This window comes from Punica granatum, chromosome 6, assembly GCF_007655135.1.
Source record: "Punica granatum isolate Tunisia-2019 chromosome 6, ASM765513v2, whole genome shotgun sequence".
NCBI lineage: Eukaryota > Viridiplantae > Streptophyta > Magnoliopsida > Myrtales > Lythraceae > Punica > Punica granatum.
Genome location: NC_045132.1, coordinates 16,875,792 through 16,947,880, shown reverse-complemented (window position 1 = coordinate 16,947,880; position 72,089 = coordinate 16,875,792). Strand labels below are relative to the sequence as shown.

At 36.9% G+C, this 72,089-nt stretch overlaps 4 protein-coding genes and 1 long non-coding RNA gene across 10 annotated transcripts; 1 reads left to right on the top strand and 4 right to left on the bottom strand.

Annotated features, from left to right (window-relative positions):
- Nucleotides 1–907: 907 nt before the first annotated feature.
- On the bottom strand, nt 908–6,546 carry LOC116212399 (sialyltransferase-like protein 2). Of its 2 annotated transcripts, none has more exons than XM_031546992.1 (14): nt 6,447–6,546; nt 5,298–5,448; nt 4,580–4,785; nt 4,409–4,482; nt 4,123–4,212; nt 3,969–4,046; nt 3,734–3,834; nt 3,353–3,545; nt 3,178–3,268; nt 3,024–3,088; nt 2,439–2,593; nt 2,231–2,312; nt 1,767–1,876; nt 908–1,425 (listed from the first exon to the last, which is right to left on the bottom strand). In XM_031546992.1, exons 3-14 carry the CDS (start codon nt 4,665–4,667, stop codon nt 1,233–1,235), a joined length of 1,320 nt encoding a protein of 439 aa, XP_031402852.1. In that variant the 5' UTR covers nt 4,668–4,785; nt 5,298–5,448; nt 6,447–6,546; the 3' UTR covers nt 908–1,232. The 2 variants fall into 2 exon arrangements, with proteins under 2 accessions (XP_031402852.1, XP_031402853.1); XM_031546993.1 differs by having other exon boundaries at nt 4,580–4,778.
- A 5,433-nt stretch (nt 6,547–11,979) lies between these two features.
- Nucleotides 11,980–18,137, top strand: LOC116211412 (coiled-coil domain-containing protein SCD2-like). 3 transcript variants are annotated; one of them, XM_031545780.1, is made up of 17 exons: nt 11,980–12,671; nt 12,982–13,154; nt 13,508–13,583; nt 13,713–13,754; nt 13,841–13,903; nt 14,410–14,459; nt 14,563–14,590; nt 14,726–14,800; nt 14,894–15,004; nt 15,111–15,171; nt 15,792–15,905; nt 16,006–16,124; nt 16,401–16,461; nt 16,740–16,781; nt 16,865–16,905; nt 17,213–17,339; nt 17,635–18,137. In XM_031545780.1, exons 1-17 carry the CDS (start codon nt 12,300–12,302, stop codon nt 17,787–17,789), a joined length of 1,710 nt encoding a protein of 569 aa, XP_031401640.1. In that variant the 5' UTR covers nt 11,980–12,299; the 3' UTR covers nt 17,790–18,137. The 3 variants fall into 3 exon arrangements, with proteins under 3 accessions (XP_031401640.1, XP_031401641.1, XP_031401642.1); XM_031545781.1 differs by having other exon boundaries at nt 12,363–12,671; nt 12,986–13,154; XM_031545782.1 differs by having other exon boundaries at nt 12,459–12,671; nt 13,001–13,154.
- Nucleotides 18,138–38,009: 19,872 nt separating this feature from the next.
- On the bottom strand, nt 38,010–40,450 carry LOC116212349 (transcription factor bHLH14-like). Its single transcript, XM_031546905.1, has one exon. It carries the CDS (start codon nt 40,100–40,102, stop codon nt 38,336–38,338), a length of 1,767 nt encoding a protein of 588 aa, XP_031402765.1. The 5' UTR covers nt 40,103–40,450; the 3' UTR covers nt 38,010–38,335.
- Nucleotides 40,451–59,847: 19,397 nt separating this feature from the next.
- On the bottom strand, nt 59,848–64,572 carry LOC116210135. Of its 3 annotated transcripts, none has more exons than XR_004157424.1 (4): nt 64,488–64,572; nt 63,228–64,394; nt 63,025–63,124; nt 59,848–62,875 (listed from the first exon to the last, which is right to left on the bottom strand). It is a non-coding gene; the product is annotated as an uncharacterized LOC116210135 (long non-coding RNA). The 3 variants fall into 3 exon arrangements; XR_004157425.1 differs by having other exon boundaries at nt 63,228–63,330; nt 64,017–64,554; XR_004157423.1 differs by having other exon boundaries at nt 63,228–64,551.
- Nucleotides 64,573–65,568: 996 nt separating this feature from the next.
- On the bottom strand, nt 65,569–69,599 carry LOC116210520 (sugar transporter ERD6-like 7). The gene is made up of 18 exons (XM_031544405.1): nt 69,295–69,599; nt 69,132–69,194; nt 68,954–69,043; nt 68,777–68,836; nt 68,601–68,666; nt 68,433–68,498; nt 68,263–68,338; nt 68,099–68,163; nt 67,886–67,978; nt 67,684–67,764; nt 67,487–67,571; nt 67,338–67,381; nt 67,196–67,258; nt 66,886–66,945; nt 66,742–66,795; nt 66,585–66,644; nt 66,273–66,387; nt 65,569–66,010 (listed from the first exon to the last, which is right to left on the bottom strand). The coding sequence occupies exons 1-18, from the start codon at nt 69,472–69,474 to the stop codon at nt 65,895–65,897; spliced, it is 1,437 nt and encodes a 478-aa protein (XP_031400265.1). The 5' UTR covers nt 69,475–69,599; the 3' UTR covers nt 65,569–65,894.
- Between the last annotated feature and the right edge of the window lie 2,490 nt (nt 69,600–72,089).

Below are 72,089 nucleotides of genomic sequence, written 5' to 3'. Positions count from 1 at the left end.
TAAAAACCTTTTCAACATTCTCACACCAGAGTGAAAAAGGGAGTTTCTACATGCCTTGAAGCATGCTTAGATTATTTTGCCTATCGCCACATTTGGTTTGGCAGTGCTCTTGTTTTGCTAATGGAAATAACTAAAATTAAATTACTGAAAATTAACGATTGATTTGAAAATAAATTGAAGCATGCGGAAGAAGCTAATTTAATCATACTAATAATAAAACAAGTGATCGGTTGATGTTTGAAGTATTGAACAAGCAAAAGCAATTTTCCCATAACTACTATTGACTCGGTAGGAGATATTCATGTCTTAGCTGCCAAATACAGGGATAAATACACTTTTGGTTCTTTACGTTGGACTTGACATTTCAAATTCATCATTGTCCCTTTTTCATCCAATCTTATCCTTTGTGATACAACAAACATCTTGTGGTCCTTTTGTCAATCGAGATTTTAAATTATATTAACGCGGCCGCCAAGTAGATGTCACATGTAAATATTTTTTTCGTGAATTTTTAAAAATTTGTCTATTTTTTATTTCGAAAAGAAATAATTCAAAATTTAAAAAAAAAGGGGAAAAACAATCGAGAGAGTCACTGAGAGACAGGGTGAGCAGTGGTGGCTCACCCTAGTCTAACACCTCCCGGTCGAGGTCACCATTGAGGCATCCACCCTGCCAGCATCCTCCGCCGCGATGATAGCCAGCGTCAGACCACCACCACCACCCCCACCCCGGTCTCTCCACTCCGTTGTTTGGTAGCTTTTCATCTGCATACAACTTTTTGGCGTTTTACATCGCAACAGATACTTCATCTTCTATTCTAATCGTGTACTTGTACAATTAGATTACAGATCAATTGTCTTCATTAGGCCGAACACTGATAAGAGGTCACATTCGGAAATCTTCGTGATGACATCAACAGGGCAGCTTCATCAAAATAAAGATATGCCACTGCAACGAACGTTTATATACTTGGTAAACTATTCCGTTGTAAAACTCTATAAATGCCTTTTGGCAGAATGGGGAAAACCAAAGTACAAAAGAAAGAACACGATACAAGGATGTGAAACTGGAGATCACACAAGGCCTTAACAAAATCGTCGTTGTCCCCTAGAAAATCTTGAGCAGATCCAGAGCCAGAGCTTCCACCAGTATAGCATCCACCGGTTATTGTCGGTGTGCTCTAAGGAACTGATCCAAAAGTGACAAAGACAACTCCTAACCTCGAGATCATCTCAAGCTGGGACAGAGCAAAGGAGACCATGTCCGGGACTGCGCTCCAGTGGATACATGGTTGCACCTCTCACATATCTTTGGTGCTCAATTACTGCTCTTTTGTGGCTTGATAGAGACACGGAGCTCTTTTTCACTTGCTTCTTGATGATTGCACATGCTCCGAGAGGATCTGCTGATGCTGCTCCTACTCTCCTACGTACACAAACAAAAGAATGCAAACAAAAGGATCAGTCTACGCAAAGTCATCCAGAATCTCATGGAACATAGTGTCCATCATGACACCTTTTCATTCACTATGATAGTGGAAACTGATATGCTCCGGCACTGTGAGGAGTCAGTGCACCCCAAAAGCCATAACTCAAAACATGTGCATATGAGCCTGGAGTTATCTTGTAATAACTGAAGCTTCTACACCATACCAGGATGGGTCTGAGTCAATGCATCTTTGATGGCTATCCGTACAGAGATTAAAATGCATTCATGGTAATGAGACTCATCAAATGAAAATCATGTGGGAAAAGATAACCAGTTACCTCAGTATTTTCTCTGATGCCACTCTGGCGGCTCTTATCGTTTCCCGGCTTGGCAACCACTTCACAACCCGGTTCAGATCAGCTCGCATTGGAGAATGTATTTTGATAAGCTTTAAAAGATAAAATGAAAAGGACATTAAAAAAAATGTTGGTCCACATACGATAACCAAATAAGACCCAGAGTTCCAGATCTATGAAAGCTGAAAAAAACGAAAAATGATGTACTCTGATGAGATATATGATGGGTATATGATCAGAGGACACATTGATCTATCAATAATTGAATATCAAGAGATGAAAAGGTCAAGTATCAAGCTGAATGATTTGCAATGGCAATGGGTGCAATGCAAAAAGAAAAACTCACAAGTTATCAGACCAAACATGATTGCTTACATAATTAATGCAAGAGCTACAACTTCAACGCATTAGGATCAATGAACTAGGACAAGAAATTTTAGGCATACCCCCAAACACTCCATCATCTGGTAATAAGTCCTTCCATGTAGAGGTGTATGACCTTTCCGAGATTCTGAAAAGTATCTAGTCCTGCCATGATAATTTATAAGGTTACTTGAACGGGAAATGCAGCAATTTTCATACATCTGAGAAAGAAAAAAGCAAGTGCATCAAAATATCCTCTTAATATCTAAAATAAATGGCATACATTCATACCATTCCTTATAGCCAGGATCCACAGTGAAGCCATACATATCAACCGATTCACAAATCGAAAGAGCAAATTCTAGAGCCTTCAGCCCAGTTCCTTTGGCTGCTGATCCAAAGGATGTACCTAACATAAGATATACAGGATTCTTTATTGGAATTTCCTGCAAATAAATGACAACCAATGAGAAAATGGGATGCATAGCACATCTGTCATGAGGCATAATTTCATAAAGCAGGGGATGAATTTTTAATCTGATTGTGGGGATAATAAATATTATTTACGAATAGAAATAATATTTGGCAGCTTGTGTCTTTTTCCTTTTCCCTTTTCTTTGGTTCAGTGTTTCAGTGGGATTAATACGGAGGCAACCATTAAGTATGACCTAATTTAGTCCAGGTTAGTGTTGCTGCCAACTTTCTCACAACAAACCCCAAAAAGATTATTCAGCATTATCCATAGCACGACGATTTAATGACAAAGGCAAATTTAAGCTTACGACATAATTATTCATTGCCACTAATTAACAATCTAAAATTTTTGGCTAAAATCTCATCACTGGAAGCTAACACGCATAAGGGGGATTCACGCACCCGTATCATCTTGTTCATGATGTCATGTATGGTTGTTTTGACAATGAGGACCTCCTTCCTTGTTTCTGCAGTTTGTGTATTTAGTACACTTTCAAATTGAAATAAATTCATGAAACAAGCCAGAATGATAGCAAGTGAGAAATGCAACTCATACCATCTAGTTCCACAACTTTATCTAAAGCTTTTGCGGATCCCCTATTGAGGAGGCGGAATGTACTTTTCCTCCCTACAAAATCTGTATAGTTCTGGCACCACAAAGGATAAAATGTTTATCAGAGAAAAACTCCGGCAATTATTTAAGAGGTAATCGCCATCTAGACAGCGTCGACCTGGATAGGGGCACCATTTTCTCTGATAACGACATCATAGCCATCTATCTCCTTCCCAAACTTTGTTTTCAAAAGATCTCCTGAATTGCCTATGACAGCACAGCGGTCAAATTGTCGTGGATAATATGGCGGTATTTCAGGAAGGACCAAAGAGAGTTTCTCCATGCATAAAGTCCTGTTCTTGCAATTGTTGCTACAAATGCAAATTTTTTGTCACCAGTTAGCTACAGACATGATTTTTTCTGGTAAATAGACTCAAGTTCCCGAAAGAAATCCAAGCAGAAATGGAGCTTCTTCAAAAAATTTGGTTGAGGATAAAGAAAATGCACGCTGAATTCATAATATGCCAGCAATAGCAGGACACTGCAGTATAGGACTCACAGGAGTATCCCTTTGTTAATGCGGCGCCAGGCATAGTCCTCCCATCCATTTGGTAGAGCATCAATGAATTCCTTGGTCAGTATTGTGGTGCTGTTTCTTACCTGTGCAATCAACTCACTGAATAATAAATCAATTATACAACACATTTCTCTCCGTGTTTCAATGAGCGAAGCTTGCAGGACTTCAACAAAGAAAATAGAAAGCAGTTGTCTTGGTTGGCAAGAAGCAAGGTCACCTGTTCCCATGTGGCTACAGCTTCACAGAGATTGAAATCAAAGGACAGACCTTCAAGTTCTCCAGTTTTAGGATCTTTCTGTTGACAGTAGAAATTTCATAAGAAAATTAACTTCATGGCACATTGACAGGGAGTTTTAAAGAATCAGACTTACCCATTTAGAGACAGTGTTGCTGGGAAAGTTGATAGTGACTTGGCAAACATCCTTCCCGGAAGAAGCTTGTAAACCCAACCCATTTGCACTCTGCACTAACCAAGAGGCAATTACGGTGTCAATGAGCATAAAGCCGTAACAGTTTCACCAGCAGAAAAATTCCTGGTGCATCTTCATAGTCTCGTTGAGTGTGAGGGTAGGGTGAATAGTTGAACCAAAGATTGAAAAGAAAATGCAAATTAATAAAGCATTTTTCTTTGGGAAAAAAGAGGTGAGAGGAACTGACCACGCACTTCTGGAAACTGCTCTGCAGAGATTGCAAAGCTTCGAAATCTTCATCTGAGAGCCTAGGGAATTGGTCTGCATCATTAGAAGATCAAAAGTAGGCATTCAGTAAAACTGGAAGCATGAGAAGTACAGAAGGACAGGAGACGAGAAGTGAGGGGAGAAGAGATACAGAGGGAGGAGACGCCGACGATATAGATGAGGAGGGCGACGACCCCAGAGGCAAGGGCGAGCAACAAACCCAGCTTCAGTATCTTCATTTCTCTTACTTCCCCTCTCTCTACCAAGAAGAAGGAGGAGAAGATGCAGAAGAAGGAGAAGGTGAAGGAGAGTAGGCTCACTTCACATACTCTCACGTTTGTTGTTCTTCTCTATTTTCTTACCAGAAAAAGAAGGAAAAAAAATCTATCATACAAACTGCATGTGCTAAGAAATTACTAGATAAAACATCATTTCATTTGTCCTTGCTAATATTACTCTAAGCAAGGATCCACATAATTGAACAGTAAAAAAGCCATTCCTGAACCCAATGGATGATCATTTAATCTTTCTTTTTCTTCCTCTCACTAACCATGCTGATCAATATTATCTGCAAGATTACAAGCAGTATTTGCTACAACTCAACGATTCATGTAGCTGTTGAACACAAAACGCAACTGAACTATGAAGAAGAAAACTATGTTTATCTCCTTAGAAAATAGATGTTTACAAAAAAAAAGATTTCCGGCAATTTCTTGCAAAATAGGCATTTACTGTATAGAGATTGACACGGTGCAGGGAAGTATGAATTGAAATTTTGATCCATGCATCTCAGTAGCCATAGCATAAATGATACTATATTCTTTCGTTTTCATAGCTCAAAATTAAGCACTTTACATGACTGAAACTACCTTTTGTTACCGGATTTGGAGAGACACTCAGACCTTTGCTTTAAATTCTCAGCATGTGGTAGGCAACCTTCAAAGATTTGTCAGAGATTTCATGGATGCCAAAAATTCTCCACAAATTTCTAAAGAAATTACGAGAAAGAGACAGCTAGTCCTGCATTTGTGAAAAGAACATCAGCAGGATGACCAGGAAAACGGTGGAAAAAGAAACAAAAGAAGACCTTTACAGAGTAAAGAAACTCCAAGATTTACATGTACTCTATCCAAATTATTGGCAATCTTTTTTATACATTCTGATTTAAATGTCAGAACGCTATTGAAAGCCAACAAAGGAACTGAATCTACATTCACTTCAGTAACTACACTGGATAGCTTAACCCTTTGTTTCGATAATAACGCATTGGAACTAAATTATTGGCTCCAAACTGATCACTCAACACGCATTGGAACTAAATGTTAGAAGGCAATTGAAGGCAACAAAGGAACTGAATCTATATTCACTTCAGTAGCTTAATCCTCCGTTTCGATAATAAAGCAGTCGATTGTCAGCCATGTTAACTACCAAATAAAAGGCTTGTTGAGGATGACCATCTAATTCTCCGGAAAGGATCAATTTAAACCCACTAACAGTTTCTGCTAGACCAACGTATTTCCCCCGGGAATCGATAAATACTTCTGCGGCGACTGTTATATTCTTCTACGAGAGACCATTAAAGCTCTACCTTTGAATTTCTTCTTCTTCTTTTTTCCAACCACAAACAGATTTACAGAGGTATGTCTGTATGCATCCATCTAATGTGGATTGTAGTTTTACCGATTCTTGTTTGCTTTCAGACACTTCTCCCAAAACATACATACACATAGGGATGTAAATGAGCAATCCAATCCGTCAAACTGGGAGGGAAAATCACCGGTGCTCTATAAGAAGATGACCCCAGCTATAAATTTCTACTTTCGTTGTTAATATGCTTTAGGAATTAAGCAGTGGTGTAGATGTACATGAGCGAGCCAACTCAGAATGTTCAATGTGCTGATGGCGAGCTTCGACGGAGAGCGAGAGCACAATGATCGGAAACCCAACCCAAGCCAAAGGCGCAGAGAGAGAGAGAGCATAAGAAGAAGGCAGAACGATAGTCGGAGACGGAATCTTACCGGAGCTGAAATGCCAGCGATCTGGGATCTGCTCTGCTATGCCTCTGCTCTTCCTTCCCGGCAATGGGAGAATTGGATTCTGCTCGCTGCTTCACTTCTGTTATGGTGCATTCTTTCGACAAATTTCACAATGTTGTCCCTGAAAGTTTTGTCTCTCTAAAACCTAATCCCTGAAAGATTTTTCATATACAATTTGGTCCCATCGGTTGAAACGTTAGTACAAATTGGTTCTTCTGTTCAAGGTTTGAGTAGGTCCTTGACGGAAAAAGATTACATAACCCGTTATTTGCTCATTTGGCATGTTAAGTGCCATGCTAGTTATAAAGGATCCAAAAAAATCATTTTTTTACCTTAATTATTATCTTTAAAACAATTCAAAAAACTTTTTTTTTTTGAAATTGGTAGGGATGGCACTGGGGAGGGCATAAGATTGCAAGTTCCATACTAAACCAGTACCCATTAAGAAAAATTAATCAATACCATTCCCAAATCCATTAGTAAAATCTATCTATGAAAAAAATTCGACAAACTTATCGAAAGTTTTACAAAATAGTCTAAAATTACAAAAAGTCTTCAAACACAAAATATAAATTCCATTCGAGTAGCTATTTGAGAAAAATAATCACAATTAACACTCTTCAGATCAACTTTCACATTTTCTTCCAGTGCATTAAAGTGTTCCAACACTGCAGCAACTATAACAATGAAATAAGGAGAACGATGGAATTGGAGACTAGTGCTGCGAACGATAGAAGTGGAACCTTAATGGAATAAGGAGAAATAGAAAAACAAGGCAAGTTTATCTTGTAAATATGAAATAGCATGAATGCTATCTTGGTAAGTTTCAGGTTAATGGATTTGGGATGGGTTTCTGGGGAACATTCTGAACCATTCCCAAACCTTACAGGATTTTGACTTCAACTTTTCAAGTTTTACTCATGACCCAACAAGTAAAATTCTTTAATGACCTATCAAGGTTTGAAACGGCTAAAATACCCGTTTATACAAACCCATTGCCATCCTAAAATTGGAGCTCAGGGGGTCATCCTGTCTCTTTCTTCTAGTAGGGAGAACCAAGACAGAAACAGGTGATGGCAAAGGAGAGAGGGGATGAGGGCCACATAGGGGGCCCTCCTCCCAGCGACTTCCCCTAAGTTAGGCCAACGATGGGTTGGGAAGACCCCCAGTCTGCCACCCCTAAAAGGAAATAGATATATTATTTTGAATTTAAGAAGAAATTAATTAGAAACAATGACGTCTTTTTTCGAATCCTATTGGTTATGACGACTATTAACAGGCCAAATATAATGAGCCACGTCATCTTTTTCCATAAAGGACCAGCTCAAAACTTGAAAAGAAGGACCAATTTGCACTAAGATTTCAATCGACGGGACCAAATTGTATATGAAAAATCTTTCAAGAAGAAAGTTCTTGAGAGACAAATTGTGAATTTTGTCCATTTCTTTCTTTTTATAAAGAATATAATAAAATAAAATAAAGAGGTAGATTAACACAACATCAAGGGGGTATTTGAAATTAGGCCAGCCTCAGACTTGTGAATTCATATACTATATAGAAAGTAAATAAATATAATTATTATTGTAATTAAATATATATATATATAAAGAAATATTAAAGAAGGATATTAATCACTTATTTGCTTTTGCTTTATTAGTAAAAAGAATTGTTTACACCCATTTTCCACAGTTTACGGATAATATGGGCTTAAGAGTATAAAGTCCACGAGGACGGTCCATAAATAGAGGCCAAGCAAGGCTAGCAACCCAAAATTGAAGCTCAAAGGCCGGGTCAACCCGAAATCGTGGCAACACCCATTTTGGATAGCCGTGTGTGGGTTGGTCTTGTGTGGATGGAAGTTGCAAATTGCTCCCATGTAGGGATGTTTTGGAATCTACAAGGATGGGAAAGGAAGATTGCTAGAGCACATTTCAAGAAAAAATTGGTTGACTTCCATAATGGTTAGAGAGTTCCCACGCGAGGAAGATATCCATGCAGCAAAGTAAGGAGAATATTTTGCATGTTGCTGGACATGCAAGGACGTCACTTTGGGTTGATTTCATTTCCATTTCTTTGATTAGTTAATTAGGATATTAGTATAGTTGCTAAATAAATTGAAGATATATTCCATAATCTAGGATTTCCTTAATTGGCTAGTCGTTTATTTTGTTAAACATCTCCGAGTTTCGATGTCTTGGGCGACACTCTAAGTGGTAGGCCTATTAGTACCCAAATATTCTACTATTGTAAAGCTCCCTTCGGCAAATCAATCTATTGCGCCTTTCTTTTTATCTTTACCTTCATGCACATTTATTTTTCTTGCACCTACTTTCACACACTTCCTTAATTTTCACACTAAGTCGATCCATTGACACCCTATCCATCTACCCCTATTGGAGCTTTCGGGCAAGGGCATGGCATCCACCCGAGCTTAGGCTTCTAGGCCAAGAGCAGTTCCTATCGGATACCTCTAGCCGAGATTCACGCAATTGCAATTCTTTCGGGTTTCGTGGCTATAACGTTCTTAAGACTGCCTTCTGGACCATCTAATCGATCAATTTGGGCATTTACTGAGCGTATACTTGGGAGAATCGAAGCGACTAAGTCCTCAAACTGAAACTTAATCTGAGAAATTTGCGACCATCTGATTGATGTCACCTTCAAAACCCAGTTGACCCTTCGAGCTTTCGGGATTTATGAGCTGCGCGTCGAATTGGTGAGGACAGCTGGTGTTTCGCGATGATATCCTTGGGACAGCGGTCTGGCATGCCTAACAAATTAAACCGACACGTAGAGGTTAGAGAGGTGCTCGTGCGAATCCGAGCGAGACAATTTCTTGCACGCCCGGTGGGACCCCCCGTAGAGTGATATATGCCCGTATTGACTTGTGCCAGAAGAAAATGTGCAGAGATGTTGCATCAAGATCGCAACAGTGAGAATTCTCTTGATGATGGGAACGAGAGCCCTAGTGATGGCGCCATTGATCGGCTTACTATGGAGACCATACAAGAAGGCTGGATAGGCATGGGAATGAAGTGCTCTCCATCAACAAAAGGCTGTACAACCAAGAAGTTGCTCGTGGAAAACGAAGCGAGCCAATCGAGAAGGTTGAAGAGAAGAAAGGCATGGAGTACTTGGTTCAAATAATGGAATAGATGATGCATGGTCAGAGACCATTGGTTACCACCAAGGTCATTGAAGCATGGAGTTCATCCAATAGTGCGGCTTTAAATTATGCTGCTCAAACATCTCAACTTGGATTCTTGAGTTGTTGGTGGAATCCACTGGAGCAGCAATTGACCTGTATGCCTTATGTGTCGCTCCACTTAGTAGTGGCTCCATCGGTGTCACAAGCTATGGACCGGCCAACTCTACCAACCAAATTACTGACAAATATAGGTCGAGCCACAAGTTCAATAGCAACCCATTGTGTCGGGAGAATGAAATGGATATTGTATGATATTTTAAAATAAATAACTTGCATGATAAAATATGTTCGTAAAATTTTCGAGGAGAATGAAAGGGATATTATATGATATTTTAATTTCAATCTACAAGATAATGTGAAAATTACAGTAAGTAAGAATAAACTTAGGTGCTTTGAAAGTGTTTTGCTAGATAGCGTGGTCCCAACAATAAGTCCCAGGGAGAGACAGTGAGACCGTTGGTCAGTAGCGACCGCACAATACGTAAAAGCACTTATAAACTTACTTTCTTTAATTCACACAAGATTTTGTAAAAAAAATTAAGATGTCTACCCTATTCAAAAAACTCTCTCGTCAAAAATCTAGCGCTAGTTTAGATAATAGAAGTATTTATTCTTTTCATTCGAGAATATGAAGATGAAATTGAAAAATTACTTGATCAGTTTAGGGAAATGAATAAAGAAAGCTCAAACATAAACAAGATACGAAGATATAACCCGGGCAAAATTTAAAAAAAAAAACTACTACCCTAGACCTACACCTCCTAGTTTACAATACGAGAAACCAGCATTTGCTACTTTATATTCTGGCGATAACCTTTATGAATAGACACTATAATTAATATATAAGTTTGTAAATTATATATCATATTTCGGTCGTATACCAAATATAGTGGCTAAAGAATTAGAAAATATATATATTTTTTAATTCTCCTCAAATTTTATAATAACATAAGAAAGTTCATAGAAATTGTTTATCGATAAAGCAAATTGACGATTCTAACCCTATTGAATTTAACCATATTAATTGCTTTTATGAGTCAATTTTACTTATATATATGGATTATATATCGCATTTCTGATGTATATTATACCAAATATAGTGGCTAAAGAAATATAAAAATATAATTTTTTTCTTATTTCTCCTCAAATTTTATAAAAACATAAGAAAGTTTACAAAAATTATTTATCGATAAAGCAAATTGACGATTTTAACCCTATTAATTGCTTTTAGGAGTCAATTATATATATATATATATATATATAACATAAGAGTGTTTACAAAAATTATTTATCGATAAAGCAAATATATGATTCTAATCCTATTGATTTTATCCCTATTAATTGCTTTTAAGAGTCAATTTTACTTCAATATATAGATATAGATCCTAACCCTATTTAATTTAACCCTATTAGTTACTTTTAGGAATCAATTTTACTTATATATATAGATAGATATAGATTTTACTTATATATATAGATAGATAGATATAGATTTTAACCCTGTTGAATTTAACTTTATTAAGTGCTTTTAGGAGTCAATTTTACTTGTATATATAGATATATAGATTATATATCGTATTTCAGACTATATTTGATCAAATATAGTAGCTAAAGAAATAGAAAAATATAAATTTTTTTAATTATCCTCAAAATTTATAGTAACATAAGAAAGTTTACAAAAATTGTTATTGATAAAACAAATTGACGATTTTAACCCTATTAATTGTTTTTAGGTGTCAATTTTACTTATATATATATATATTATATATTGTATTTCGGACATATATTATACCAAATATAGTGGCTAAAGAAATAGGAAAATATAATTTTTTTTAATTCTCCTCAAATTTTATAATAACATAAGAAAGTTTACAAAAATTGTTTATTGATAAAGCAAATTGCGATTCTAACCTTATTGAATTTAACCTTATTAATTACTTTTAGGAGTCAATTTTACTTATATATATATATATAGATAGATATAGATTCTAACCCTATTAAATTTAACCCTATAAGTTACTTTTTAGGAGTCAATTTTATTTATATATATATATATTTTACTTATATATATAAATTATATACTACATAAATAAATTGGTACAGTATGCGAAACAAGATATTAGAGTTGACTTGACTTGACTAATAGTTATTTATAACGTTCTTTTTTCATATCTATGATATTTGATACTCGAAAATTAATTGAGGTTCAAACGGGTCGGGAACTCTATCAATCACAATTTGCTCTATACCAGTACGATTCGAAATCAAAAGCTTTAGCTTGGCGAACTGAACCGTATGAACCAATCCCACTTCCATGTATTTACGTTACCGAGTGGGCAGCGACCGTCGCTTCCTTCTTTACTTTTCCTTCTTTCCACTTTCAATTGCGGGCATCATCGTGTCAGCTTAGCTCAGACACGCGCGGACCCAGACGACGGCGGGACTCAAGTCGGACCCCTCTCTCTTTCTCTCTCTCTCTCTATCTCCTCCATCTCCGGGGCATCCGGCGGAGCATCCGGCCGAACTTCCCCCGTCGATTTCCTGGAGGAAATCTCGCTCCCCGGATAGTCCGACGTTGCTTCACCTCCTTCCACTCCACCCCCAGCTATTAAAGCTGAAGATCAGAGATGGATCGGAGGAGAACCGGCAGCCCGGTGTATTCCCGGCAGTGGAGCGGTGGCTCCAGCAGCACCGGCTCCTCCTCCCCCGCGATGTCACCCGCACATCCCCACGCCCGCCTCCCCCACGGCCTGTCCACCATCAAGCGCACCCAGAACGTCGCCGCCAAGGCCGCTGCCCAGCGCCTCGCTCAAGTCATGGCCTCCCAGACCGCCGATGAGGATGAAGACGACGACGACTTGGGCTTCAGATTCGCTGCACCTCCACCTCCTCCTGCTGCTGCTGCCCATCATCCTTCCGGCCTCAATAGCAACTCTGCAAGCAGCACTGGTCTGCCCGCCATTTCCCTCGGCCGGCCCAACCGATCTCCTTCGCCTGCGGTAATCTTGTCTGCATGCCTTGCCTTTGAATTCTTACTCTAGTCTAGCTAGATCTACTGATCATCGCTTCTCTAGTATATTAGAAGTTGGGTAGATATGGCTGCCCATTGTCTAGTAGCAGGGCCTGGGTGGGAGGGACACGCGATTTGATCCGAGTTTCGATTCTTTTTGCTTCTAAGGCATTCATGATCTTGTCTGATTCAATCCCGGATTGTTCTTTTTCGGAGAAAATATGGCGGTTTAATTCCCATAGCACTTGTTCTATTGCTAAAAGAAGAATTCTGATCCTATTTCTGCTACTTTTAATTAGTTAGGTCGAAACTTTGTAGATCATGCTCCTTCGGTTCGGTCCACCTCAGCCGGAAGACCATCCATGTCTGTCCGCTCCACCCCATTGGTGCCGCCAAGCAAAAATACGTTGAGGACGCCGGTTTCTATTCCTCCCATCGAACCTCCTAGAAAAACTAGAGAGAATAACACAAGGTAAAAAAATCATTTCATGCACTTGATACTTGGGTGGCCGGTCCTGCCATTGTTCATAGAGTTCTTGTTTGACTGTTTTTGACTCGTGAAATGTACATAGTCTGGCTCCTTTATTACAAGAAAGAGAACATATTCTGTTATTAATCTTTGCTGTTGTAGAGATAAATAATCCAATATGATCAGAATATAAAAAATTCTAACCCGTGCTGATGTTTGAATGAAATTGATGTAAAAGCTAGAGGACGAGGACGAGTTACGCCCTTGCTTTTTTTTCATCCATACCCAGTTCAATTAATAATGAGATATTTGTTGGATGTTTTTGTGCTCAGATGACTTATTGACAATTATTGCAGGTTCCCTTCAGATGTGGGACCGCTTAACTTAAAAGACAAAGGAGATCAGCATGAAGCCTCTGCACTTCAAGATGAAGTATGATATTCTTCTCATCACTTCCTGCCACTGGAAAGATCCATGTGACATTTTATTATATTCTTGATTTATGATTATATTGTTAAGCATCTCATGACTGATGAAGTTGAAATGCTTTCCCTTTTATAGCTTGATATGCTTCAAGAAGAAAATGACATCATATTGGACAAGGTTTGTCTTTTCAAAATAAAAGTCATGGTTTGTATGTTTTTCCAGAATATGAAGTTGTAAAATTTCAGAACCATATCTTTTTGCAGCTCCGACATGAGGAAGAAAGACGGCAGGAAGCAGAGGCAAGAGCTAGAGAGCTTGAGAAACAGGTCATTTATACTTGTCAACCCTTTCTTCAATTTGGTTGATAACTTATGCTGCATGTCAATGTTTACTCTCTTATAATTGAATGTAGTGGTTACAATTTGGCTAGCTGGAATGCATCAAGTAGGTTTTGTTATTTTGAGTTTCAGTTTTATTAGGTCTATGTTTGCGCAGCAGTTCTGTGCCAGTAGAAAAATTGGTGGATTATATGCCTCAGCTACTTTGGTACTTGACATTTTCTATATAATAATATGTCAAGAAAGAAAATTTTGTTACATATATATCGGAAAATAGGGGCATCTCATTTTACAAGTATTAAGTGGCCTCAAAACAGTTCTATCTTCTAATTCGTGGCCTTGGGATCTGCGAGGACTAACATGGGAATCCCTTTATTCCCACTTCAGCCCTCACTTGTTGCCCCCTATAGATCCATATCGTGTCAACTGCAAATGTTTTTTTCATGGTTGAACAGCCTCAAATGTGTACTTCTAAAAAACCTCATTGTTCATAGGTTGCCGCTTTAGGAGAAGGTGTGTCTCTTGAAGCTAAACTGTTGAGCCGGTAAGTTGGTTCCCGCTATGCTAATTTTGGCATCTTTGTCACCAAAACTGTGCTGCATTCAAACTTTATGTTCTTATGGTAATTTGTACTAAATAATTTGCAGGAAAGAAGCAGCATTGCGGCAGAGAGAGGTAAAAGCAGCCCTATACTGTGGTCACAATGCTCCTGTTGTTTTTCTTTCTAGCTTTCTGCATGATATCTGTCTTTATTAATTTGGGTCATTTTTTTGATGTTTTCATCTTGGATCCATGAAAATTCTTTCACAGGCTGCACTGAAGGCTGCAAAACAGACCAAGGGTGGGAGAGATGAGGAAATTGCAGCACTTCGTACCGAGATGGAGGTAGAGTTTGGCATCCTTAATATCAATATTCTCCTCAATCTGCTGGTTGGTTCTAAATTGGTCATGTCATAATGGCTGTAATTATTTATACAGAATTTAAAAGATGATGCAGCAACAGCTATTGACCAACTCCAAGAAGCAGAATCTGAAGCAAAGGCTCTACGTGTAATGACGCAGAGAATGATTTTGACCCAGGAAGAAATGGTATCCCTTGAAAAAGTTCATGTTGATAGATGTTATGCTTAGCCCAGAAACAAAAAGGTTGGGTAATGTGACATCCAGACCTTAATTGCATTTACGTGTTATTCAGGAGGAAGTTGTCCTGAAGAGATGTTGGCTTGCTAGATATTGGGGTTTGGCGGTAGAGCATGGTAATTGATCTTTACTGCAATATCTTTTCCTATCATAATAGAAAAGCTCGCTTTTGCATTTCAGGAAATGCCCTTGGTTATTATAGGATAAGAAAATATTTTTTTGGGATGTTGGTTTGATCAATTTTGGGGCTGAGCTGTGGAGCATGGTAATTGATCTTACTGCAATATATTCTTCTTTTACAGTGGAAAGGCTTGCTTTGCATTGGGGGAAATGACCTTGTTTACTAACTAAAAAAGAAAGGAAGGATTTTCCTTTTAAGTGCATGATGATATTTATAATAAAATATACCCTATAATAGCTGCATCACAATTAAATTTCTAGTGACATAATAAATTGCCACAGATGTGATCCTTTAAGTGTGAAAATTGTGACTGCCGTTAGGAAATCTCTAGACATTCCCAATACATTATCCTCTGCATTGAGAAGTTATTTAGGCCGGCCCCTGTGGTCCCATTATGAATTTCTTGTAATCACGATGCAAACCAGAGTCCTACTTTTCAAGGTTCAGGTCTATGTATAGGTCAAACTCTCAGCATATACATAGTAATCTTTGCATTCAATTATTACTTTAATAATCACATCTGAGGTGCTTTATCATAGATCTATTGCATTATAGGTATTTGTGCTGATATAGCTTTATCAAAACACGAGCATTGGTCATCTCTAGCACCTCTTCCATTTGAAGTCGTCATTTCTGCTGGTCAAAAAGCTAAGGAGGAGTCATGGAAAGGTTAGTTTTCCTGCAAAATCTATATCCTGCAACCCCAGGTTGTTACAAGATTTTAGCTCATTGCATATGCTTAAACATTCTGTGTCCTTGGTCATGGAAGGTGGCGATGACATGGATAGGAGCAAGCTGGCTCGGGATTTGGGAGATCTAACAGGAGAAGGGAATATTGAGAGTATGCTTTCTGTTGAGATGGGTTTACGCGAGCTAGCTTCCTTGAAGGTTCTCTCCTGCATTTCTGGAATAGGGCCAGTTATTCTACAGCAGATTGATTTGTAGTAATTCCATTTTAGTTTGCTCATTCGGAGTTCTAAATATTAAAATTTATATTAAAAAAAAATGATGGTCATTATGTCTGTTTTGTGTAGAATTGCAGGTCTGATATCTAATCGCATGCATTCAATGCTAAAATACAGTGAGAAACTTGGTAATGAAGTTCATAAATGCTTAGCATATGTATGACACAATTTATTTTTTCTGTTACTTTGCTTTTTCAAGGTTGAGGATGCTGCTGTTCTTGCACTGGCGCAGCACAAACGACCAAATTTGGTTCGATCTGGTATGATATGTAATGTACTATTCTTTTGAAAATTTCTTTAAGTGTTTGACTCTGCATCGTCTGACTATCTTGGAAGAACATTCCACCAGGCTAAATGTCAATTTTTTTTTATTTAATCCCTCTCTAAGGGCAAGTGTATTTACTCATTGCCAGTTACTCTAGCTCCTCTTTCTTAATACTTTTATGCATTTTCAGTTTTTTTATTTAATTTTTTTTCCTTGATGGAATGACTTAACAGTTACCTCCATACTTACATTGATATATATGTGCTTTGTCAGATTCGAAGTTGCCTGGTGAACCGAAATATATGGAGGCATTCGGTGAGATGATTAACTGATCACTGGATAATGTTATGCCTGATTTGATATTGCAAGGTATTGATTTTCTTATTCCTTCTTTGCAGAGCTAAGTGCTCAGGAGGCTGAGGATGTTCTGTTCAAAGAGGTAGGCCTTTTTCCGCAAAGTTGCTTATATCATGGAAATCGTAATTTTAATGAAGTTGCTTGTAAGGCCTCCTGTCTTATTGTATTGCGACGATGGATAAATTCGGCTGTCTTTCTCCCAATGTCATCTTAATGACGTTTTTGTGTGTTGTGTTACGGAGAAATCTAATTCCTTGACATCAGTGCTTTTCTGAGACGTGCCTGTGAAATAGTGCCAATTTTTCTTTTTCCGTGTTCACACGTGGTCAATTTTGCATAGAGCAAGGACTGATCATCGTTAATATTTCGTTGAACTATTACATACGTAGGCTTGGCTGACGTATTTCTGGAAAAGAGCAATGATACATGGCGTTGAAGAGGATATTGCAGAAGAGAGATTTCAATATTGGATTAGTCGCAGTGGGCAGTCGCCCGCTTCACATGATGCGGTGGATGGTAATGCTCAAGCCTTCTCTCCTCTCGCCTCCCTCCATGCAATTTTCATATCATTAAGAATGTGGAATCATCTGGACATCATGATAGTGTAAGTGTGAAAATAATATATCATCTGCACATCATAATAGTTTTAAGTGGGAATTATATATTTGACAAATACCCCCCACCCCGAGTTCTTTAGAAGTGTATCTGCAAGTTTGAAATGTTTAGTACCAAAAGGGGAAAAAATAAAGGTGTGAGATTGAAATGCTGGTCAAGAGATAGAGTGGATGTTGAACGAGGTTCCTGTTTGCAGTTGAAAGGGGATTAATAGAGCTGAGAAAGCTGGGGATAGAGCAGCAACTCTGGGAAGCATCTCGGAGAGAAATCGTCGCAGACCATCCTTCAAGTGCTGCCGGTTCCATTTCTGCAAATCACAAACTTACTACAGATTCGGAGGTCTCATCATGATGATCGACATCTGCACCCTCCAGCTGCTGTCTTTTCCCCTTGTATTCCAGCTTCCCTTTCTCATTTTTTATTGGGTTCCTTGTTTTTAGTCCTGCTTTGATAAAATGATATTGAATTATATATTATAGTTGTCTCTTTCTTTTTTGATGGCCTAGTTACAGCTTTGTCTACACCTATCTTCTTGGTTTTTCGATCAGTCAAGTTTGATGAGGCGATACATGTAGAGTGGGTTGTTTCGAAAACATTGTGAATACCTTTTGAACCAAATCTGTTGTGGGAGAAGCCGAGGGGACCGATGTAATAGTTGAGAACACAGAGCTTGCAAATAATTCTGTTGATAATGTACTATCTTATCCTAGGTTTATGTACTTTCCTGTGTATATTGACCGGTTCCCATGCATGAGTCGAAGTCGGCCGAGTTGATGCGGTTCCTATGTAATGTTTTTATGTCTTTTCACAACATAGTAGATAGAGCTTCAGAAGACGAAGACACCAAGGTTCAATGGTCGTTGGAGTTAGGCAAGCTGTCTCAGTTTGCAGGAGAAATAATTCCTAAACAAAGGAAAAAAAGAAAAAAAGAAAAATGAGTGTCCAGTCCGGGATCGTTACTTAGACGACATAAACATAACTATATAAATTTAGATCGAACTACTACCTTTGAAAAAATAAATAAGTTGAACTACTCAACTGTTACTAATTAATACAAAAGTGAACTTTTTATTTTATCGAAATGAAATGACATTGCTTGTTGCGTTGATGGAGATAACAAAAGAGTTATCCTAAAGAAAGGGCTTGCAAGAGGAAAAGGCGTAGGGGAATCTACTGTACAGTTAGTGTAAAATCTGTTATCACACTTTTAGCTCGGGTAATGAAACAAAATCTTTTAATTTTCGAGATCCTCATACGGAAAAAAGTGCTGTCCCAATTTGAACTCAGTTCAAAAAGCAATAACTATCTCAATTTGAAGTGATAACTATTCCAGTTTGAACTAAGTTATCACTTCTTGTAGTTGAGTTATTCCCCCGCTACGAACATGTCAGGTTCTCCTATTACTTGGTTTATCAAAGGAACTTTTACTTTTCGATAACCCATTTCGAAAAGTGATAACTATCTTAATTTGAATTAAGTTATCACTTCTTGGCGTTGAGTTATTCCACCATCAAAGGCCTAGTATTGTTTACAAAAGTCGATATCCGCTAAACTCAAGCAAAGAGCACATTTCTAACAAATATTTCAAATCAGATGCACAGAGGGGATTCTAACTCAAGATATTGGGGTTACCAAATCACAAGAGTAAGCTTGGAATCACTATGTCATTACCGGTGATATTTGGACTATGTTATTATTTCTTTCACTAGAATTCTCAAAAAGACTTTTTAATTTCCAATAATCTTAGTTCAACATGTGACAGCTGCAACTACTTTCCCAATTTGAAATACATTATCAAGTCTCGTACTAGACTTATCGAAAATTTTTTGATTTTCGATAATCTTAGTTTAACATGTAAAAATTGCTTCTATCTAAACTAGGTTAAAACTCTTAGGGACCGTTTGGTCTCAGAGTTTGATTTTAAAATCATGATTTTGATTTTAAGTCTACCCACTACACAACAAAAACACACGTTTCCCAAATCAAATTTATAATACCATCTCATTTGTCCTTTTCCACAATCAAAATCAAAATCAAAATCAAAATCAAAATCAAAATCAAAGTTACTTTAACTTTAAAACCAAACGCACTCTTAATTCTTGATAATCTCAATTCATCATGTGATAATTGCTGCTATTTTCTCTATTTGAACTAGGTTATCACGTCTTGAATTAGAATTATCGAAAAACTTTTAATTTTAGATAATATTAGTTCAACATGTAATAACCAAGTTACTTTCCCTATTTTAAGCTAGGTTATAATATCTTGTACTGGAATTATCAAAAAACTTTATAACCTCAATTCAACTTGCGATAACCATCACTATATTCTTATTTGAACTAAGTTATCACATCTCATACTGAGTTATCAAAAACGTTACAATTTTCAATAACTTCAATTCAACAAGTGATAACCCATCGTTGTTTCCCCTATTTGAGCCAAATGATCACATCTCGTACTGCAATCATTGAAAAACTAACAATCTTCGATAACCTTAGTTCAATATGTAATAACTTTTCCTGATTTGAATTAAGTTATCATATCTTGTACTGGAGTTATCGAAAAATTTAATTTTCGGTAATATCAATTCAAAATATGATAACAGTCGTTGTTTCCTCTATTTGAACTAGTTTATCACATCTTATACTTATTGAAGAACTTTCAATTTTCAATAACTGTAATTCAACATGTGATAACCATCACTATTTCCCCTATTTAAACTAGATTATCACATTTTGTATAGGAATTATCGAAAAAATTCCAATTTTCGATAACATGAGTTCAAGATGTGATAACTGTTGCTATTTCCCTTATTTGACCTAGGTTAGCAAATCTTGTATTTGTGTTATCAAAGAAGTTTCAATTTTCGATAACCTTTGTTCAAAATGTGATACTTTTAGCTAGTTCCCCCATTTGAACTAGGCTATAAAATCTTATACTGGAGTAATCCAAAAACTTTCAGTTCTCGATAACATTAGTTCAACATGTAACAATTGCCGCTATTTCCTTATGTGAACGAGATAATAATACTTGTACTAGTGTTATCGAAAAACTTTCAATTTTCTAAAATATTAGTTCAACATGTGATAACTGTCACTATTTTCCCCTATTCGAACTAGGTTATCACATATACTTGATAATGGCGGTACAAGAAGGATAGATGACCCAAAATGAACTGAGTTATCATATCTAGCATTAGTGTTAACACAAATTTCGACAATTTTTGATGACATTAGTACGAGAAGTGATAACTAACCCAAAATGAACTAAGTTATCATATCATGTATTAGGGTTATCACAGATCTCATAAAGTTTGATAACTTCATATCAAGAAGCGATAACTAACCCAAAATTAACTAAGTTATCATATCTTGTACTGGCCTCATCACAAGTATTGAAGATTTTGACCTCCTCAATATAAGAAGTGATAACTAACCCAAAATGAACTAAGTTGTCACATCTTGTTCTAACGTTATCATAAATTTCCGAAAGTTTAATAATCTCAGTTCAGTATGTGATAACTAACCCGATATGAACTAAGTTATCAAATCTTCCTTTGGCATTATCACAAATATCGGAAAATTTGATAGAGTCAATTCACGTTTGATAATTGACCTAACATGAACTAAATTATCACATCTTATTCTTGTATTACGGAAAATATATCTAATTTTGATAACCGCGCGGTCCAAATTGAACATCCATTTCCTGAACATATTGCTGTTTAACATATTATATAAGCAACATAATTAATTCTTTCATTTTCAGCATATTATTCAGTTTTTTTATTTTTCCTATTTCAGTTTTTACATAGATTTATTTTATCCTATTTTATTATTTTCGTCATTTTATCTTTTATATTTATTAATTATTTTTTACATAATTTAATTTAATTATCTTATTTTCTATATAAAGTTACTTTATTGTTTAGTTTAATTTAATTTATTTTTAAAAGTGTTTCTACATTTCTTTCACATTTTTTTTCCTTTTCATTCTTAGGTAGAAAACAAAGAAAATAAAACAAAATAAAACAGTCATTGACTGGTAAAAGCGGTCAACAGGTTACACATCTGGCTCGAACAACATACACGAGTATGGAAGCTTCTCTTCCCTCTTGTCGATTGAATCTTTTTCGTTAAGTTTTCAAGAGTTAGACTCCGATCAATTCCAGTAACTTTGTTATCAGATAAAATCATGTACCACTGCACTACTCCTTTCGCAAAAGAGACTTATTCACTCTATCAAAGTAATGAATCTTTTATATATATGTTCATGTTATCGAGATGAAATTCTACTTGTTTAATGCTCATAATTAAATTTTTAGGCTAATCAAATAAGACCATCTAGAGCAAATTAATTGCTAAAGAGTCATAGCATATTGCATTGAGATATCATATATTTGGGATATCTGTGCAATCCTTTGCGCCAATGTTGACAAAGGTCAAAATTTTTATGCGTTTGGTGACAAAATGTCTGAGGTACATCTGTTACACACAATACCTTCTTCTTAGATAATTGTGTAATATATCAAGTTTCATCAAGCCATGCGTCAAAGCTACTTTCCTGCCGCCTATCTAGATAACATCTAAAAAAAATCATAAAGTAAACATATATTATTATTTTATATATATCAAGTAGAAAGACGGACAAATCTATAAGAAAGTATGTGTATATGTTCCAATAACCAAAGTGAGGAAGGGTTGTTCTCACATGTACATTCAATATAGATGAGGGTGACAAAGAGCAGAAGGCTGAAAATGTTTCCTTCTAATAATAATGCAATTTTTATTCTCTTTTGTATTTGCTTCTTTGGAGTTGCTAGGTGCTACCCAGGGGAGCCTGACACAACTTTTTGTCGAGGATTTGCAATGGCGAAAAATACGGAGAAGATTTGTCATACGGTATAGCCGTGGGCAAGTTGGTCCAAGACTTACTGGCTACGACAGTCAAAAGGTTCAATTATTATAGCAAAATTCATGTTGATGATGCTACAGCTTACGGACATGGAGCATGTAATGGAGTGCTTTCAAAAGTGGGCTGCACTGATTGCCTAGGATCTGCTAAAGATGAACTAGTTGTCTGTGTTACGAGTGTTGGAGCGCAGGTTCAGCTTCAGGATTGCCGGATTAGATATGAGAATTATCCATTTTCAGAATGAGGTTTGAGTCATCACTTTAATTTCTTGATATCATTGTTAACTGTGTCCAAAATAAAGTGGATGCTATATATAAACATGTGTACTTGAGTTCTTCTCACGTGCCGATAAAGATTTAAGGTATGATATACCAAGCTTCCCAAATAGACATTTATCTTAATTAGATCATCGGGGTCGAGCTCCTCAAAACATAAACAATAACTCTTAGCAATTAGATCCGTGCATATCAATTTTGTTTATCGGCTCTTCTATTACCCTCCAACTCGAAGCTCTTGATATTTAGGCTGTGATTCAAAGAAACAGACGGGAATCCACACATGCCAGTGAAAGGTTTCATGGCTCGGGGCTTCTGTTTTTCAGTTATATATTAGAACAATCAACTTGTTGGACACGACTGATTGATATTACGAGGACAGGACAGCCTGATTTCCATGAGGCTGCTGCGTAAATATTGGCATGATCAGATTTACTTAAAAGCTATTTCTCTCTGAATTGTTCACTGTGCAAGAAAAGATTATATCGCGTTACCAAAAACCCGGCAACAACATTAACTCATCACAGTGGGTCCTGCATCACGTCACCATAACTCGTTTTTCTTGTATTGCTCATACGGGCTAGGAAACCGAAGTGAGAAAAGACGAGGGATTTGCCCTAATAATGATATAGTATATGTGCAAAATCCATAATACATACAATATCTGATCAATGCAGGAAGAACGTCCCAGGACCCGCGCAACACACAGGCTTGGAGACTTTTTCGACCATACCTAGCAAACATTTACAATTTAATATTATTGTTTTATCATAATCTTGGCAAATTTTATTAATTTTTTTTATAGATTAATAAATTTGACTAAATTTAGGGAAAATAATGCATTCCACAGAGATTAGTACAGTTAGAGGGGATTATGCCGACTGAAAATGGATATTATAATTCGAACTAAACTAAAAGTTTTTTTTTTCGCTTGTGATTCTACTCTATACTAATCGAACAAACAGATTAAATTGCATAAACTAGACGATTAATCCTCAATCCACTCCAGCTCTTTTGGCTCTAATCTCTAATACCTATCATACTCTTTTATGTCATTGTCGTCCTCTAATATTTTAATTCCATTAATTATTGACACGCAAATTCAAAAAAGAAGAAAAGGTATTTTCATTTTTCCTTTTTATGTCTTTTTAATTTTAAAGATTACAATTAAACTCCAGTATCAATATTTTTCTTACTCAGTTTCCATCGCAAATCAAAGAGAGCCTTCCTTACTACCCTCCCTTAGCTCCACTCCATTCTAATAACCTCCCATCGGTAGGTAGATCCCTAAAGATGAAGGGGTTGGAGAACACTCTCTACATCAATCCTCTCAACGTACAGAGCTGGAGCTATTCCGTAAAGTGAACTTTTTGAGCGGTGGATGGAGCGTATTTTCCTCTCGGATGACACTACGACAAGCGACCTTCAACGTACAGAGCTGGTGATTCAACACTTTTCTAAGAAGACTTTCAATATTCCACGATGCGCCGGTACAATATTGTTCAATCCAGTCTGAACCCAAGCTCTATTTTCCAACAACGGACAAAGCATTTCATCACTTACCTTCATATAGATAAACACAGTAAATGAATTAGTGTAAAGTTAAGAGGGATGGCTTGTCTGAAAAGAGATTCATTTATCAAAATCATGGATGTCTTTTCTGTATGTTCATGTTCTTAAGATGAAATTTTACCTCGCTGATGCTCGTGATTAAATTTTTAGAATAGCATGAGTCCATTGGCAGCAAATCAATTGCCAGAGTCATAGCATATTACATTGAGATATCATATATTTGGCATATCTCTGCAAAAAAGATTCTTGATCCTCTGCGTCTTATAAAGTAAGAATATTATGGAGATTCTTGTCTAATATATGAAGTTTTATCATGTCATTGCATAACTGCTACTTTCCTGCCTATGTAGATAATTTCTAGGACAAAACATAAGTAAACTTATATATATATATATATATATATTTTTAAGTGGAAAGACGGAGAAATCTATGAGAAAGGATGTGTATATATTCCAATAACCAAAGTAAAGAAGGATTGCCCTCAAATAGATAGTCGATAGATGAAGGTGACAAAAATCCGAAGACTGAGAATGCTTTCTTCTAATAATAATGCAGTTCTCATGATCTGTATTCTCTTACCTATTTGCTTCCAAGTCGCCAGATGCTTCCCTGGCGGGCCTGACACAACCTTACTAATGAGGACATGCAACGGCCAAAAATTTGAAGAATCTTCGTCATATCGTTTTGCCTTGGCCAAATTGCTCCAAAACTTACTGGCTACATCGTTGAAGGGTTTCAATTATTACAGCAAATATCAGTTTGATGACGCTACAGCATACGGACATGGAGCATGTAATGGAACACTTTCAGAACTCGGCTGCACAGATTGCATGGGTTATGCTGAAGATGCACTAGCTGTCTGTGGTCTGAGCGTCGGAGCGCAGGTTCAGCTTCATGATTGCAGGGTCAGATATGAGAATTATCCATTTTCGGAATGAGACTTGAGTCTATCGAGTTAATTTCTTGAGATCGACGTGGGTTGTTGATTGTATCCAAAATAAAGTTTATCCTAGACACAACATGTGGACTTGATTTTTCATCATGTGCGGATGAATAATAAGGTATAATACATCAAGTTTCCCAAACATGGCAGTTATGTTAATTAGAGCGTCGTGGTTGTTACTTTCTCCCATACATACAACATGTACCCTTGGTTTTTTTTCCACCTCGCGTGCAAATGAAGAATATGGTGCACGATGTACCGGTTGAAACATAATACCTATTTGTAATTTTTTTTTTCTTTTGATGTGCATTATGATACTCGAAAATCTAATTGACTACAGTTTACTCTTAAAAATTATGAAAAGAGTAGAAGTGAAATTATTTTTTCTGGTTGCAACGGAGCCCATGGGCCTTATACAAGGAAATGAAATCTAAATCAAGGGGCACACGTAGTTCTACTGATAAGAATTAAACTTGTAACCTCTTAGTATTATTATGTGAGAGCATGTGCCGCTGCATTGCATACCCCTTTCTCGAACTCCTTACTTTTACATATCTTATATCTTATGCTATTATATAAGGGAATTGCTGATGTTGGAACCCCAACGAGATTTCCTAAGTCCATCCTTATTGTAAAATTATCAAAAGATGGTGTAACACAATGACGCACGCACTCGTCTGTTGATCTAGAGGTCGCAGGTTCGATATTTAGTGGGACTACACGTACCCATTTATTAGTTATTTAGAATTTCTCTTTCATTGTATTAGGTTTTGGACCTTCTTTGTAATTGAAAAATCTTTATTGTAAAATTAATAAAATAGTTATCCTCCTAAATATATGGGGAAAAAAAACACTCTCGTGATCATTCATAACTACCAAAGACATGATCACCACTGCCAAAGAGATAATAACCAACTTAAGAGATATCAAAATTGATAAATTATTCGTTTAGCCACAACTTGATAAATTAATGAGAAATTATTCGTTGATGTTTCCAAATAACAGGGTAGCTATGTAGCTTAGATAATCTCTATAACAAAGCCCATGTAAAATACACATTAAGTGATGCGATTCCCGCCAAGGATGACGAGACCCAACAACTAAAGGAACCCAAGATCGTTCCACGATCAGATTTGATTGACAAACTCTCGACCCGTTGTTGACAATATAAATAAGAACCTTGGTATAACTGACCTCAACCCGTTGTTTATTGCGAAACAAGAACCTCGGTATATAGGAAGACGCCACAAACGGTGGTGGAAAGCCATTTGATAAGTCGATAATGAACGTCACGAAAATTTCCAATAAGGTCGAATTAGTTCTTCAAGAACCAAAGAAAATACTCTCATAATTTTCTGAATGTTCATTTTTAAAAAAATTCACTAAGATGAATATATATAGACATAAACTAATCCTAATCTGGCCATATCTCCTCCTATAGATAAGGAAAATAAAACCTAAAATATCGATAGAGATATGACATAATCTATAAAGATATGAAATCTAAATATCCCGAGAATATTTCCATGAGATTTAAACTTTAAACAAATCTGATGATATCTTCTCTCGATCATCAAATATTCTAGAGGCTTCCTCAAACACTTGCTGGCCTTATCCAGAATCTTCTATAACTTGAATCATGATAATGGATCTTTGTTGATCACGTGGTTCATGTCCAATGGGCCTCTACGAATTTGCTTGAGCCCAAACTTCTTGAATCAAATCATTGAGTTCATTTTTAAACTTCTTTGCTCGTGCTCGCGTAATCGGTCTAATTGGAACATGATCTGGATCCCTTGAAGTCGTGCTACGATTTGCATCATTCCCCTCCTCTTGAAAAGGATTTGCCCTCAAATCATCACCTACATCAAAAGGAAGAAAATCAGCAACATTAAAAGTAGCACTTACATTGTACTCACATGGTAAGTCTAGTTTGTAAGCATTGTCATTGATGCGCTCTAGGACTTGGAAAGGACCATCCCCTCTTGGAAGTAATTTGGAACGTCTTTGCGCCGGAAATCTCTCTTTCCTCATATGCAACAAAACCCAATCTCCAAGTTCGAAAATCAGCTTATGACGCCCCTTGTTGAAGTGTTTGCATATTGCTCCGTTCTTCTCTCAATATTGAGTCTTACTTTCTCATGAATCTGCTTGACAAATTCAGCTTTCTTTTTGCCATCGTTAGGCTGCACTCTGGATTTAGCTTGCCTACATGTGATGCATCTACCACAAATTCTCTCAACATCTCTTTTCATATGTGGCCAATAAAAGTGTTCTTGCAAAATAGCTAAAGTCTTTGCAACTCCAAAATGTCCCATTAATCCCCCACCATGAGATTCATGCACTAATAACTCCCTTAAGGAACAATTAGGCATGCATAACTTATTCTCTCGAAACATGAACCCATCATGCCTAAAGAACTTACCACAAGGAGTTTTCTCACAAGCCCAATATTCCTCACAAAATTTATGATCATCAGCATATAAATTTTTAATGTGCTCAAAACCAAGCAATTTTGCATCAAGTGTAGAGAGTAATGCATACCTGCGAGAAAGTGCATCGGCGACCACATTCTCCTTACGTTGCTCATACCGAATGACGTATGAAAACGTCTCAATGAACTCTACCCATCGGGCATGTCTTTTGTTTAGTTTGTGTTGGCCCTTCAAGTGTTTGAAGGACTCATGATCGGTGTGAATCACGAACTCCTTAGGCCATAGGTAGTGCTGCCACATCTCTAAAGCCCGAACCAATGCATACAACTCCTTATCATAAGTTGGATAGTTTAAGGCTGCCTCGCCAAATTTTTCGCTGAAGTAAGCAATTGGTCATCCTTCCTGCGTAAGAACTGCACGTATACCAATACCTGAAGCATCAAATTCAATCTCAAAAGTTTTAGAAAAGTTAGGTAAAGACAATAAAGGAGCGTTGGTCAGCTTTTCTTTGATTAGCTGAAACGCCTTCTCTTGTTCTTCTCCCCATCTAAATCCAACGTTCTTCTTGATCACTTCAGTAAGTAGTGCTGCTATGCTACTAAAGTCCTTCACGAACCGCCGGTAAAAACTAGGAAGTTCATGAAAACTACGAACATCACTTACACTTGTGGGACTGGGTCACTCTTGGATCGCACGTACCTTCTCTTCATCAACCTGTATACCTTGTGCACTAACAACAAATCCCAAAAATACAAGCTTATCGGTGCAAAAATTACACTTCTTCAAATTAGCAAATACTTTTTCCTTCATAAGCACATCTAAAACAGATTTCAAATGTACCTTATGATCATCTAAGTTTTTGCTATAAACGAGTATATCATCAAAGGAGACAACAACAAATCTACTTATAAATGCACGCAAAACATGATTCAAAAGTTTCATAAAAGTGCTTGGAGCATTAGTTAAACCAAAAGGCATAACTAACCATTCATACAAACCATATTTTGTTTTAAAGGCAGTTTTCTATTCATCTCCTTCTTTCATTCTAATCTGATGATAACCACTCTTTAAATTAATTTTAGAAAATACACAAGAACCATGCAGTTCATCTAACATATCATTTAAGCGGGGAATAGGATGATGATACTTTACCGTTATTTTGTTGATTGTTCGGCAATCAATGCACATTCTCCACGTCCCATCCTTCTTAGGTACAAGTATAACCGGAACGGCGCATGGACTCATGCTCTCCCTCACGTACCCTTTCTCCAACAACTCACTTACCTGCCGTTAAAGCTCCTTTGTCTCCTCAGGATTGCTCCTATAGGCTGATTGGTTTGGAATTGTCGAACCGGGAATAAAATCAATTGATGTTCAATCCCTTGGATTGGAGGTAACCCATGTGGTGTTTCCTCGGGAAAGACATCTTCATACTCCTGCAAAAGATAAACAACAGAACTAGGCAGAACGATGTCAAATTCGTTAGTGTTGAAAAATACCTCTTTGTACAAAAGTATAATCATTGGCTGATTTGAAAACATTGCTCGCTTAATTTAACTCATTTTTGCATAGAAATTCTTTTGTTTTCTCTCTGATTTTCTCTCAATGGCTGAATTTTGATTTTCTTTTTCTCTCCCATTTTTCTCGGCCTCTCTATGATTTTCACTCCTTTTCTTCTGTTCACTATCTTTCTTTTGATCACTCTCTTTTTGCAATCTCACTTGATCCTCATATACTTGCTGCGGTGTCAATGGTACAAGAGTGATCGATCGTTGATTAAGTACAAATGAATATTTGTTCATAAAGCCGTCATGCTTCACATGCCTATCAAACTGCCATGGACGCCCTAGCAATAAGTGTCCTACTTGCATCGATACTACATCACACTGTTCATCTTCGTATTTCCCGATTCGAAATGCAACTAACACGTGCTTATTCACCCTTATCTCACCACTATCATTCAACCATTGCAGCTTGTACGGCCTAGGGTGCTTCAACATGGGCAGTCCGAATTTTTCCACCATTGCTGTGCTTGCGGCATTAGTACAACTACCACCATCAATAATTACACTACATACCTTGTCTTTGATGTAGCACCTAGTGTGAAAGATGTTCTCTCATTGCACTTCTTCAACTCCTTTTGTTTGCAAGCTCAATGCTCTCCTTACCACCAATGTCAATGTATCTTGAGCTAAATATTTCTCCTCGGGAACGTCCTCCAATGGGGGCATGTCATCAGTGTCGGAATCTTTAGTGTTTGTAACAATATCACCATTGTCTCGCATCACCATGACCCGATTGTTCGAGCATTGACTTGCCATGTGTCCCCTGCCTTGGCATTTAAAACACTTAATGTCACGAATCCTGGAGGTAGAAATGTCGATTTTACCTTAAGGAACGTGGCTGGTTTTATCTTGCTTTTGCTCGGTTTTTCACTTCGACGTGGATTGCTTCTCATCTTTCTTCCACTGATTTGGTTTCCAAGTGGATGTGCTTGGACTTTGGCTTGCACGTGTATTGCATCTCCTCTTGGACTGGTTCTCAATCTTGATGGCCATGTGCATCATATTCTCCAACTCCACATAATGTTGTAATTCCATGGCATTTTGAATTTATCGGTTCAATCCAGCCAAAAATCTTGTCATAGTAGCCTCCTAATCCTCCTCTACATTTGCTCTAATCATGGCCACTTCCATCTCCTTAAAATATTCCTCTATACTCTGGTTACCTTGCCTAAGACTTTGCAACTTGTTATACAACTCCCGATGGTAATAACTATGAACAAATCGCTTCCTCATCACCCTTTTCATTTCCTCCCATGTATCTATAAGTGGCTCTCTATTTCTTCGCCTGTTTATCACCAACTGATCCCACCAAACAATTGCATAATCCGAGAATTCAATTGCTGCCAATTTGACTTTCTTAAGCTCAGAATAACTATAACAATCAAATACAAACTCCACCTTTTTTCTCCCACTCAAGGTATACTTCGGGATCACTCTTTCCTTGGAACGATGGGATTTTCATCTTAATACTACCCAAGTTACTGTCTTCCCGATTCCTAACTTCTCTAAATCGCCTGTACGTTTCCTATTACTAACAACCGAATCCCGATCATCTTCTTCATCAAAACCAGCCCCATAATTCTCTTCATCTTCAACCCTTACTTCCATCGGTTGAACTCTTTCCGTCCTACGCACATTAGAAGCGTTTCGTGGCTGTTCCACACGTGTGTTCTCCATCTGATCTATCCGTTCATGAACCTGCTCTAACTCCAACCTCATCACACGCCTCATCTCACTCATCATGGCCTCCATAAGTATTTTCGAATAAGTCAATTCCGTAGCACCTTCGGGATTACTCTTTGAACTGTTGTGAGACATGATTGCTGCAAAATAAAGTTAGAAAGAAAGGACCTCACAATTCTCTCTCTTACGTGTTTACACTCAAGAATGTGAATCACTCTACACTCGTGTTTTCACTCAAACAAATGTGGCTTTTTAACCCTCTAATATTCTTACCACTTCTGCCTTTTTTCACTCGATAATTCTCTTTCAGATCTCTTGAAACTAAACGAACAATTCTCCAAAATTTTCTGCAGCAATTCACCAATAACTTACCAAGGAAAATTAATGGTCGAAGGAAATTTAAGGAAGAAAGGAAACAAAAGAGAAGGCAACTACTATGAAGGATTTAAATAAACCATAATGTTATATGAAATTCTGGGATCAGAATCAATGTAGATCACAAAGAAAGGGAAATAACAACTTTAGAATGGTATGATGCAAAAAATTTGGATCAAATTAACTACAACAACTTCTTTCTTTTCTTATGTTCTTTCGTTTTGTTTATTTTTTTCAGCATTTTTTTTGCCGATTTTTTTTTATTTTTTTACTAATAACAATCTAGAAAGAACAAACTTGACGAAACGAAGCTCAGCAAATTGAAACAAAAACCTGATTTGGAGCATGATGCTTTGATACCAAATGATGCGATTCTCGCCAAGAATGACGAGACCCGACAACAAAGGAACCCAAGATCGTTCCACGATCAGATTTGATTGACAAACCCTCGACCCGTTGTTTACATCATAAACAAAAACCTTGGTATAACTGACCTCAATCAGTTGTTTATTGCGAAACAATAACCTCAGTATATAGGAAGACGCCACAAACGGTGGTGGAAAGCCGTTTGATAAGTCGATGAAGATATCACAAATGGTGATGGAAAGCCGCTTGATAAGTCGATGATGAACATCACAGAAATTTCTGATAAGTTCGAATTAGTTCTTCAAGAACCAAAGAGAATACTCTCACAATTTTCTGAATGTTCATTTTTTAAAAAATTCACTAAGATGAATATATATAGATAAACTAATTCTAATCTGGTCATATCTCCTCCTATAGATAAGGAAAATAAAACCTAAATATCGATAGAGATATGACATAATCTATAACGATATGAAATCTAAATATCCAGAGAATATTTCCATGAGATTTAAACTTTAAACAAATCTGATGATATCTTCTTTTGATCATCAAATATTCTGGAAGCTTCCTCAAACACTTGCTGGCCTTGTCCAGAATCTTCTATAACTTGAATCATATTAATGGATCTTTGTTGATCACGTGGTTCATGTCCAATGGGCCTCCACGAATTTGCTTGAGCCCAAACTTCTTGGATCAAACCGTTGAGTTCATCTTTAAACTTCTTTGCTCGTGCTCGCGTAATCGGTCCAATTGGAACTTGAACTGGATCCCTTGAAGTCGTGCTACGATTTGCATCATTAAGTGGATAAGATGGAGAAATCAATGGGAAAGTATGCTTACATTACCAAATAAATAAATGAAAAAAGTATATACGGAGTGAGTGCGTGCCTGTTAGATTGGGTACAGGTACAGAGATGTACTGAGTGACCTATACATATACATGTACCAGTAAATTAAATAATCACGTAGGTTGCACATTAAAAATGTAATCTGATACACTGTTTTAAATAATTTTTAAATAAATATTAAGTATTACATAAGTACAAAATTGTTATTTTTTATTTTTCAAATGATATTATGATAGTATATGTCTAAGCACATTTCAGATTTGTTTTTAAATTTCAAAGTATTTCATTTATTAATTTTGGTATTCAATTTAAAAATATGATTAACAATGAAAAATAATCAAGTTATTAATATGAAAAAATAATATAAAATGATAAAAAGTTCTTAAAACTGGGCCTTTTATTGGTTGTAGGGAGAAAAAATATACAACGACTAACAAGCTCGCCGATTAGAAATATGTGAGACTTGTTTCTCTTATTGGATTAAAATTGTGACATTAAAATAAGAAATAGAAAAAAAGTGAAAAAAGTAAATTGAGTGATACAATTTAAGGATTTTTTTTTGTAGGATAAGGATGTTTTTATTTGTGTAACAAGTGTGCATGATCTAAGTTTCATCTAAAATAAGGTCATTTAATGACCTAAATTGAGCATGCATTCATCTTGTTTATAATGATTTGAAATTATTGATTTAAGTGATTCTAAGAGATCCTAGACTACTGATACAAATTTAGCCTATTGCCACTACATGAATCAATGCAAATATATCCATACGAAATTAAAAGCCCATTTCGACTTATTGTTACTAAATGAAACCTAGTGGCTATGGACCTATGGTTGCATTTAAGGATCTATTCGCACCAAGACCCTCAACACGATGAACGTATGAAGAAGATGCCACATGCCTACTAAAAATAGTTGGTCTAACCATGTTCGGGTTGCATCAAAACAAAAATCAAAATTCCTCAAGGCGTAATCTAGTTACAAAAAATGAACATGATCATTAAGACCTTAATCAACCCCATTTTTTTGATTTTAGCACTGGAAGGGTTTACAGAAAGGTAAACCTTTTTCTCTTTAAGACGGTCAGAATTTGAACTGAGCCTCTCCGATTTAGCTCCGCACCTTCTCATGCACGTAACCTGGGAAGGAAATTCGTTTACGTTAGATAAGCGTCTACATTGCTCAAACTCAAAAAATGAGCAGCTCGAGAGGTCTCGATATTTGATTCGGTTTCAACTGGGAAAAATTTTATTTCTCGAATTCGCAAAGGGGATTGGAATTTTTTGGATTCCTGGCGTCGTGTGTGGGCCGGGGCTTTGTGGCGTGTGTCCATGTTTTGGTGGCTGTATAAAGGCCTTTAATTTGGCAGGGAGAAAGCAATTCTGCCGTTCCAAGCAAATTGGGCCATCTAATTTGTTAAAAGATTCTAGATACTATATCAAAAATATACAAAAATAATTCTGAATTTATAAGAGATTTATGTACCATTCACCTGTTAATTTTGGATTAAATATGAACTCAACCACTTGTATGCCTTGAAATTTTAAGATGTGGTCAGAGTTTAATTCAAGCCCCACGCCAAGTACTTGTTGCTTATATGCCCATTTTGATTTCGCATCCTGCAGGTTTAGTCCAGCGTGCTGCTTATGCGTCTTGTTTTACATCAGGATATACACAACACACTACATGCCATTTTGCCTAGGATTTATAAGAGAGTTATGTACCACGACATATCAGTTTAGACATGAGTGCAAACACTTGTAAGCTTAGCAGAATTTAAAGATGATTCATGAAGAAAAGATCAAATTGTCTTCAAAGTGAACGAACTAAAGTGATTTAAAGGTAGCAAGTTAACTTTAAGGACTAATCTGAAAATCACTTAAATTTTAATCTAATTAAACTTTTTCCATGTTCAAAAGATTCAATTATTGGCAAACATCTACGTATTAGCGTGCTAGCTGAGCCAAATTTTGAAATCGAGAACTGAGAAAATTTTCCAAGACCATGAATTTTTTAAATACATGTCATGATTTCGTTTACCACGTAAATGAAAATAAACATAAAAGCTAACAAATGCTAGATTTGGGAAGGAAATGAAAATTATTGATGTACTTTTGTGAGAAAAAAAAAGTAGTTCAATCCAAATTTGAAAAAATATACAAAATTCGTGATTTTTTACGTAATTAACTAATTTTTTTCACAAATATATTGTAAATTATTTTTAAAATAAATTTACAGGAAAATAGCTATAAAATAAAGCAATGACCTGCTCAAGGCACGAGCTTGGAGGCTAGTTTGTCAATACATAGGGAATCTTTTCTGTTCAGTAATAATTTATTGGGTTAATTATTCAGAAAAATACGATATTTACACTTTTTCCTAAATATAACACAACCTTTAGAAAATAGCACAAAAATATACGACATTTGTATTTTTTCTAAATATAGCATGACCTTTTAAGAGTAATACAAAAATGCAAGACCTTTGCTTTTTTTTTTCCCTAAATATAGCACGATCTTTAAAATGTAGCACATAAAAACTCGGCCTTCAAGTTCAGCTACGATTCTAGTACGACGTCAATTATTCATCAAATGTAGCGGTAACAACTAACTGCACCTTGTGGCACAATATAATTGAACGAGTGGGTCCCATATATTTTTATTTAATTAAAAAATAATAAAGAAGGTAACCACCACCGTCGGCCCCCTCCCCCTATCCTCTTATTAAGTTAAATCCCACTTTCTTTTCTTTAAATTTTTTAATTTTTATCATTAGTTTTAAATTAAATAAAAACTTGTTGGATCTATTTGTCTAATCATGTTGTGTCACGTAGTATTGTTAGCTCCACATTAGCCGTTACTGTTACAATTTGACGGAATAACTGATGTTGTGCAAGATGCGTAACTAAACCTGAAGGTCGTGCCCCTCTGTGCATTCTATAATTAGAAAAAAAAAGTGATAAGGTCTTGTCTTTCTGTACTACTCTCAAAAGATCGTGCTATATTTAGGAAAAAAAATGCCAAGACCATGCCTTTCTATGCTATTTTTTAAAGATCATACTATATTTTTTAAAAAAAGTGTAAACGTCGTGTTTTTCTGGGTAATTAACCCTTAGTTTATTATCAGAATTTTGGTCAATTTGATTAATTTGTATTATACAGAGATACCCATAACTTTAATTAAAGTTAGAAGGGAACATAAAGGGTCATTATAGACCACATAGACAAGACTCTTCTAAATTCTGGTAAATAATGAGTTTCTTATAGTCTATAATACATCACGTAAACTAGAATTGGTACATCAATTATGCATCAAATGTAATAAAATATAAATGATTAAGTTTATGTTATATAGAAAGTTAATCAACTTAAACTTTATCATTTATGAAATGATTCGTAATAAAAAAATTCTTGAAATTTTTATTCACCGAATATATATAAGTTTTTGCTATAGAATTTGACATTCTAAAATATTTTAGAGAGACGTCGTATATAGTTCTTTGTTCTTATTAATATTAGATCAATTTAAGTATATATATATATATATATACACGTATAGTCTTCACATCAATAATGAAATAATGAAGAAATTCATAAATGTTATAATTTATTTAATTTTGCCTTTATTTTTGTTATAGAAAATTTAACAAATTAACAAATTTAGTAGGAAATTTATATATGAAAGATTATTTGAATATAGATTGTACTTTTCATTATAATTTCATGTAGGTATCTATGAACTTATAAAATTACATTTCTGTAAATATATTTAAAATGTAAACATTGATCGAAAGAGGTTAATCTCAGAGTAGTTTATTGTGTATATTTATTTATATATTTATTTAAAAATTAAATTAAATAATTTATGTGATAATCGGTTTAGTTATGCGAATATGTCTGATTTCCAATTGAAAGTATAGGGTGTTTCATTAAAAAAATCACTTGGTAAAAGAATTAAAAGAACTTTATAAAATTGTGTTTTTCATATGTTAATTTTATAAATTTAAATTATGCATACAATTTTAAATTTTTTATGAAAATTACTAGAATACGAATTGAACAAAATGCAATGATTCAATTACTGTAGTCTTCTTTTAAAATACTTGAGCACGAATTTGAATATATTAAGTATATCACAATTCCCGTGTAAGCTAATTTATTTTAAAATATATATAAGCATGAGTAACTCTTTAGTGTTTTTTCTATTCCAAAGCATAGTGTTTCTCAAGAATTATTTCTATCGTGATGTGATGATGGGAAGGTACCGCACTTACTCAATTAGAATGACATGCATTTGAGAAAGTCTCCACGCCACAATAACTTCCTATATATTAGCGCACGTGCTCTAAAGTTTGCTGCTGGGAGAGGATAAAAAACACCCACGCATATTGAGAGGCTGCACTCACAGTCCGAGGAAAAAGTAGGTCCGCCTGATGAGGAAATATCAGACAAGACTAACACGTGCAAGTGACATATGTAATTTAATTAAATATCATATAAATTGCAAAGAAATAGATAATATCGGTTTCACAAGATGATCCAGATTCTAATTGAAGAATTATATAGCACAATATATGTATTAGATCCGAAAATATCGCTGGAGGTTGGTGGGGTTGGGATATCCCCATTCCCTCCACATACATACATATATATGTATATATATATCGAGCAATTTTTGTACTATGTCACCCACATATTATTTAAAGTATCATGGGGAGACATGACACGACATTTTAGGCCGAGGAGGAAAGCTATGCTAACTAAACGTAAGACAAGTAACAAACACTTTATAAAAAGATAAAATATAGGAATTCTTATGACTTTTTTGAATGGAATTCACTCGCCGTGAAGGTCCACTGATAGTTGAACCCGGTAAGGTTGCACCCGGGTCATCTTAACAATTCACTTGCAGTATTTAATGAGTATTATTCATTCACCATAAATAAATAACAATGAATGAAAATGCTTATAAGTAATGGTGGGTGAGTAACAACTAATAAAAATGCTTGTAAGTAAGAACTTATGGATTCGTTATGGGATCAATTCTTCACTTTTAGATATTCTGATTAAATGTTACGTAACCAAATGAATGAGTAATACTCACCGAATATTTTCTATGTAGTTATAGTAAATTACATAAATTTTAGAATCTTTGCTTATATTATTAGTAAATTAGATTAATTTTGAAGGAGTTTAAAATACTTGATAGCACTATAAATCGATTTTGATGATCGTATTCACATGGTTGAATAGCTATATATAAAAGGATAAATTCCATCGACGCTCCTTGAGGTTTCGAAGACCGAACTCCTGTTTTAAAAATGGACACACACCAACCTTATTTTTTACTCACGAGTCAGGTTAACCATGGTGCCACATGGCCAAATATGATAGTGTGGAATTCTTTTTCTTAATTTTTATTTCAAAAAATTTGAAATAAAATTATTTAAAAAAAAAAGAGATGTTCATCAGTCTCTCGAGCTGGTTCACGTGGCGCATTGCGACCTGCTATGTCAGAAAAAGTAGGGATAGTATGTCCATTTTAAAAGTAGAAGATATCATTGTTTTTTTTTTCATTTAAGTTTTATCGCTCGAATTTGCTCAATATATAATATTGATATGGTAAAAACATTTCTTTATTACAGTCCTCTCTTGTAAAAAAATATATATAAATAAACAATAATAAGAAAAAGTAACTTTCTTCATTCCCTCACTCCTAACTCTACACGATTGAACTCTCCATATGGGAGAAGTTGCATGTATCCATTGCATCCATATCATCATCAGCTTGATTTAATCATGATCGGATATGTATATATTTCCATATATGCTATGCTTCTAAATGAAATTACACCCGAAAGGCCTATAACATATTTCGTATTTTATATATATAGTTATATAAAATACGAAATACGTTATAGTTTACGCATTGAGGGCTGGCAAAAGAGCAGCTCGTAGAGCCTCTTCAGTTTGCAATCCATCTGGAACCCTGACGACCACATCCTGGAGCATGAGATCTTTGACGGTGGACATACTGGCATGGTGGATCTGAAGCTGTAGGTCTCGCATTGCGCTCATCAGCTTGGCGTTCGGGTAGTTGCAGCTGTCTGATTGAACCCGAATCATGGCATCGGTCCCCACGATCTTGACCTCGACCTTTAACTGACCAAGCCCGGAGGCCGGGCTGGACGAAGACGGGGAATAAGTTGAAGTGGCAGCAACCGCAGCATGGTCGTCAATCGATGTAGTGGTGCTTTGGTTGTCCATGGCGGCATGGGACACCGCATGCTCCAGCTTTACCGGCTTCTTACTGGAATCAGTAGTAGCAGCCGCGGAAGACTCTCTAATCTGCTGCTGTGCCGGCGGCGCCGACAACTGAGACTCCAGATCAGAGATCTTGGACTTGAGCTCGTTGATGTAGGACACCGCATCTGACAGCAGCGACGCCTTGTCCATCCTCGATACATTGGGCACCACCGCCCTCAGGGCATAGAACCGGTGGTTCAGCTTTTCCCTGCGCTGCCTCTCTGCTTCCACGTGATTCATCGGGGTCTCTCTCCCCATCCCCGGCTTCCTACCTCTTTTCTTTGGCGCTCTCATCATCCTCTCATCACTAGCAGCCGCGATATTGATGTTGGCTACTCCCCCTTTTGGTGAATTCAGCGGTGGACTATCTGAGTCCGAGTGCACGGACTCCATATAGCAACTGCTGTTAATATGGCCACCGCGGTTGTTGTTGTTGTTATTGTTGTGTCGGGCCATCGCACCGCTATTTTCATAACTACAGGAACTGACATTATTATGTTTGGTTATGGTCTTGGCCTTGCTGCGATGGTAGTGGTGATCACCAGGCTGGGCCGCAGTGAACTCATCTTCCTGGACGCCCGCGATTATTCCAACATCAGCGAAAGAGATGTTCCGGTCGAGAAACGGGATGTTGGGTGGTGACAGGGGTGCTGCTGCTGCCACCATCAGATCAGAGGAGGGCGACCCAAAGAGGGATTTTGCCTGTTGGGTGAGATCCCAGTTCTCCCGGACGACATCGGAGGAGCCCAGCTCGAGGACACCATCCGGAGTGGGGATGCAAACGAGGGTCTGGATCCCGTGAAGCTGAGCTTCCTTGGCCCTCTCGCAGTTGTAGAACTGAAGGTCAGGGGCTCCCGATAGCCACACCAGAGACCCGGTACTGAGCACCTTCCCCGGAAGCGTCCCGTCTCCCGCCGAGAATGTGCTTGTCAGGGACATCACATAGAACCACTCCGCGTCGCTTACATCCCCGTGGATGGATATCCCGATGTCAGGGTGCGTGTCCCCTATCAAGGCTTGGATTTCCTTGATCACCTTCCTCCTCTCGGAGCTCGGGACTGTGCTCCCACCATTGCCTCCGGAGGATGCTGATGGCGACGGCAATGGGGAGGAGGAGGATGACGATGACGATGAGGACATGATCAGGTTGGAGCCGGCAGTGTTGCTCTGGAAATGGCCGTCGCCCCAGGCGAGGAAAGGGTGGCCAGCGTCGCCATGGAGGGTCTGCCAGAAGATGGCATAGGCCCACAATTCAGGTTGGTTCCGGACGATCAGCTGGAGCCTCTGCTGCAGACAGCTGGTGCTGGGCTGGGGGGCAGGTGCAGGGTTGCCCAGGGAGGCCATTGATGAAGAAGAAGATGGGGAGATCATCAGATCTTCCATTAAATTATGATTCACCAGCCAGCAATGGAAAAGCAGAATGCGAACGAAGTGGGGGCGGAATTGACAACGACGTACGTACGGGCTCTTATCAGGCACAGGAGACGGGAGGAGAAGAGTTAAGAGGCATTAAAATAGAAATGGTAATAAAGCGACACGATTAGTCCCATTAAATATCGAATATAAACTTCTTAATGAATATAAACTTCTTAATCATTAAGTGAGGAATGTCGCGTTGCTAAATCCTCCCTTCATAGTGAAAATCTATACTGGGAGTTTTTAATACTTGCCTGTACTTTAACTGTGTTGATTGATCAATAATTATAATGATCATCATCATCCATCATGTACATGTGGGCGAGGAGGCAGGATAGTGCCAAAAGAGAGAGAGGAGCCCGGGGTAGGCTATATGGGTTGGTTTGGTTGTGTTACTGTGCCACCGTGGGGTTCTGCATACAAGCAGATATTCGGTAAAGTATTACTCAATTATTTAACCCAAAAGTACACAATCAGACTATTTGAAAGTATGGTCTCAAAACGGTTTTGACTTATAAACATTTTTGATTGATTATTATTCATCCAAACATTCAATAAATATTTTTCTCCCCATACATAAGCATAAGCATAACAACGAAGAGGCAGAGTGCCCAGCGGGGAAGGGGATCCTGTATGATCCCGGTGCATGGTCCTTGTAATACTTTTTACTTTTTTTTTTTTTCGAAGTGTGTATCGTGATATTCGAAATTTTAATGAGTCTGGACTAATCAATTAGAGATGGATCAGCCCACGAAAATGTTGAATTCTCTCAATCATGAATTTTCTCTATTTATAAAATTCAAATTCGAGATTTTATTTAAGAGGAAAAAAAGGTCGAATCGCTTGACCAAACCATATTGATATATTTATTATGTGTATGCTTTTTCACTTTTTAGATTTATGTTATTAGAGAATTTTCTTTTCATGTGTACCATAATATTCTGAACTCTAACGGATCTCAACTAATTCAGTTCAAATCGAATCGACCCATTAAGAGAGTAAAGCTTTCCCAATATAAATTTTCTCCATTTAGGTCTATGTTGCTAGAGAATATTTTCAAATATTTCCTTATGATTCGATTGGATTTTGGATTTTCCTTTTTTATTTTTGTTTTGCCACTAGAATAACTTGGTGATTACAGTGTACTTAACTTATTATACTTACTATTATTTAAACGAAAGTCTAACCTTTTAATTACTACTTTGTTTTAGATGTGCTTGAAAAGTCGAAAGTAATTACTGTTATTAGTTTAAATATGATACGATTTAAAATAAAATAAAGAAGTTGAAGGACAATACTATTTACTTATTTTCCTCACGAGCTACCTTGTCTTTATTTTCCTCTTAATATCTCAATTCCACGTTTATTTTTATTTATTTTTCAAATTATATTTCCCATATTTTTTTATTTTTCTTATCAATAATTTTTTCTTCTTCTTTCAAATTAATTCATTCATGTGTTATTGCGAAAAATCATTATAGTTGAAGCGAGTGTGCGAGTTAGACCGTGCTATGTACTCGAGATATTCTCTTAACAAAATAAGGAAAATTAAATCTAATCAAATCACAAAGAAAATTTCGACATTTGAATATGTTCTTAAATACACGTGACAATAGAAGGTCAGTGCAACGGCAGCAATCAACACAATTTGTGGCACAAGACATGGAAATATTAACTTATCAGAAGAAAAGGCATTGAACTGTGTGTGTATATATATATATATATATTCATTTATTTACATGGTTTTTTTTTTGTCTTTTTGCGGGTGGAAATGGAGTCACTATATATTATTGGGACCGGACTGAGGATGCCATTAAGCGCACGTGAAATAATAGCGACCGTGAGGCCCCAATGTCTCATCCATCCATTCATCTCACCTCAACTGGGACAGGGAGCAGTCCAACTGGGTTTAATCTGCAGTAAATTTGGTTCACAAAGGAAAGATATTTTCAGGCAAATTGTCTTTTTTAAATAAACTATACTTTATTACATAATTTATTTTTATAGTAGCTGCAAGTAAATTATTTATAGTGTGTTTGGTTTTAGAGTTAAGTAGAGTTCAGTTTTAATTTTAATTTATTTGTAATGATTGTGTTGTTGAATTAGGAGAAAAAATGTGAAAAATTAATAAATAATTAAAATAAAATAGTGATTGTATTGTTGAATTATAAAAAAAAGTAATGAATAGTTGATGAAATTTAATATTAAAAATTGAATTGAATAATTAAAAAATTGAAGAAAAAGAAAAAAGTAATAATTATATTATTAACTTTTATTGTATAATAAGTAGAATTAAAGTTAAAGTTAAAATTTTAAAAAATAATCCTAAAACTAAACGGGTTGTTAAAGTTATTTCAAAAGATTATTTAAGGTTTGTTTTTTTTCAAAAGAATAGATACGTGTCAATCACTTATTATCGGAAAAGTGAAAGTATGGTACATTCATTTAAGATGATTGTATTGTAGGATCTCGCGTTCAAATGAGGTCTAGAAGTATAAAGAAAAAAACGTGAAAAACAGTTCTTATAAGAGTAAATTGACAAATTGATCATTTAGAGATGCATGTTACATTAAATCTGATATTAAGAATTTTTTTACATCAAATTGAATCTTAAAAGATTAAGTGTATATCAAATCCGATCTCAAGAAATTTTTTTCATCAAATTGAACATTGAGAGATTAAATGTATATCAAATTGAACCTTAATAGATTAAATGTACATCAAATCCGATCTCAAGAAATTTTTTACATCAAATTGAACATTGATAGATTAAGTGTATATCAAATTGAACCTTGAGAGATTAAGTATACTTCAAATCTGACTTTCCATCATAATGTCGTCCAAAAATGGATGAAAAAAATATGATCTGGCATTCAACAGCTGATGTGGCATTGTTTGATTGTTTTCTTTCATTTTTTTTATTATTCCCCATTTATGTCTGGCTTAAAAAAGTATTTCATACAGTTTCCTCACTTTTCAGTCAGAGGCGAGAAAAACTTCCTCCTCCCGGCGCAACCTCCTCAATTGCTGGTGCTCTCGGTGTAGAGAGCTGGAGGCAAGGACAGAGAGGGTGACAGAGAGATTACGGTGGCAGCAATTGGCGAGTTTACACCAAGAGCACTAGCGATTGAGGAGGACACACTGGGAGGAGGAAGTTTTTCTCGCCTCCGACTGAAAAGTGAGGAACTGTAGGAAATACTTTTTTAACCCAGATAGAAAATGAGGAATAATAAAAAAATTGAAAAGAAACAATCAAACAATGTCACATTAGCTGTTGAATGCCAGATTAGATTTGTTCATCCATTTTTGGACGGCATTCTGACTGAATGTCGAATTTAATATACACTTAATCTCTCAATATTCAATTTGATGTACACTTAATCTCTCAAGGTTCAGTTTGATGTAAAAAATTTCTTAAGGTTGGATTTGATGTATACTTAATCTCTCGATGTTCAATTTGATTTAAAAAATTTCTTGAGGTCGGATTTGATGTACACTTAATCTCTCAAGATTTAATTTGATGTAAAAAATTTCATGGGGTCAGATTTGATGTAACATGCATCTCTAGAGGACCAATTTGTCAATTTACTCGATCTTATAATTTTGATTGAATAGGTTTTTCAATGATTTAATTATTTGATTTGTCTATTTCATTTATTTTGTATAAAGGTTACTCTATTGATTACATGATATTGTTTGCATCAATGATGTTATGTTGCTCCAGTTTATATATTGTGGTCCTGATTATATTCAGAGATGGCATGATCTAGCCCAATTATTTACTGGAAAATATATATATCTGCTGTAGACATGATTTGTGTTCTTAAAACTATTTAAAAATCGAGTTTCACAATGTCGGGGATGCATTCGATCAATCGACCTTTTCCCCTATTGGAGAAAATCAAGGGTTATCGGAATATTTGAATTGATATGATACTAGAGTAAAAGCTCTTGGTATAGTCGAGAGCATCCATGTCCGGCCTTGACCGAGCGTGCCGACCACCTCGATTCCCCCCATTCAAGTCATGAGTCTAGGAGACATGAACTTTGGAGGACAAAACGATCTGCAAGGATATCACAGGAGAATAAAAAAACTATAATGAGATATTAATTTGTGTGTTGTGCACATATTGGTATAGACTATTTCCTAAGTACTAATTGTTTCAATATCAACGTTACCTTTAAGGCTCTTTTTTTAAAAAAAAATTTTAATTACCTCTTAGTGGGTCGACTTTTTCTCCAATCAATGTCTTTTTCTCTCTTTTTTTTTTTTAATTTAATTTAATTTTATTTTTGCTGAAATGGCATGACGCAATTTACCACGTAGACAACATTTTCTGCCTAATCAGCAAAATGAATAGAAAATGGCACATATCTCTAAAGCGACAAGAAAATCAAAATTCGTACTTTTTTTTGTCAAAAAAATAATGTTGATGCCAAAATTAAAAAAGATTTTTGGCTCGTTGATCTTTTTTTTTTTTTTGTAGGGTTTACTCTGCTTCCTTAGTGTGTGCACGCTTTTCCATTTAAAGTTATGGTGCATATTTTTTAGATTCTAATTTATCTTTCTTTTTCATATTGCTTGAATATTACAAAATTTTCACTGGATTTATAAAGTGATTGAGCTCATCTCCAACTGAAAAGTTCTAGGTGATAGATTGCAGTATCCAATCTCTTATAAACATATAGTTTCTTAACTATTCTCTGATGTGAAATAACTAACTCTCAACACTCGCTCTCACGCGGTAGCGTATGGCTTTGACGCTTCACCTATTCGCACACGTGGACTTGAGTACTAACTTTCAAGAACTGACTATGAGTCGGGACTGGACTTTTATGCTTCCTTTGAGAGGAGGGACAATCTTTTATTGGCACAATAAAAATTTTACATAGTATCAGAACATATTATTTTTTTGCGCGCCTGTGTAGGCTCACATTACGTTAAGTCTAATATCTCTTTGTGAGGACAGCCAAAGTGTGCTCGTGTTGCCCGAATATGGCCCGATCTAGTTTCGAGGCAGCCAATAGTGCATCTCATGTTAGTCATACCCAAATGTGGAACTCGTTGTAAGGTTAGCTTGTTCCCTCTCGCCCGAGCATGGAAGAGGATGTCTGCCTCGTGATGGACCATAAGTTGTCACGTGAGAATAGGTGTTGAGAGTTCAAAATTTCACATGAAAAAGTTAAGAGTTATTCAATGGATTTATAAGAAATTGGGTATTACAATCTATCAGTTCGAGTTTTTGAGTTGGAGATGAAATTAATCCTTTGTAAATCCAATGGAAATTTTACAAATATTACGAACCTCATAAGCTTATTATGAAAAATTAATTTTATAGGGTTTGCAAGTAAAGGAAACATGAAGCAGAACGTTCGATATGTAAGACAATTAGGTATCGTCACTCATGCACTTCAATTATTTGTTGGACACGTATTCAGTTAAATTTATTCTAATGCCATCAAAGGATGGTATAATGTTTTTAAAATTTTCGATACAAGTTCCATCTTTTCTATTTCCTTTCCCTCCATTTTCTTCTATTGAGTGTTGAAAATAATTGTGAAATCCTACATTGGAAATTGGAAAGGAAATCATTGGATTAATAAAAGATTGGGTAAACCAGCTTGATTTTTTTTATTAAAGATGTCCAATAAATATTTCGCTTTCCAATAATTCAAAGGAAAGGTAAAGCGACCCCCCAACAAAAAATTGCCAAAGATAGTGAAACCTTCCATCTGTGGAGGGAAAACTTACAATGTTCTTTTTGTCACCAGTAATTATTAGTCGCTTGTCAGTTGTTGCATAGTCATATACATGATTATCAATTGCAATTTGTCACATTGTGAAATTGTAGGATGCATTGTCTTCATTGTTCTGATATGTCACACCATATAATTAGGTGCCACACAAGGTGGTTGACAATCAACCAATAAATTTATACTATACCATTAATCTTTTCGCATATGCTTAATCCATATATTATAAATTTTATGCAAGTATCTCACTGATTTTAGCAATGTGATGCATATGCCATGCATTTTAATTTATCAATAAGATATTACAGTTTATGACAAGAATACACATTAACTAAAAGGGGATCAATATAATGGCCACTCCACTTTAAAATATATAATAATACAAACGTCTTGGGGCCTAGAGGTCCTCTTTTAGGTGAAAAAAATGCAAAATAATAAAAGAATATATCTTTGTCGTTAAACTAGTCTCAAATGTTTCATAATTTCATAAGTTTCCCATATGTAACTTCAATAAGTTCTCTTGTTCACCCAAAACAATAAGAAAACAACTTATCAAAAAATAAAAATAAAAATAAAAACAAAAACAAAAAGAAGGAAAAAAGACTCATTAGAAATTACGAGTTTATTTACCAGTGAAATCAATTTTTTTGATTAATAAAAGGTTCATCAATCTAATAAATGAAAAGAAAATTAAAAATAAAAGAATACATATTGTTCCACTAATTAAATTAAAAAAATCTTTATTTACAAATGAATGTACATCTCACGACGTAACGCTCTTTTTTCTTGTGAAACGCACTAATGTACCGTCCAACAAGTGGACAAGAGAACAACCCTTGTTTTCGTGCCCCACAATCATAAGTGCATTTTATTGAAAGAAGCTATTTTATTTATATATATGTGATTCATATAATAGGCACGTGCACGTTCCATGACTATGGGCCAATTAGTTTTGCAATGTTTTTTACAAAATTATTTCAAAAATTTTGGCCAATAGACTCAAACCTCTCTTGCCTAGTCTCATCTCCCCATTCCAAACTGCTTTTGTGTCAGAAAAAACATCTCTGACAACTCGGTTGTAGCCCATGAAATCATTCCGGGTGTGTTTGTTTTTTGAAAATTGTTTAACTCAATTCAACTCAACTCCACTTATTTTCAATTCAACATCACAATCATTACTTTTTTTCATTTTTTAAATTTTTTTAACCATTCAATTCAATTTTTAACATTAAATTCTTTCAACTATTCATTACTTTTTCACAATTCAACAACACAATCATTACTTAATCATTACTTTCTCTCAATTATTTATTACTTTTTCACACTTTTTCTCCTAATTCAACAATACAATCATTACAAACCAATTAAAACCAAAACTCAACTCAACTCAACTCTAAATCCAAACGCACTCTCATTTTCTCAATCATCATAAGGGCAAAGATCATATTATGACCATTAAGATTGATATAGAAAAAGCATTTGACAAACTCGAATGGCCAATCCTCTTTGAAATCATGAAAAGCCTCTGCTTCAATGACACATGAATCTAATGGATTTCTCAGTGTATTTCAACAGTTTCATACTCAGTCTTGATCAATGGGAAACCCCATGGCTTTATAAAACCGTCTTGTGGAATCCGTCAAGGTGAAAGATTTCCCGTTCCTTTTCCTCCTTGCAACTGAATCTCTCTCCCGCCTCTTTTGAAAAGAATAATCTCTCGGCAACATCCAGGGAATTCAGATTGAGAGAGGCTGTCCGGTCTTCACGCACCTACTCTTTGCTGATGATATCTTTGTTTTTGCCAAAGCCACTGACCACAATCTTCAAAGGATTTTTAGCATTCTTCATACTTATCACGGGTGGTCGGGTCGAAGGGTCAACCTCCAAACATTGTCCATGTTTTTCAGTCGGAACTCTCCCACAAATCTCAGGAATCATTACTGTCAAATGTTCAACATTCCTCAAGGCAGCCCCGACTCCAAGTACCTGGGCCTCCCCCTCCGCATCCGAAAATCCAAGACATCTGCCGTCCAACTTCTAATCGATCGTGTTGCCAAAAAGATGGACATGTGGTAGGCCAAAACATCTCTGTCAGGCTGCTAGGGGCATGTTCATTAAATCGGTTGCCTCATCCATTCCCACATACACAATGTGCACCTTCTTACTCCCAAAAGCAACCTGCTCTCGCCTCGATTCTATGTTCTCTAATTTTTGGTGGGGCTTCTCCTCTGAGGGCAAACCAAAAATGCATCTTAAGTCCCGGGATAGTCCTTGTGCTCCAAAGGATAGGGGTGGTCTGGGTTTCCGCTGCATGGCCGATCATAATAGAGCTCTCATAGCCACACACTCTTTGGAATCTCGCCACCCTTCAAAATAAGCCCCACATTAACCTGTTAAAGGCTAAAATACAGGAAGCACAGGCCTTTCTTCTCTCATTCTGTCCCCCGCCTCTTCATCCTTCTTCTGGTCCCAAAGGGGAAGCAGAGGCTGCTCATTTCACCATCCGATGCGTACAATCGATCCAGCTTCGCCGTCTGCTTCTTTCAGGAGACTCCAAGGACATCATCGATAGCCTGGCAGAACCCAGCTCTGCCCTTCAGTTTCTTCTATTATGCTCTCTGATTTATGTTTCTTTTTTTTCTTTTGTTTTTTTTTTAATTCTTGGAATGTTCTGCATTTACCTCGAGCTGAGAACTTCATTGCTCACAACAATGCTCGATGGGCTGCTTCCTGTAATGTTAGTAGGCCGGTGGAGATCTCCTCCATCCGAAAGTCACTTCTGCGTCGGGATGAGGGGATGTAGCATGGCCCATTAAACCCCTTTTGTCTACTAATGAATTATCCTTCAAGCAAAATAAATAAATAAATAAATAGGCACGTGCACTTTTTTTACTTTTATTTCTATCACGTTAAGCCGAAAAATCGACAGGAAGGGATATTGGATGCTTGTGATATAGTAATCCGACCAAACCACATACAAAAGTATCCAATAGATTCTTTTTTTTTTCCTCTTTTTTGTTATGCATTTCTTTTTCACGTTTGCGCAGTTGGTTTTTTATTAGCAAAAACCTTAAGAACGGAACTGTGAGAATTAATAAAAAAAAAATTTAATGGATGTATCATTTTCAAAATGATTGCATATATAATATATACGTAAAGAAATATTATTGTATTATTAGATACTTCTGATCATTATGATTTAATATGTGACATGCGCGGAAGAAGGGCAATTACAATACGGGAAAAAGACATTTTTGGTCTTCCATCTTTGATGTTCTTGCTACTTTTGTCCTAGACTTTTTAGTTTTTCGTCATTCTCGTCCTCAACCTTCCCCGCTTTTGTCATGTTGGTCCTCCCGTTATTTTTTCTATACCTCATACTAATGTGGATGTGAAAGCCAATGAGAGGAAGCCACGTGTCACAAGTAAAAATTTAAAAAACAAAAGTTAATTTTTCGAAAAAAAAAGAATCTAGGGCTGTAGTCGCCGCTAGTGAGTGTGGGAGGGGCTAAGGGCCACCCTTGAGGTTGTCAATGTCCCTAGAGGGCGTCAGTGACCATGGAGGTGGAGTCATGACTGTCGATTGATGCTCCCAGCCCCCGAATCAACCAAGACTTCAATGTGCAAATGTACGTCGATTCAAGGGCTAGGGACATCAATCAACGGCTCTGTGGTTGCTTGACAACACCCCTAATCCCTCCCTCCCTCTCCAGCTGCCGAACCAATTCGCAGTTGACCACATCTCCTGTTTTTTTTAAAAAAAATTTTATTTTTGACAAATAATTTTTATTTTAAGAAAATATTAAAAATAAAAAATAAACTCCACGTTAGCTTCGTTAACTGAAAAAAATGACGGGAGGACCAAGGTGTAAAAAATAGGGAAGGTTGAGAATAAGAATGACAAAAAAGTTCAGGACCAAAGTGGCAAAAATGCCAAAGATTAAGGACCAGAAGTGTTTTTTTTTTCCCTTATAGTAAGGTAATCATGGTCCAACTGGAGCAGATTGTCTTGTTCGAGATTCCGCAGGAAACTGGATTCATGGATTTGTTCATAATATTGGTTTTGCAACATCCCTGCTAGCATAGATGTGGAGAGTTAGATTGGGCCTTTAGCTTGCATGGTCGATAGGATGTCGGAAGCTTATTATTGAAGTTGATTCGTCCATTGTTTGCCAGCTTATTTTGGGTTCGGGGGATGGAACTCCAAATGCTCAACCTATTCTTGCTGAAATTAGAGAGCTCATTGTGAGAAATTAGGAAATTCAGGTTATTGTACAACGATGGTAATAGCTGTGCGGATTGGCTTCAACAAAGAGCTTCCTTTTTTTTTTTCACTTGGAGTTCGTTATCTTGATTTTATTCCTAATGATCTTGGCCATCTCATATTAGATGATACCATTAGAGTTTTCATACTCTACTTTGGCATGCTTTAATTTTCTGTTGGGCCCTTGTCCCTTCCCTTACCGAGAAAAAAGTAATTATTAGAAACTCAATTTCAAAAGTTATAGCCCATAACAACAGCACATATAGCTAATGGGCACATGCATATGTGTGTGGGTTCCTTTCGATTTGCTTTTTATTTAATCACATTGCGTTTCTTTTTTCCTCTATTTGCTTGTGTGAGACCTCAAGTATTCTGGTTGTATTGGTCAAAACTAATTCTATTCTAAGTTAGTTTAATCCTTACCACAAGATAATTTGTGTGAGTTTCAAACTCCCCGTATTGCAATTAAAGTATGTCTGTTAAAAGCCTCAATTCATTGTTAAGTTATATTCTCATAATTCACATCACGATGTTACTTCCCAATAAATATGCTATCCTTATGATGCAACTGGAAAACTTGCACGTGCCATATGTATTAAGCATGTATAGACAATGCACCAAGTCCCATAAATTCTTGTACTATATCTATGATTAATGCCTCTCAGGCAATGCCAATTGGGGCTCGCAAGTAAATCAATAACTTTCATCGATCACATTGCTCATCAATTGTGATAGTATCAGCGCGTCTGTATGAATTACTGATATCGAGCCCCGTTCGATGAGGGTGATAGAATCTAATTGATTTTAGTGATATATCTACTTACCCACAAATACAAAATATATATTTATTAACTTTCACCGATCACAGTGCTCATCAATTCTGAAAGATCTATCTTGAACATGATACATCGATCATTGGAAAAATACATATCTATTAAATTTTCACTAGACTTATACGGACCTGAGCACATATCCACTTAAAAGTTCAAGCTGATAAGTGATAGTATCCAAATCTCATATAAACCAATGATTGTTCTTTTATCTTTTCCATATGGGATTAAGATTCTTAACACATGTCCTCACAGGCAACGTGTGATCTATTTCTATCTACACCTTATCATGTGCCTTTAAACACCCGTCCTCAACAACTGATATCAAGCCGAGCTCATCTTTCGTGCTCGGGCGAGGGGGACTAACACGGTGCGCTCATTTATCTGCACTCGGACATATTGGGCTGGCATGATGCTGGTGCATATGCGTGCGTGGGCCCGCATATATGTAACCTGGGCTCTGATACCATATTAAATTTTCATTGGACTTATACGGACCTGGGTCCATATCCACTTAAAAGTTCAAGTTGATAAGTGGTGGTACCAAAGTACCATATAAACGAATGGTTGAGCTTTTAAGTGGATACGGACCTAGATTCGTATAAGCCTAATGAAAATTTAATATGGTGTCAAAGTCCAAATTATGCATATACGTGCCCTCACGCGTCTGCTCATGCACCCGCACCATACCAAGCCTAGTATGCGCGATGGTAGCCAAAAAGAGCGTCTCACGGCTAGTCCCCCATCGCCTGAGTATGGAAGAGGAGCCCGACTCGAGGTCGATTAGCGAGGGTAGATGTTTAAGGACACGTGACAACGTGTAGACAGAAATAAATCACACGTTACATGTGAGAACGAGTGTTGAAAATTATAATCTCACATGGAAAAGATGAAAGAACAACCATTAGTTTATATGGTACTTGGGTACCACTACTTATCAGCTTGAGCTTTTAAGTGAATATGGATACAAATCCGTATAAATCTAATGTAAATTTAATAATATCGACTTACCCACAAATATATTCAATTAAAAGAAATGGTCTTTCTCATTGCAAAATACAAAATTTATTTATGATCTATCAAAGTCAACTGCTCAAGGAAGGACATGAGCGCATCTTGCCAAATCTTTTGCCAGCATATATCTCTACAATGGTAGATAGATCTCGTTGAGAGTGAAAAAGAGCCAAAATCCCATGCCGGCAGCAAAAAAGGAATCGGAAGAGTTCAGGTTTACGTACCACAATTATCGGCTTAAATTTTTTATTTTTATTTTTTTATTTTAGATAGATCCAATTCTCTATATATCCGATAGAAATTTAAGATGGTATCAAAGATATGTTATGCATATGTGTGAGGACTCACACTATGCCAGTATAGTCCGAGTCTGGAGCTGGAAACCCGACTCGTAGTTAGTTGTCCCTCTGGAAGGGAGAAGAGCTTGGTTCGATGACAGTTATTGAGGGCGTGGGTATTTAAGGGTACGTGACATGTGTAGATAAAAATTGAGAAAAATCACATGGTGCCACGCACCGGCACTACAAAAGGAATTGGAAGGATTTATATGGGATTTAAGTATTACAACTTAATCTTTTGGGTAATCTCAATAGAAGTTTAAGAAATTTCAATTACCGTGACCACGTATTTTATTTTTTTCTTTCACGTGAACACCTAAAACTGTTATGTTATGTTTGGAAGACATGAAGAAAAGAACACGATGGACCAGCTATTTCATCCATTCCTTTCGATTAATAACTATATATCAAATATGTAATTGCAGAGTCGAAAATTCCGAGTAAATACATGACATTTTGGATAATTTACCCTTTTTACACAAGGACTCTATTACTGTTGAATAGACGTGGATGATGCATTAGCCATTTGATGTTGCATAGCCATTCTGGCCGGCAGGGATGGAGGCATTTTGTGTTCAAGAGGCAATTGCACCCGAGATTTTCAACGATTTGAAAATATGTGTAAACAATAAAGTGTTGATTAAATGATAAGCGACTCTAATTTTTATAAGGAGAACACAAATATGAGTCGCAGGAAGCACACTTGTTACGATAGAGAATAATCTTTAATACTTGATACCCGAAATTGTGATAGCAATGTCTCCCACAATTTTAATTCACCTTTAAAAAGTATATGTAACAATATCTGAGGTTTAAGATTTTGCCCCCAAAAAATTGTACATGCCTTCCCTCTCAAAGATATTAATTATGCCCCTAGGTATTCTTTTAATTCCCAGCAAAAGTTTTTTAGTTGCCCCTATAAGTTAAAAATCAAAACATCTTGAAGCATTACTCTCCATCATTATCATCATTATCAATTCTCTTCCAACATAAAATTTCATAAAATAATAAGGCTATTAACTACTAATTCAATTCATCTTCCCGGTCAAAATCAACCGTTATGCAGCTTATTTTGAAAATTTGTAATTTATAGGAGGTCAAAATTTACCTGAAGCTCGTCAATCTTATTTTGAAAATAAAAAAAAATATCCAGTATAAGGTTACGAAGTCCATCATCTAAAATCAGAATTGAGCATGAACTCGATGGTCTTCATCATCTTTTAGATCACAATACAATATTAACTCATGAAAAGTTATCATCTAAAATCATATGGCTAGTTTTAATTCATCATTCTAATATCAATGTCAACCAAATGAAGATGGTGTAGCACAGTGGTGCATGCGCTTACCTGGTAACTAAGAGATTCCAGATTCGATACTTAGTGGACTACACATGCCCCTTTATTTGCTATTACGATTTCCATTTTCTAGGTCCTTGGACCTCCATTGTAACCAATATATATATATATATATATATATATATATCAATGTCAACCATGAGCCATATGGAATACCTCAACTAAGATCTAAATTGATAACGGGTTGGGCCATAGGGCCTCATGTTAGGTCAATCGGCCCTTTTACCCATGATGGGCCATTCAAGCCCAACATTATTGGGTTGCGGGGGGTTGGAAGGTGGTTGAACAACGATTCACTGGGAGAGGCAGTGGTGGCCCTGGTTCCGGCTACCACCAACCAAGTGGATATTGATTTCTTATTTTATTTTATTATCGTTCACCTCTTAATCACTCAAATACTAATATGGCTTTGCAATGGCGGAAGTTGCAACTTCGAGCCCCGTTAGTCCTGACGGAAGATAAGCAAGTTTTTACCCCAAGATTGGTTGATTAATCATCCTAGCTTAATAAATAAAAAAAATAGAGAAATAAATGTTCGCTAGGTAAGCATTCTGTAGTAAGAGGAGTAGTTGATCCTCCATCATCAAGCGATGGTGCCCAGGCGAGGTCACCGGAGCCCAAGGTGGTGGTCATATAGGATCTACCACCGCCCCTTCCCTCTCCGATTTGTGTTCTCCTTTTGTATTTTTGTATTTTCATTTATTATTTTCAGTTATTGAATTAAAAAATATGGGGTCAAACTGTAAGAAAAAAGTAAATATTGGACTAGAATATAATTATAATTCTAGAAAACAACAAATTTTCAACACCTAACTTTGTCAAATAATTTTGAGTCAACCAATTAAGCACTTATTCTCTTAAGCGATTACATCTTCAACACATAATTGTAAGAGCTTAATTTTGAATTCAAACAAACACAAAACTAACAACACCATGGTTTGACTTTCCTCTCTCGCCATCCACCTTTATATATATATATATATATATATATATGTTTTTAGGGGTGAATCTGGGGCGAAGCCCCCTCCACTTTTCCTTTCGTTGCTGTCCGACGCTGCAAGCACTTTAATGTACCTTCAATTACAGAATGTCCCATTTGGCCAAAAAGACATTACATAAAAGTCGCATTGAATTGGTTTTAATGTGGTGACTAGTGAGCAACGAGAGAGTTCTATAGATTTAATTCATAAAATTCGATTCTTGTAATTCAAATCTTGTAACCTCCCATAGGGATGAAAAGCCCCTACAAATAGAGAATTGGGCAACACTCTCTACGCCAGTCCTCTAAGAGAGCAAGCATGGAAGAGTGTTACCACCTTAATCACAATCTAGAATATGATCGTGTTCTTTATACCATTATTCAATACAACCAAACCAGACCCCACGCTTTTACTCCCCACATCTTGCCAATGTTACCAGTAAGTTTTGAGCAATGGCAACGGCAAAGGGAATACTGAAGTATACTTCCGAAGCGATAAAAGAATACAAAATATTATCCTAGAAGAATTCATTTACTAGTTTTAAAAGAGTGAAAGACTCGAATATACAAGAATGAGAAGATTCCTAACCACCTAATGTGATTTTTTTTGTATCAATTGATTATATTGTATTAGGTAAAAACGCAACATGCATTTTTCAACCTTAATTACCAAAAGCTTATAGAGGGTTTAGCAATATGGAGACCTCACAAGAACTATATGCAGAGCATCCTTGAAGCAAGAATTATATGCAGAGCGTCGGGGAAAAATGTTGTTCTCTTTTACTGAAAAACAGCTGAAAAAGAAGAAGCAGAGTAGAGAGAACGCAGAGAAAAAAAAACAGTTCTATTTTTGAGGAAGAAGAATAGGATATACTTTCATTGATTAACTGCATTATATAAAAACAAATGAGCTGAACAACCTCAGCTTTCTTTTCCCACTAACTTAGCAACAACTTAACTGCTTCCTAAATACATGGCCTAGTGCTATGACTGATTCAACTAAAGCAACTGAACATTAAAACAAAAATATCAAAAATAGAAATTACAGCCTTGAGACATAACTGACAAACTCCTCCTGGATCAAGAGCTGCAAACACCCAACTTGTCCCTTAATGTTTTAAAACGACCAGCACTAAGGGACTTAGTAAATATATCTGCAATTTGGTCTTTTGAGCTGCAGTACAGCAGCTTTACTTCACCTGTCTGCTGCATTTCTCTAAGAACATAATACTTGATCTTGAAATGTTTGGTTCTTCCATGAAACACTGGGTTCAATGAGATGGCTAAGGCAGCTTGATTGTCTATAAACACTCCTGTGTTTCCCTCTTGCTTTAAATGCAAATCTTCCATCAGTTTCCTTAGCCACACTGCTTGATTCACTGCTGATGTAGCTGCAATGAACTCAGCTTCAGCAGTCGATTGGGCAACCAATTCTTGCTTCCTTGAGCACCAAGAGAAACATGCTGACCCAAACATAAAGCAGTAACCAGATGTGCTCTTCATGTCATCTAATGAGCCACCCCAATCACTATCAGAATAACCGAACAGCTCAAACTTCTCAACTCTGCTGAACTTGATCCCAAATGCAAGTGTTCCCTTCAGGTATCTCAATACTCTTTTTGCAGCAATCATATGAGTTTCACTGGCACAATTAAGAAACCTGGATAAAACACTTACTGAGTACATTATGTCTGGTCTAGAAGAGGTGATATACATCAAACATCCAACTAAGCTCCTGTACTGCTTCCCATCTGCAGGGTCTCCTCCATCCATCTTCTGAAGTTTCTCCTTCTGGTTCATTGGAGTGCTCGCACTCTTGCATTCCTCCATATTGAACCTCTTTAGAACCTCCTTTACATATTTCTTCTGGCATAAGAACACCTCATTCTGTCCCTGCTTGATCTCCATGCCCAGAAAATAATGCATCTCACCAAGATCAGTCATTTCAAACTGATCCATCATGTCTCTCTTGAATGCTTCAATTAGAGCAGCATTACTTCCCGTCACCAACATATCATCAACATAAAGGGAGACTATAACCAGTTCAGTTTCAGATTTCTTCACATAGAGGGTGGCTTCACTTAGACTCTTGATGAAGCCTAAGGTCAGTAGATAATCATCTATCTTACTGTACCATGCTCTAGGGGCTTGCTTCAGTCCATAAAGAGCCTTCTTCAACAGATAAACCTTATCTTCTTGGTCTGGAATAATGAAGCCTTCTGGTTGTTCAACATAAATTTCTTCTTCCAACACTCCATTCAAAAATGCTGATTTTACATCTAGTTGAAATACCTTCCAATTCTGCTGGGCTGAAATGGCTAGCAGCATTCTAATTGTATCTAATCTAGCGACAGGTGCAAATGTTTCTGAAAAATCAATTCCCCATACCTGAGCATATCCCTTCACCACCAATCTAGCTTTGTGCTTATTTATCGAGCCATCAGGATTGAGCTTTGTCCTAAAGACCCACTTGACTCCAATTACTCTTCTATTAGTAGGCTTCTCAACCAGCTCCCAAGTCTGATTCTTCTCAATCACGGCCAATTCTTCTTTCATGGCTTCTATCCATTTTTCATCATTCTTAGCTTCCTCAAATCCTGCAGGTTCTAGAACAGCCACATTGCACCTCTGGTATATATTAGTCAAAGATCTCGTACCTCTAATTGGAACATCATCCACCAGCTCAGTAGGGTCAAGTAGAACCTGTTCTTCTCTGGTCCCCTCCTTTTCTGTCCAGTCCCACTTCTCATCTTCTAAAAATTGAACATCCCTGCTGATAACAACCTTCTTCGTATGTGGATGATATACTCTATAGGCCTTAGATATCAAGCTGTAGCCTACAAAGATTCCCTGCTCACTCTTCTCTTCCAGCTTGTTCCTCTTGACCTGTGGAACATGAGAAAAACATAGGCAGCCAAATACTTTCAAATTCTTCAGATTTGGCTTCCTATCAAACCAAGCTTCAAATGGTGTCTTTTTCTCCAATACTCTCGTAGGCAGTCTATTTAGCAAGAACACAGCAGTATTTGCTGCTTCAGCCCAGAACTCCTTTGGTAGAGACTTCTCATGTAGCATACACCTCGTCATCTCCATAATGGTTCTATTTTTCCTCTCACTTACTCCATTTTGCTGCGGTGAATATGGAGCAGTGAGCTGATGCTCTATCCCAGCTTCCTCACAGAAATTATTGAACCTTTGAGAAGTGTATTCAGTCCCATTATCAGATCTAATGACCTGTATCTTACAGCTACTTTGATTCTCCACCCAAGTCTTAAACTTGAAAAACACTTCAGCAACTTCAGTCTTTTGCTTCAAGAAATAAATCCAACACATTCTAGTGAAATCATCAATGAAAATGATGAAATACCTGCTACCATTCAATGAGGGAGCTGATTGAGGTCCACACAAATCAGTGTGAATGAGCTGCAACTTTTTAGTAGCCCTCCAGGTTGAGTTTCTGAAAGGTAACCTGGTCTGCTTGCCTGTTAAGCAAGCTGTGCATGTTGATCTCGGCTCCTCCTGTCTTGGTAATCCCATTGCCATGTCATTCTTCTGCATGTATTGTAGTCCTTTGTCGTGGAAATGCCCCATTCTCTTATGCCATAAATCAATCTCACTAACCTGACACTTGAACGCCACTTGCTCTTCTTCTAATGGATTCAGCGAGAAGCTCTTCTTTTTCATCTTTATTTTGAACAATTCTTGACCTTTTGAGTCGAGAATCAAGCATTTGCCCTCTTCAAAAAACACCTTGAATCCCTTTTCTAACAGCTGCCCTACACTCAACAAGTTTTGATCAATGTGAGGCACAAATAGCACCTCTGATATCAGCTTAACTCCTGCACAACTCTCTATAGCTACTGTCCCTTTGCCTCTTACTTCCAGAAATTCTCCATTCCCAATCCTCACTTTGGACTTTAATGATTTGTCAAGATCCCTAAAGAGCCCTTCATCATTAGTCATATGATTAGTACAACCACTGTCGACCAACCAACTGTCTGATAAGGTTGCTGATGAGAAACATGAAGCTACAAACAACTGATCTTCTTCTTGTTGAGCTGCAACATGAGCTCCACTTTGTTGTTGTTGCTTTCCTTCTCTGCAGAACCTTTCTATGTGTCCCATTAAATTACACTTCCTGCACTTCACATCTGGTCTTCTCCAACACTTGAAGTGTGGATGATTATGTTTCCCACAGTGCTTACAAGCAGAGATCTTGCTCGTATTCCCTGCACCACTGTCCTTTGCAGCAGCTTCTGAACCACTACTGCCTCCATTCTTCTTTCCCTTTCCTTTCTTATCCTTTCCCCACTCATTCTGCTGCCATTTGGCCTTCAAGGCTCCCTCACAGCTCCCTTCTTGCCTCATTAGCCTCCTCTGTTCTTGTGCTTCAAGTGCACTTATCAGCTCCATTACTTTCAGTTGGGAGAGATCTTTAGAGTTCTCGAGAGAAGCAATAGTTGCCTCATATCTTTCAGGCACAGAGACAAGAATCTTTTGCACTAATCCACTGTCAGATAAATCAGTGCCAAGGATCCTTACCTGATTTGCTATCTCGATAAGCTTGTTTGAGTAACCTTTGATGGACTCAGACTCCTTCATCTGCATTCTCTCAAACTCCCTAATTAAATTCAGCACCTTCATACCCTTGATCCTCTCATTTCCCCTGTATTCAACCTCTAGAAAGTCCCAGATCTCCTCAGCTGAACCAAGAACCATGATCCTTGTGAAAATAGCTGGTGAAACAGCAGCATACAAGCAAGCTTTTGCCTTTGCCTTCCTGGTAACTCTCTCTTTGTGAATCTTAATCTGATTGATGGTTGGGTTATTGGGAAGTGGAGCCACTTCGTAGTCTTGCTCGACTGCTTCCCAAAAGTCACACCCCTCCATGTAGGCTTGCATTCGAACAGCCCAAGCATGGTAATTTTCTCCATCAAACACAGGAGGAGCAAGAGCAGACATGGTGCTTGATCCTGATTCCATCTCACTCAAATTCTCACGTGTATCCCTCGGGTTCACTCGGTGTTTTTGGGTCTCTCGTTTCACTCACTCACAGGTCCCTCAAGAAGTAAATGCTCTGATACCACTGTTGTTCTCTTTTACTGAAAAACAGCTGAAAAAGAAGAAGCAGAGTAGAGAGAACGCAGAGAAAAAAAAAACAGTTCTATTTTTGAGGAAGAAGAATAGGATATACTTTCATTGATTAACTGCATTATATAAAAACAAATGAGCTGAACAACCTCAGCTTTCTTTTCCCACTAACTTAGCAACAACTTAACTGCTTCCTAAATACATGGCCTAGTGCTATGACTGATTCAACTAAAGCAACTGAACATTAAAACAAAAATATCAAAAATAGAAATTACAGCCTTGAGACATAACTGACAAAAAAGCATGAATTATATGCACAACATCAGACTTGTTTCCATAGAAACGTGGTTTCCTCCTTCCATCTCTTGAATCATCAAAACTAAGAAGAGAGATTTTGCACAGAAATGGGAGAAGGGATTGGGAAGGAGAGGACTAAAGTGCATGCATTGAGGGAGAGGGGGGAAGACAAAGGGAAATGAAGGGAGATCATTCTCCTTCTACTTCCTCCATTGGGAACATTCTGCCAATCATTCAAATCGGGGGAGTTTGGAGGAAGTCTTTCTACTTTCTACTTTTCAACGACATTTTATCACTCCTCTCCTCCCCTCTCCTCTTCCTATACTAAAACCTCTCAACCGAAACAATCATATTCGCAGGTTATCAAAATATTTATACATAAAAGTCTAGAAACCCTTTATACAATAATAATACCTACCAAGAAATTTTACTATAGAGGGCAATAAATAGATATCTGGTGCCAGTAGTAGGGGCTTCCATGGAGGTGGTAGGGACCAAGGCGGCTAGGGTTGAGGCGGTAGCGCTAGGCCTGTCCATTATTCGGTTCACCGAACCAAACCGTAAACCTAACCGATTTAGTTTGTTCTGTTTGGTTTCTACCGAACTAAGTATATAATATTTGGTTCAGCCTCGGTTCCCAAATTCTAGGAACCAAATCCAACCGAAAATCGAAATTCAATTTAAAAAAAAAAAAAGTTTCACAGTTCAATCTCACCTTCTTCCTTCCCCCAAAAGCGTTCTCTCTTTCGATGAAACTCAACACATAGATCTGCACCTCATCTTGCTGACAATGTCGAAATTGTTCATAGGCAACTCTATCTCTTCTTCGTTGGCGGCTCTATCTCTCTCATTCGTCAGCGATCTCCCGTTCATCGCGACTGTGTCTCTGTTGCATTGTCGCTCCCCCTTCCCCCAGCCAGTAGCCCCAGTCCAGCCTTCACCTTCTTTGCTCGGCCTTTGCTGCCTCTACTCACCTTCCTCTGCTCACCTCCTCATAGCCCTCTTGCCTCCTCGCCGACGAAGTCCTCTCAACTATAACAATTCCAGTCTGCAGATCTGTCTCTCTAATTGAAGTCTCCTAATGAAGTCCTCCTCTTGCTCTTGCTCCTTTGTTTAAAGTCATCATAAATACCATGCGAACCTTGCGTGATGCGATAATCTAATCTAGAGAATGCGAGAATAGAGAGAATAGAGAAACTGTGATAGTCCCACTAAATATTAAACATGAAATCTCTTAGTTACCAGGCGAGAGTGTGCCACTGTGCTACACCCTCTTTTGATAAAAAAAAAATTCAATATTTAACGAATAGATGCTAAACATAAGCATGAACATGAAGAATATAACCGAAAAAGAAAAAAAGAAAAGAGCATGAATATGAAGAACTTAACGTGATATTGGTGAACATCCAGTCATATGAGAAACCTAAATTAAATTAGAAGCTACGGTAAAATAAATCAGAAAACAACTATTAGTTAGGAGAATTCCATAATTTTAATAGCAAAAAACAAATATATCACAAGTGCAAAATGAGCAAACACAAGAAATCATTATCCTTTAAAACGTTTGTATGTATCTGGATCCTGATCCTTTTAACCGTTTGATGTGATCAACCTTTTACTCCCAAATAACAGTTTCATTGAGTGTTTAAGAAATATATACCAGATCACCTGGATGGAGAAGTATACAGTTCTATATGAAATTGAGCAATTAGCTGACAGAAGTCGATAAAGACCACGCAGACAAAGATAATAGTATCTGGTATGTATGAGTTGCATCCTTTTACAGCTTTGAATATTACTATGTAACTCACAACATATTTTACCAACATCAAGACAAACTGTACAAAGAATTTCATCTCACAAATCCAAATAGCAGAACGTATAAATAAGACCTCAAACACAATATATCAACTGACCAATCAATCTGCTAAGTTAAATAATCCTAAACTCGACTTTCGGTAAAGAAACTACTCTTGAACAAACAAAGTCTACATGCACTGACAACTTAATTAATCAAGATCATTATTTTCTAGTTTGAAAAACTTGCATTTTCCTTTCTTTCCAAATCAGAGAGACTTAGGATGACCAACGAGGCAGGAAACATGCCTATCATTTGCAGATTCATCAAGGAAACTTGACATGCCCACTGATATGAAGGAGATGACTGAGGTAGGTAAAAAACAATCATCACAGACTCGAAAATCACCCTTGCAATTTGGGAACTAGAGCAGAATAAAATGGAGAGTTCTTATCCAGGGACATCTCTGTCAAACTTCCATATGGTCTGTGTAGAACAAGAAATCTTACGTAGCCTTTAATGGCTTTGAACTCTCTGCCCCATGCTTCTGCTTCCCTACTCAAATTACGAAGATGACAGCATATCGACAGAGAATTTCTCAAAATTCTTGTGATCCAATGATTCTTTCTCCAGCGCTATGTCAGACCGACGATCTAATAAACTGAGAGCAGCCACAGAATCTCCAGCCCAAGTTTATCATCAGAGGAGCTTAACCCAGGATTCATGACATCACTAACTACGTCAGAACGTACAACACGACACTGGAACAAATTAAAAGTATATTACTGAAGATAGTAGAAGCGCTTAAAGGAAATAGCAGCTTAGGACTTAAAGAAGGTGCCCAAGGATGGCTATACCATCACCACATAGCTCGATTTCCTCTTGCAGTTAATGGAACTAGGACTATATAGTCAGTTTGCAGATGTAGAGGGGCATTGTTCTGGCACTAAGGATCGAAAGAGCAACCACAGAGCTTCCCAATGACAGAATGCTGAGAGTCGAGTTTGAGTGGCCCAACTAACACGAAACAATTCAATCAGCTTAACAAACTCACCAATCCAAGAGAAAGGGGAATAGAGAAATTTTGACAGATTAAGGTTGGAATTATGAATTCTATAAAACCTCGTGCCCAACAAGCAAAATAACTTTCTTTTTAAGCCCATTACCAGTCATAGACCATCTCTCAGAATTGGCCAATTGCCTGTTGTAATCCAACAGGGCCTCTTGGAAAGCACTGTCATTAAAATTGCCCAGATGGAGCCGCTTCTGCAAGAAGATCAAAGAAACAAATGGAAAACATGATGAAACAACACATCCTTGCATTCTAAAAAGGTCAATCTAATGTGAAATTTGTGTATCAACTTGTTACCTTCATAGATGAGAACATAGACCAGGTCATTCAAAGTAGATCATCTAGAAAATGCTTAGAAGCAACGAGTTCTTCCTGCTAATCATAACCCTGCAGTTCCTTCCTAAGAAAAGACCAGAACAGTTAACTTTGAGAGAAGCCAATCATAGACATGAAAAATGATGGAATAGGATGTAATCAGGCACGATATCAATAATTTGATGAGGACTGAGTTTGTATTGGCTTCTAAGCAATAGAGTTAATGTTTCATTATAGCTACAACTGAGTTTGCAGGATTGAGTTTGTATCGGCTTGGGTTTTACGTATTCAAAGCAGCAATGAAGATATATTCTGATGTTTGCTTTCTACAGATCTGGAGCATGACTTACGTGATTATTTTGATTTTTGCTGCTTATTCTCTATTTGGCATTGTTATTCTTGTTTCTAGCCATAATATCTAGTTCCAGCCTGCTTCTCAATTCATTGTTTCGAAGTATATTATAGAGTTCTTTTGTGTCATTTATGATGACGACAACTGGATTGCCTAGTTTTTGTACCATCGGGATCTAGTATACTTGATAAAATTCTTACCCTAACATAATTATGGTATTCTCTTTCATTCAATAATGACTTTAATTTGGTTTATCACTCTACTGGACAGGAGCACTAGCATAAATCTATGAAAACAAGAACATATCAAGAATAAGCTGCTCAAGAGGAATAAAATTATGGACCACAGTCCAAAAATATCGCATGGATCACTCCAAGTACTTCGCAGAGGAAAGAAAATGAAATGATTTGATAAATTACCTATAACCATTAATTGTAGTTCCTCCGATGCTGTATTGGCTAAAGCAATGTAATATTCAAACATCTAGTGACTGACGAAGTTTTAGCCAGTCAAACCAAGAGCACGGTGCTTATCTTCAGGCCAATGTCTTAGCATTTTGCGAGGATTTTCTTTTCAGATTATGCAATAATAAGGTCTAAGTAGAAGGATATATTACCTAGCAAAAAAAAAAAAGTAGAAACATATATATTAACTACTTAATTGGTAAAAGTACAATCTGCAATCACCTAAAGGATACCTGCTCAACAAAACAGAGAAACAAAGAAATTCTCAAAAGGCATTTTACAAGATAGTCCATTTTTGGATCAGCTCTAATCCATATTAACGGAGATTCTGAACTGCACAAAGAAATGGAAATCTATAAGATTAAAGCATATATAAATTCAATTATTTGGAGAAGGGCAAATAGGACTTATGAAACCAAGAGGAACCTTGAGCAGAACATTCAGGCATATGAGAGAAGGAAAGGTGAAGATAAAAAAAGATGAACAGAACGAAGCAGTATCCACTATCTAGTCAATTACCAAGGGAAAAGATATATATATATATATATATATATTATAATTTATATTAGATTCAAATGGTGAGAGGTAGTGAGTCGGGTTTGTCCGATCTTCAGATACGTAGCTGAGATAATATTCATTGCTTACACAAGACGAAAGCAAGAGTTCCGTGTAAAGTTACTTAGCACCACAGAGTATACACAAGAAATCTTTCTTTTGTCAAGTTGAAAGAAACCAAGAAGAAGAGCACATGGTTGCAAATCTAACAGTATTATTCTATCTAATTTTCCAATACCACCTATGCCAAACTTTGGTATGTTTGATCCCGATCATGGGTTGAATATACAAAATTCGAAATATTCAAGTTGTTTCCTTTGGTTGATTTCAATGGGGGCTGGTTAATTAACAACACAAAACATACATCTCAGTTCAAACAAATTGAAATTGAACTTAGCAGGGCATATCAGATATGAGAAGGATCTGGTGGTGGCTTATATCTCAGGATCTCCCGTTTTCGAAAGAGCGGATCCCCGAAATTGCAGAGAGCAGAGGTGTGAACGGTTGCCGGAACAGCTCGCTGGAAAGGTGCAAGCAAAATGTGGTAATGCAACATTTCGGTTGGGATGCCGTGGATGGGTCCTGAAGGGGGCTCACTGAGGCAGATGAATAGCAGCAGATCTCTGCACGTCAGTGAGCCAATCAGTAGTTTACCAGGCCATGGCAATGGGTGACAGGTAGCTCTTAACAAAGAGGGGCGGGTGAAACTGGAGGGAGGCTGATTGGGTGTCGGAGAAAGTTACCAGCTAGTTGATAGATGTGTCAACGGTTCTGGCATTTGGCATCAGTGCAGCGGAAATAAAGGAATCGGAAGCGGTGGCACCTGATTAAATTGATATATGTTTCTCTCATGATTAAATTGCAGTTATGATAGCCATAATTCTCTAGTGGAGTGTTTAATACGACCTTCTTGTCAAGATCATGTGAACCATGATACCGGAAAACCTTTAAGAAGATTTAACAGAAGCAATAGTCATATACTTGATCGAATTTTTGTCTTTCTACCCATTATTTTCCATCCATAAACGTCAGAGCATGTAACTATGATTCCCGCGTGAACTAGGACATGCTAGAAGCCTAGAAATGCCCCCAACAAATAAAAATCTAGAAACAACATCAAAATGATTGATCATTCCCAAGAGAAGATCCCATGTAACTAAACAAAATCATCTTCCATCTCCCTGAGCATGTGAAAATTGATCAGTTGCCAAAATAAATCCTGTAATGATATGTGATTCCATCGTAAAGAATGATGATGATGCTCGGCTTTCTGTATTTCTATGAGTTTATTGCAGCTTGAATTTGTTCAAGAGTCTTTCCCTTAGTTTCTGGCACCACTCCGATGACAAAGAATATTGCTGCCGCGTTGATTGCAGCATACAGAATGAAGGTACCTGCAAAATGAAAACGAGCTGTCAATTATCCTCTGGAGCAGCAAGCTGCCTTGAATTACCCAAAGAGGAACTTCCCCAACATATTTGGCTTAACGGATATGTTCAAGAGCGGTGTTTGGCATTTTATATGATGTGACTCTTATAGAGATCAGGCTGAAAATTATTTTGGTCAAACCAATTTAGTCACCATTTAACTACTGTTCGTGTTTTAGTACTGAGTAGCCTTTTGTGAGACGGTAATTCGAGTTTGGGTTTCATGTACCGTAGGAGCTCCAGCTCATCAGATAGTTAAAAGTGTAGGACACTGCCCATGCCCCGAACCAGTTTACTAGCGTCGCGAATCCTCCAGCAACTCCCTTGACGTTGATCGGAAATATCTGCAAATGAAACCAGTCATGAAGTGAGGAAAGCTATGTTTGAGGAAGCAGAAGGCCCCGAGTCATGCTTTTGGTAGAATTGCAGCAATTAGACAGACGAGACTCTATTTGGCATTGGAAAAAGCTTTCCAAGTCCGTATTTTGGACAACGAAGAGGACTATACAAGGTTGCAGTTTAGAGTTTCTCCTTTGATTACCTCGGACATTACAACCCATGGAACAGCGCCCATTCCTATGGAGAATGATCCGATATACAGCTGACGATCACAAAGAAGAAATGATAATGAAAGGGGTTTAGATACTTTAACGAAGAAAACAGAGGATAAGTGTGCCTGATAATGACAACAACATTACCAGAATGCCTGAAACCGCGAGGATCGGAACAGCCTGCGCTGCCAAATCATGGACCTGGTTCCAGGAAGCAATTAGTCTTATATCTATTAGCTATGAACCATTTTAATGCAGAAGCAACATGAGTTTGCAGAGTTTTGGTTATACCTTTAAATAGAACGAAACTGCAGTTAGCAGACAACCCATGACCAATCCCACTGCAGAGACCTGAATCACAAAGAAAAAGGTTGTTATAGAGGAAAATTTAAGCCTTATAACTTGCTATGACAATATATGATTGTTCTTCAGAGTTTCTGCAATGGAAACAACGGGCAACCATCCTTCAATTTCCACATATTAAATTATTATAGTCGATAAGATCATGTTATTGGGCAATGGAAATACTCTATTCTCTACATGAACACGGTCAAGACAACCATTACAAATATGCTTGAGGAACACGGTTTCAGGTTTTTACCAGTATGAGGGGCTTTCTTCCCGCTCTATCGACCAAGGCAGCAGCTATTGCTGTGACAACAACCTGCATTTTTTCAATTTAAATGACTGTTCATCAAATTTATCGGAATAGGAAAGAATTAGGCAAACTGACGATGCGGTACCTGTAGGATAGCATAAGTTATGGTTCCAATGCTCGAGGAAAATCCTGAGATGGAGATTACAATATAGAGATATCAGTAAAGACCCTCTTCTGGTATTATCTGTTTCGTCATCAAAATTTCATTGAAAGCGATGATTCTTTTGGCCGAACCTGCTTCCTCGAAGATAGTGGCCACATAGAAGACGATGCCGTTGATTCCTCCAAACTGTTGGAAGACCATTAATCCAACTCCAATCTGATCAACACCACAGCAGGACCCATTTAATTAATAACGAGGATGGGATTTCTAACTGTTATTTTTTCTCTTTCCGAACAAAACAGAGTGGCAAGTATAGGATCTGAATTACAATGACAGCGCGTAAATATCTCCTTTGGAACAGGTCGAGCACTTTGGCTTTCGGGAGCCGTTCAAGAGTTTCGATATAATCCTGCCAGATAAAACATATTTTAACTTTGAGGAAACAATAACCACGATAAATGATAGAAATAGCAGCAACAACAATGATATGGAGAAACAAGAAATGTGAATGAAAAGCTTGTCAATCTTACTTCAATCTCAGCTGCTTCTTCAGATATGTCAGCATCTTCCCCCCGAAGTTTCTGCAGAGCAGCTTCGAAATCCTTTGTCCTTCCCCTCTTTGCCTGCATTGACAGCCAAGCCAAGTCCATCAACATGGCAATATCAACATCTCCGTTGACAATCAACTTGAAGAAAATGAATGTTAAACAAGAACAAAAATTTGTTCAGGTGTTAGCACATACTAGCCATCTCGGAGACTCGGGGATGAGAAAGAGACCAGAGAGGAGAACTGCACACGGGATCAGTCCTGTAAAAGAAAAAGAACTTCCAGAAGTTAGGCTTGTAATTACTAGTTTAGCATATGTTCGTTGATAGCGGAGGAATTTCTGAAGTTCGCGAGTTTCACCCATTAATGCTAAAGCCCGCCAGGATAGCACATTCCCGATTATAAACCATACGGACACTCCTGTACAAATCATCAACTGAAAAGGAAGGAAATTAATTGACATGATTAAGAGGAAAAGAAGATTGTACATTTTATTATCAATCATCCTGAAAGTAAATTGTACAAAGAACCTGATTAACAGCAGTCATCACTCCTCGGAGTTCCTTTGGTGCAATTTCGGCTATGAAGATCGGCACCTTTGCATGGACCAAAAATTTGATTAAACCATGTTCATGGGAAAAGAAGGATTTGGAAACTTATACGGTCGATAGCCCAAGGAGGGGGGAAGAGGGAATCACCACGTAGGAGAAGGCCCCCATCCCATATCCACTTGCTAACCTTCCGATATCCAACGGCCATGGCCCCTTCAATCCAGGAAATCAAAACAATCAAGAAAAATTGTTAAAGTACGGACAAGGTCTCGTTGCTGAGAAAATGTACTTGCAAAACTGCATCAGAATCTGGTGAGTGAGACCTCGGCAAAGTAGATAGCAAGCCATCCCGCGACACAGAATCCACTTGCTGTTCTCATTGCCTGCAAGTGTTGTGCGGATATTTACGTTTTAGATAAGGCTCCACAATCATCTATTCCACAAAAGATGTGCAACATATTTAATGATGTTGTATGCATATTAATTTATGGATTGCTTACCCCTTTCCGGCCGATAAAATCTGCGATTGGTCCACCAGTTATTGCGCCAATCATCGCACCAAAAGTTAATATGGACCCAAACACTGAATACTGTACAATATTTTCCAAATAAATTCTGTTACCCTCGATCGGTGATGACTCTTCAAGCTTCTAGCTGAGAAATCAATATATTTAATACCTCGGCTAAGGTAAGACTGAGATCACTCCTGATTGCAGACTGAGTCGGCGAAGAGTACCCTGCCTAAAGACAAACACGACACACCCAGGAGTAACAATAAGAATCGGGTCCTTGATGTTTTTTGCTCTCCCTTGATAGCAGTCTCATGGTCTTAGTTACTTACGCAGGTCCCAAACGCGAAGGAGCCACAAACTGCAACGAACGTGCTGAAGTAGGCCATGCGGGGATTCCCTTTCCGAGTATCATCGTATGTCTGGTTCTTCTTGGCCAGAATGAGCGGTTCTTGAACTCCGCCAGCATGACTGCCGATCTCCTGGTTTTCAACATCATCTTTAATTGCCATGTTAACACCACTGTGGGCACTGCCTTGTCAGTGTAGTAGTCGATATTCGGGGTGTTTCCGAAGGAATGAATAGAATGAGAGCACGGGTTTATATAACTCTAATCCAGCTCAACTTGATGTTGGGGTCCAGAGATTTCAACTTGCACGTTTCTACTGCTGCATAAATGCTACCATCCATTAACAATAAAACAAGGAGGTAAAAAAAACCGAAGAGGAGAAAGGGAAAGAGAAAGAAAGGGAAGAAAAGGAAAGATGAAGATATTATAGTGTCACGTTTGACGCTTAGGTGGAAGAATAATATCTAGTTGGGGTCTGAGTCAGATCTACATCTAATTTCAAATCTATCCATTTTGTTTTTGTAAGGTAAATTCCTCCGACATTCTGTCTTGTTTTACGAAAAAATTCTTAGGTAACCATACTTGTCACATGAGGCGAGAAAGTGTTGACAAATAGTAACAAATAATGATTGTTAATTATTCGAGTAATTACCATAATTATTTCTAATTTATCACCACATCAATATGAGATAAGACAATTTTACGTTTTCACAGTTTTACATATGAATGCTCAAACTTAGCCCTGGTTTATTAGTTTCCAAAATAACACTGCTCTTTCGGAAATAAAATAATACTAACGTTAACCGTAACTCTGTGATTGTATGGTAGAATTTCTTTCCAAAATATTGGTTGACTATTGATTTATTTTTTAACCAAATATGGAAATCCACCGATCTATAAAGATGATTGTACTAGAAGGTGATTGCATCGTACAACTCTTCTATCCCAATATGCAAGAATTATAGTATTTAATTTATTTTTTCCTTTGTAACCGAAAAAAAAAATTCCAAATTTAATGGCTCTCATTTTTGGATGAAATTGGGGAGAAGGAAAAATTTATAAAATTAAAGATTACAGGAAAAAAAATTGCAAAACTTGATGTAAGACAAATAAATATCCTCTCTTTATCTTATGACAGATATATAATTAGATATTGATATAATCATACTTACAATTGTGGCACAATAACACCCTAAATAAAGAATATCTATATAGCAAAAACAACTCCGAGTAATTTACTTATTACTAAAATAAATTATGTAATTGCAAGTAACCAAGTAATTTACTACCTTCATTTTCGAACCCACCGTCTGATAGATTAGTGTGTGTGTATATATATATATATATATATATTATATCCTTTCTTTTACGTCAGTATGTTCATTATACAACGTGAAATAGGATTACTTGCAAGAATTCCTTTTCATTTTCTTTCAGATAATCAATTAGATTCCATTAATAGAGGTGACCTTGCATAGAGAAGATTACACAAGATTAGCAGAAGATTAAGACTCATAAAATCGATCAAAAAAAATTACCTCTACAACCAAGCAAGGAAATCAGAAGGGCTATCATGTAATCCGATTTGGCTAAACAATCCACAAAATTATTGGTGGGGAAGTATATAATCTCGAACCAAAGCAAAGTGCATTGTAGATATTTGAATAACCAAAAGTATGCTCCGATATTTCCCTGTGAACCAGTAGTTTTAGTAACCATGACAAAAAAAAAAAAGATTCATGGAATTTGAATCAATGAAGAGAGAGGATGAAAGGAAGGTTGAGTTCCAAGAAGAGATTTGGAGGGCCCATCTAATTGTAAGCAATTCAGTAATATTTGAACCTATAAAGGTAGACGGAGATGAGAATAGAAAGATAATGATACCTTTTGAATCTCTAGGAACACCTCTGGTATCCTCAGGACGAGGTCTGTCAAGAGAAAGTCCGTCGGTATTCCACTTGAACCAACTGACAGGTGGAGCTAACCAGGGGATTTGGACACAACTCTTCCTCATATTATACCACCAACTGACGCTCCGTGATGAGCGATAAAGGTTAGAAGTAGAATAAAGATAATCCTCCTCGAAAGTTTTTACCCACTTAACAAGTCGAATAAAAACCATCTGGACCCAACCATCAAATCAATGTATAGCTTAGGAGACATTAAAGTGAACTTTCTAATTAATGGAAATTGTCACTCCCAAAGGGTAGTCCCATTTTCCGAAATAATAGCAAAAGGAATGGGAATGTGCTATTCTGGGAAGTCATTCTTTGACCTTTGACCAGTTGGAGGGTGACATTACCGTTCACATTAATTGGGGAGTGAGTGAGACCTTCTGAAATTTGGGGGAATGACGGTTCCTAGGAAAGAAAAGTTTGGTGAGTGTTACTGTTTATATTTGCCCTGGTACTACTATATACGTGACATATGAATTAATTATAAGCAAGGTTATTCGAAGTTAAACTCCGATGTAGCATTTTTGAAAGCCGCTAATTGACTGAAAGCCTTAAGCTTAACAGATAAATGTCTAGTAATTGATATAGCTCCGTTTGGTTTCGCAGTTAAAATCACAAAAAATTTAACTTTAACTTTAACTCAACACACTATACAATAAAAAAACACATTTCCCAAGTAAAAAATTTTAACTTTAATTTTAACTCAACACACTACACAATCATTTGTCCTTTTCTACAATCAAAATTAAAGTTATTTTAACTCTAAAATCAAACGTAATATTTGCAGATACGCCATTCTGAATTTTTTTTTTGGTGAATGCCA

Excerpts from the sequence above, each read along its gene's own strand:
- LOC116212399 (XM_031546992.1), bottom strand. The coding sequence starts at position 4,667 with ATGAAGATACTGAAGCTGGGTTTGTTGCTCGCCCTTGCCTCTGGGGTC. Across the intron at positions 4,483-4,579 it reads CGTCGGCGTCTCCTCCCTCT|ACCAATTCCCTAGGCTCTCA; the intron begins GTATCTCTTCTC and ends CTAATGATGCAG. Across the intron at positions 3,089-3,177 it reads TAAAGTTGTGGAACTAGATG|AAACAAGGAAGGAGGTCCTC; the intron begins GTATGAGTTGCA and ends CACAAACTGCAG.
- LOC116211412 (XM_031545780.1), top strand. The coding sequence starts at position 12,300 with ATGGATCGGAGGAGAACCGGCAGCCCGGTGTATTCCCGGCAGTGGAGC. Across the intron at positions 15,005-15,110 it reads TTTTGACCCAGGAAGAAATG|GAGGAAGTTGTCCTGAAGAG; the intron begins GTATCCCTTGAA and ends CGTGTTATTCAG. Across the intron at positions 17,340-17,634 it reads TTCACATGATGCGGTGGATG|TTGAAAGGGGATTAATAGAG; the intron begins GTAATGCTCAAG and ends TCCTGTTTGCAG.
- LOC116212349 (XM_031546905.1), bottom strand. The coding sequence starts at position 40,102 with ATGGAAGATCTGATGATCTCCCCATCTTCTTCTTCATCAATGGCCTCC.
- LOC116210520 (XM_031544405.1), bottom strand. The coding sequence starts at position 69,474 with ATGGCAATTAAAGATGATGTTGAAAACCAGGAGATCGGCAGTCATGCT. Across the intron at positions 68,667-68,776 it reads TTGCTATCTACTTTGCCGAG|GGGCCATGGCCGTTGGATAT; the intron begins GTCTCACTCACC and ends CCTGGATTGAAG. Across the intron at positions 67,979-68,098 it reads CCGAGTCTCCGAGATGGCTA|GCAAAGAGGGGAAGGACAAA; the intron begins GTATGTGCTAAC and ends CTGTCAATGCAG.